The sequence below is a fragment of the Enhydra lutris genome, unplaced genomic scaffold (assembly GCF_002288905.1).
Source record: "Enhydra lutris kenyoni isolate GAN:26980312 unplaced genomic scaffold, ASM228890v2 scaffoldscaffold6, whole genome shotgun sequence".
Lineage (NCBI taxonomy): Eukaryota > Metazoa > Chordata > Mammalia > Carnivora > Mustelidae > Enhydra > Enhydra lutris.
The window spans coordinates 21,578,892-21,648,224 of record NW_019154090.1 but is presented as its reverse complement, the minus strand read 5'-3'; the positions used below and the strand labels follow the sequence as shown (position 1 = coordinate 21,648,224).

The 69,333-nt window shown below is 54.6% G+C and overlaps 1 protein-coding gene across 1 annotated transcript; it reads left to right on the top strand.

Annotated features, from left to right (window-relative positions):
* The first annotated feature begins 11,082 nt into the window (after nt 1–11,082).
* LOC111141563 (SRC proto-oncogene, non-receptor tyrosine kinase) lies at nt 11,083–61,290 on the top strand. The gene is made up of 14 exons (XM_022494196.1): nt 11,083–11,160; nt 28,410–28,478; nt 40,199–40,366; nt 41,225–41,482; nt 43,053–43,152; nt 50,532–50,630; nt 50,804–50,907; nt 52,726–52,875; nt 54,378–54,533; nt 56,337–56,516; nt 57,388–57,464; nt 58,182–58,335; nt 58,478–58,609; nt 58,900–61,290. The coding sequence occupies exons 4-14, from the start codon at nt 41,233–41,235 to the stop codon at nt 59,106–59,108; spliced, it is 1,611 nt and encodes a 536-aa protein (XP_022349904.1). The 5' UTR covers nt 11,083–11,160; nt 28,410–28,478; nt 40,199–40,366; nt 41,225–41,232; the 3' UTR covers nt 59,109–61,290.
* The last annotated feature ends 8,043 nt before the right edge of the window (nt 61,291–69,333 follow it).

The following is a 69,333-nucleotide window of genomic DNA, read 5'->3' as shown; positions in this document are numbered from 1 at the left end:
TCGGGAAGGGTCTTCGAGATGATGGATGGAGGTATGCAGAGCTCTGTGGGGAGGCGGGCAGGTGGAGATGCTAGGGCTGGGGAGGGGGAGGGGGGGTAAAGCTGGCTGGTAGTCCCTTCCTTCTCAGATCTTCTCCCTCCGGCTCCTTGGAGGCAGGGAGCAGGCTTGGTTAGGAAGTGTGGGGGGGGGAACGTTTCTTGGAGGCATGTGGGGACTGGGACTCCTGTTGCCTATGGCAGTGACCTGGATAACATTTCTTCTGTTGGCTTTCCTCCTTCCTCCTTCCCTGCCTCTGCAGCTTCCTGGATCCCTTCCCAAGTGAGCTCTTGTCTCAGGGTCGGCTTTGGGAGGGCCAAAGAGAAAGTCTGGTTGAAGCCATGGGACCATGGGCTCCTCTTAGGGGAGCACGGGCTGCGTCCTTGACCTTAAACCCAGGCCCAGGGCCCAAGAGCGCCCCCCCCCCATTTCTGCCTCTGCAGAACCTCAGGCCTGGGTTGCCCAGGTCCACTGGAGCAGTGCCAGGCCTACTCCAGCCCCTGCCTCTGCAGAGGGTTTGTGGAAGTAAACAGGGTGAGCCAAGGCTGAAGGGAAGGGGAAGCAGAGTCCTGGGACGTCAGGGAGAGAACTGGGCACTTCCCCTGGGAGTTTCTGTCTTCCTCATCAGATGGGGCCAGGAGCAAATGAGCACCAGGATCCCAGGCAGATGCACCTCCAGGGGCCAGCCCAGATCAGGTAGAGAAAGGTCAAGTGCATGACCAGCTCACCCTTAAGGACTTTGGCTCCCAGGAGCCCTGAGCTGTGGAGCTCTGGGACCAGGCCTTGTATTGGGTGTTCAGATCAGTTGTGGAGCAAAGACTGTGATCAGTCACCAGCAACCTATATTACCTCCTTTTTTTTTTTTTTTTTAAAGATTTTATTTATTTATTTGACAGACAGAGATCACAAGTATGCAGAGAGACAGGCAGAGAGAAAGGAGGAAGCAGGCTCCCTGCTGAGCAGAGAGCCCGATGCGGGGCTCGATCCCAGGACCCTGGGATCATGACCTGAGCGAAGGCAGAGGCTTTAACCCACTGAGCCACCCAGGTGCTCCCCTATATTACCTCCTATTGCTCCAGTAACATAAGCTTATGATAGAAAACTACAAAAGAAAAGACAAGCACAAAGGAAAAAAAAATAATTCAGCTCATCTCTGCTCCTCCATCCCTGGGACAGCTGCTGGAAACATGCTAGTGTTTATTTCTTTCTCCCATGCCCATTTTTTTTTTTAACAGAGATGAGATTATAGTATTTCTTCTTATTATTTTTAAAAGGTTTTATTTATTTATTTGAGAGAGAGTGTGACTGGGTGGGGGCAGAGGGAGAGGGAGAGAGAATCCCAAGTAGACTCCCCACGGAGCATGGAGACTGACTTGGGGCTTGATCTCATGACCCTGAGATCACAACCTGGCTGAGATCAAGAGTTGGACCCTTAACTGACTGAGCCACCCAGGTGCCCCAGAATTATATTAGTAATACTGTAACATTTTAATTTACTATTTAAGTGTGAATTCTATGGCAAAATATATAGATCTACAATGTTAATTTTTTTAAAAGATTTTATTTATTTATTTGACAGACACAGATTGCAAGTAGGCAGAGAGGCAGGCAGAGAGAGAGGAGGGAGCAGGCTCCCTGCTGAGCAGAGAGCCCGATGCAGGGCTCGATCTCAGGACCCTGAGATCATGATCTGAGCCGAAGGCAGAGGCTCAACCGACTGAGCCACACAGGCGCCCCACTGTGAATTTTTTAAAGCTGCCCTCGTTGTCCACTCTATTCATGGAATCTTAGGCCAACTGCACCAGCAATAACAGTAACAACAGCAGTATATCCACATGTGTCTTGCCAATCACTTAAGAGCCATGTGAAGTATGTACTGTTATCTCCAGTTTCCAGATGAGAGAAGTGAGGGCGAGAGGGATCAAGTAACTGGTCCAAGGTCACAGGGCTATCGAGGCAGGATTGAAAGTGAGGTCTCTGTAGCTGCTCTTTTTTTTTTTTTTCCAAGATTTATTTTTATTTATTTGAGAGAGAGAGAGTGGAGGGGAGGGGAAGAAGGAGAAATCTTCAAGCAGACTCCCCACTGAGCAAGGAGCCCCACGCGGGACTCGATCCCACAACCCATGAGATCATGACCTGAACCAAACCCAAGAGTTGGAGGCTCAACAGATTGAGTTACCCAGGTGCCCTTCCATAGCTGCTCTTAGCAAGGATGTCTGGCTGGCTGATGGGTCCCCTTCCTTGGGTCCCCATATTTGTTTCCACCTAGAAATTTGGATGAATTGGAGTCCTGCTGTATGCATTTTACCAGTTCCCCTCAGAGGGAATCTCTACATTGGGGTTGGCAGAGTGGGGTCAGGCAGTCCTCACCTCCTGTTCTCTTAAGGCTCCCTGGACATGTCACTGAACCTCTTCCCTCAGGAGCTACGGAAACAACGCTGACTGAGAGCGGAAGGGGCTTTCCTAAGACCACACTGTGCAGAGACTGCACTGGACTGGGGTGCTGGTTTCCGACGCTCTCCCTGAGAGTGGACAAGGCATGTGGGATGCACAGGGACATAGGAGTTAGAGGCCCAAGCTGCAGAGGACCATCCCTGCGGCATCGGTCCCCAACCCTGGCACAAGACCTGCAATATAGGAGACCTGTGAACAGTTCATGAGGCCAGGACTGGGAGGGGTGTCTGCAGAAGGCTTCCAGGAGGGGTCTGGGGGCGAGCAGGGTTTGGACAAGCTGAGAGAGGGGAGACGGTGGACCACACTACACAGACAGATGTGTAGAGGCAGGGATGGGACATGGAGAAGACGGACCAGATGAGGGGTCTGGGAGTCTTTCAGGGGCCAGAGAAGACCCAGAGGCCCCCGGCCCAGCCTTTGGGGCAATCCCCTAACCACCGCAGAGCCTGCCCCGGGTAATTCCTGAACGGGAACAGAAGGAGGAAGTTGTATAAGCGACACTCAGCTGGTGAGTGGGAGGCACGGCTTGGTTTCATTTCCAGACGGAGGCCTGGAGTCTCGTGGCTCTGGTGGGCCACCCCCACCCTGGCCCAGCCCCTGCTGCCTCTGCCCTTGACTCAGGCGGTAGTGAACCCATGGCCCAGGGAGGCCAGGAAGGAGGCAGCAAGGCCAGGAAACGGGGAAGTCCTGTCACATGGAAGTGCCCCGAGAGAGTAGCCTGATGCCTCGTTCTCTACCAGACCAGACAGTGAACTCTGGAGCCTTCCACTTCCTCCCTGCCTGGCAAACCCTTTCCTGTCCTTCCAGACCCAACCTAAATGTCCCTCACTGGGGCGGCTCCTGGAGAAACTGAGGCAAACTGAGAAGTGGTTACCTCTTCTGGCTCTTCCAGCCCTCAGACTGCCCTAAGAAGTCGATGGAAAGAATCACCATTCATGGAGCATGTGCAGTGCCCAGGGCCCCACGCTAGCTCCCTCTTGGCCTTGACCCATGATTGGATCCTCTCTCAGCATCACTGGTACTTTGTACAATCACCACGTGCTTGATGTCACTGGCAGAGTGAGGCTCAGTGAGGTCGCATGGGCTGCACATGTGGGGCGGGATTTTTTTTTTTTATTATTTTTTTAAAGATTTTATTTATTTATTTGACAGAGATCACAAGTAGGCAGAGAGGCAGGCAGGCGGGGATGGGGGTGGGGAAGCAGGCTCCCCGCTGAGCAGAGAGCTGGCGAGGGATTTGATCCCAGGACTCTGAGATCATGACCTGAGCAGAGGCTTAACCCACTGAGCCACCTAGGCAGGATCTTTTGGATGGGGGAGTTCATGGCTCCTGGCCCTCCAGCTTGGGATGTGTCAGCATCTGTTTCCCCTTCTGGCTTGAGAGTCTCCAAGGGTCAGGGTCTGTGTCCTGGGATACCTGGCCCAAAGGAGGTGCTGAGCCACGGACAAATCTTTGAACTTCTTAACCTACCTTTAACATGACGAGGACATAGGCTGTTGCCTTGTATACGACAGGCATTTAACACATTCTTGTGACATTAAGAAGCTTTGATTCTAGTCTAGGCTGTCCTCAACTGGTGAGGACCCAAGGTGGTATGACCTTGGGTAATCACTTCAATTCCTCTGTCCTCAGTTTCTCCAGGGTTAGAAGGAAATGTTTAGAGACAGCTCTCTTGGCTTCCTGCCAGCCCTAAAATCCTTCCCTGTGCTCTAGAATCTAATACAGCATATACATTTCCTCTGTTAGTAACATCTTGCTTTAGCATGGTACATTCATGACAACTAATGAGACGATATTGGTATATATTATTAGCTAATGTCCACGCTTTACTCAGAGATCCTTGGTTTTCTCCTAATGTCCCTTTTCTGGTCCAGGATGCCATCCAGGATGCTACATTACATTTCATCATCATGTCTCCTTAGGCTCTTCTTGACTGTGATAATTTCTCAGACTTCCCTTGGTTTTGATGACCTTGACAGTTTGTTTTTTTTTAAGATTTTATTTATTTATTTGGCAGAGAGAGCGAGCACAAGAGGTGGGGAGGGGCAAAGGGAGAGGGAGAAGCAGACTCCCCACTGAGCAGGGAAACCAACATGGGGCTGGATCCCAGGACCCAGAGATCATGGCCCAAGCCAAGGGCAGACACTTAACCGACTGAGCCACGCAGCTGCCTTGACCTTGAAAATTTTAAGGAGAACTGGTCAACTAATATTTGTAGCATACCTCTTTACTGGAATTTGTGTGACATTTTTCTCATGATTACATGGGGATTACGGGTTCTGGAGAGGAAGACCACAGAGGTGAAGTGCTGCTCTCATCACATCATATCAAGGGCACATATCATTACCATGACTTATCCCTGTTGATGTTGACCTTGACTACCTGGCTGAGGCAGAGTTTGTCAGGTTTCTCCATTTCAACAGACCTCCCTGCTCCTGCTTCTGCGCTGTTCTCCTTGGAAGGAAGGAAGTCACTAAGGAATGCAGAGTTATGCTCCCTCCTCGAAGGCAGAGTAGAGTACCAGCATTTTTTCTTCTTGAGTATCTGCTTTTCGAAGCACTCCCACAAAACATTGCTACAGTCCATCTTTCCAACAAGCCTGGGAACCGGTGGAGATGGCGACATTCCTTAAGGGGGAAGTGGAGGCTCAGGGAGGGGCTGGGGTGGGGTCAGCTGTTGGGTCAGGCTCTGTGGGCCCCGCCTCTCCCCCTTGGACGTGAAATAGGTGAAGGCCGTGGAGGCCGAGGTTCACAGAAGTTCTGGGCTGGATAGAATCACTGGAGCATCATTCTCAGGGGGACTTGAATTCTGCCTGGGTTTGGATTCGAGGTTCTGCACTCCACCGATGTGGCATGTGGCCTCCCTGAGCCTCAGTCTCCTCCTCTGTCCCATGGGGATAACAGTAGCTCCTACCTCACAGAGCTCGAAGGAACACACGAGATGCTACACACAGAGCCCCAGGACAGGGCACTGGCCAGGAAGCAGTGTGCACAGCAACGGGGAGCTGGTGCTCTGATGATTATTTTTACAAGTATTCTTTGAAGCCCTCCTGTTGCAGGCTGTCTCCTGTCTGCGCAGCAGGTTTCTACCCCCTCTGATCTTGGGGGTCACCGCTCTGGCTGCAGATTTCCGCCCTGCCCTTTGCCCTCCCACCAGGCCAGGCGGATCAAGGGCCCTGGCTCCTTTCATCTTTCCTCACAAACATTCAGAGACATGGTGGAAGGAGGCCGGGGCTGAAGGGGGTTGGTTCTGCCTGCCAGAGGACTCCCCCCTTCCCCATGACCTTGGGATATTGTCTGTCCTTCTCTGGGCCTCTACTGTGGCCAGAGGGGAGTGGTGGGATGATGAATGCCCGAGTTTCTTGGCTCCTGCCCTTCACAGGAACCTGGGTGGGGGGCAGTGTCTCCCTTCTCTTCACATGGGCAGGTCTTTTCTGCCTGTGACATCCCCTGTTTTGTCACCAGACTTTGGGCTGGACAGAGAAGCATTTGAACCTCAGGCTTCCCATCTGCGAATTGGCCATGCATACCCAGAAGGTGGGGCTGTGAGGATTTTGATGGTTAATGTCATGATTTGCTCAAGGTGCCCGCTGTCTCCGTCCCTTCCCTGGAAGGTGGGTGGCTACTGGAGGAACCTGCTGGAGGCTGGCCACCCTGCTGGCAGCTGGCCTCTGAGGGAGAACACGTTCACCCGACCTGAGTGCCTTCTGACTCTCATGGGGCTTGGGATGCATCTCTACTGTCCTCGGGCTGATTTGGACTCACTCCCTGGAACTCCTGTGTTCATATACACTAGGTAGGCCCGGGGCTTGGCTTCAGCTGGTCCTCAACTGTGGCCACCATCAGAGGCCTCCAGACTGTTCTTCCCTACCCCCCAGCCTGTCTTCCATTCAGTGAAAGCACATCTCCCCAGGCCCTCCTCTGCTCACAACCCTCCATGGCTCCCCAAGGCTTCCGGGACAGAAGCCAAGCCTGGCATTCAGGGATCCTCAGGGCTCACCCCAGCTGCCCATCTCCCCTCGCCTCCCCCACTCCAGCCTGCCCATCATGCTCTGCTCCATCTGACCTGCCCTGATCCCAGTTGAAACACAGCAGTGGTTTGGGCCTCTGTGTCTTTGCTCATGCTGTTCCCCTTGCCTGGAACATTATCTCCATCTGATTTTCACCAGCAGTGCTGTCCTTAGGCTTCTACACTCTCCATAGTGGACCTTCTTTCTTCACCAGCCTCCTACTCCACCACACACTCTGGACGGGGGTTGGGGAGGTTCCTCTGAGCACCGCCACCCGTGCCCCCACCCCAGCCCCCAGTGCTTGCCCCATCACCGTGCCTGGTGCACTGGTCGAACTTCCCTTTCCTTGAGGCTATGAGCAACTCTAAGGCAGAGGTCTGACTTTGTTTCTTTTCTTTTCTTTCTTTCTTTCATTTTTTTTTTAAAGATTTTATTTATTTATTTGAGAGAGAGACAGTGAGAGAGAGCATGAGAGAGGAGAAGGTCAGAGGGAGAAGCAGACTCCCCGTGGAGCTGGTGCCTGATGTGGAACTCGATCCCGGAACTCCGGGATCCTGACCTGAGCTGAAGGAAGTGGCTTAACCAACGGAGCCACCCAGGTACCCCTGACTTGGTTTCTTCACTGCTGCATCCCTGGCCCCTAGCACGGACCCTAGCACCTAGTAGATGCTCAGTAAATATGGACTGACCAGAGGAGGAAAGAGTAGAGCTTAGCCTTGCCAGCAGAGTGACCAGCAGCTGCAAAGCCTCCAGGTGGAATGATCTGCTGTGATGGGTGACTGTAGGGAGGCCGGCCGGACAAGGAGGGAAGGTGAGCAGGGTTCGTGTGGGAGGCCTAAGCAGTTGGAAAGGGACAGATCCAGCTGAGGCACTGAAGAACTGGGCATCTCTGTGTCACCTGTCAAGTGCAGTGCCATGGAAGGGGCCATGCCCCTTCCACAGCCTCAAGCCAGAGCCTGCCCTCCCTTTCACCCTGTTCTTTCACCCCGAGCCCTGTGGCTTTGAACAGACAACTTGCAGGCCACCTTCTGGCGAATGACAGGGCTGGTCTGGAATTTCCCGCTGAGAGTCTGTGATGGGTTGGCTTCCCAGTTGCTGCTTCAAGGGTGACCTGGGCCCGGGGTGGGTGTGGCCACTAGGCAACCATTGAACCAGAGCCACCAGGGCCTTGGGTAAAGTACAGATGGGGCCTCATATCCCATGTCACGGGAAAGCTGTCACCCAGTGGACTGCTGCCAGTTGCATGTGTCCAGGCCTCCCTGACCCCTTCTACCTTGTCCTCCATGTAGCTTTGACCCAGGCTGGGTGTCAGAGGGAAGAGGAGGTTTCCAGAGATATAACGTGTTGACATCACTAATATCTCTCATTTGCTGGGTGCTTTGCTTTGGGAGATTGTTCTTGTGGTGTTTCCAGGCCAGGCCCAGGGCTTTGTATACCATTGGTGGTCCATAAATGTTTGCTGCCCGTTAATGATGAATAACTTGCAGGTATTAAGCAATGAGTCACTGTTTTACTAACAAGGGTTTAAACAGAATAATGCATGAAGAGTTACTTATCCACCAAACCAGGGACTCTTGTATCTGTATAATCACAGAAGCTGGTACAGTTGTTGCCCCCACTATACTGATGAGTAAATTGAGGCTCAAGAGAGGACAGGACCATACAGTCAATGAATAGAAGAGTTGGAATTTGAACTTTTGTATGTGGACGTCCGTAGTCTGATCTCTCCAGCCAGCTGGGTGGTAGCTGCTCTGTGCTGGCATGGGTCAGACCATAGTCCCTGCCCTGAGGGTGGGGACAGATCTGCAGTGTGCCTCCATCAGGGCTCTGTCAGGAAGCACGTCCTGGAAGAGGTGGCATTTATTCAGGACCTTAATGAGCAGGGGGCGTTGGGAAGCTAGAAATATGGGGTAAGCATTCCTGGTTGGCTTACAGCCTGAGCAAAGGCCCAAGGCTATGGGGTATGAAAATTACAAACACTTCCACCACTCAATAATGAAACCATCGTATTGACCATATCCTCCTGAAGGGCCTCCTAAGAACCTCAGCCTCTGAGCCCACCCTCAAAGCCAGTGGTGGCTCCAGGCAGAAGGCCGCACCTGTGCTTACGGACCCAAGACGTGTCCCAGTAGCCCCTGCCTCCTTCAAGAGAGTGTGTAGGGGTATGAATCCTGAGGGCTCACACATACTAAGTGTAGATCACCTGTTTCATCTTCAGGAGAGCCTTCTGAGAGAAGCACGATCTTTAGCCCATATTGCAGATTGGCACACTGAGGCTTAGAGAAACAGCACGCTAACCATCCCATATACAAGAAGTGGCAGAGTTGGGACTCAAACCCAAGTCTGTGGATCCAAAGTCTGTGCTTTTAAAGCCCTCTGTCCTCCGAGGTCCAGAAGAAGCCCAGAACTTTCGGTTGAACTCCTCGGGATGAGTGGTCTGTGATTGCAAATATTTAACATTTAGCTCACTGGAAGGAAAAAAAGCCTTTCCCCCTCTTGTTTCCAAGGCGTAACTATTCCCATCAATGGTGGCTAATACCGAGCTACCCATGTGACGTCATGGACCTTGGAGTTGGAGAGATGAGCACAATTAGCCGCTTCAAGTGCTAAGAGTCAGTTGCAGCACCGACCTGGTGACTATCCATCCCCATCTGGCCTGTGTGGCCGGTGAAGGCCTTCAGGAGTGAATAAGAGAAACCAAGAAACTGGCTCCTCCAGCCCCGGGGCCCGCCCAGAATCCCAGGAAGCTGCGGTTAATCTTTAAGTCAGCCTTGCAAACAGGAACAGCTGTTCTCCCCGCCCAGGCTGGCTTCAGGTGCTGGCTCTGACTGGCTGTGGGACTTCCAGCAGCTGCTTCCGCCTCTGGCCTCAGTTTACCAACCATAAGAACTATCACTAGCTGATACCATTAGCTGAGTGCAAGCTTGGCCACCCTCACCCCTGTCCATTCTGACCTTCACAGGAGTCTTCTGTGGCCACGTTTACTTCTGTTTTGCAGGCAAGGGGATGGGGCTGGGGAAGTCAATGGGCTTGTACAACATGCCCCAGGTGGGCAACTAGCCTAGATTTGAACCCAGATCGGGCTGGCTCTAGGCCTTGCTCGTTCCTGGTCTCTTGGAGGCTCTATTGTGCTCTGAGGCCTTTGCCTCCTATATTCTAGGGTTCGCCTCCCAGCCTCTCTCAGGAGGAGAAGCCTAGGCCTGGTGCTATTGGACCTGGCTGGGCCTTAGTTTCCTATCTGTGAAATGGGAGAACTTCCAGAGAAAGAGAGAGGAAGCAGGTGGAGGTGCTTAAAGCTGGATTCAGACCCATCCCTCCCTGTGCCATGATTCCCAGAGGACAAGTGAAGAGCCAAATGTGGGGTGCCATTCTGGAGCACGGGCTGGGAGGTGCTGGGGGTAACATTGCTGGCATAGCATTTGGGGGAGTCTTTGTGGCATAAAGCAGCACTTCCTTATGTCCCCTTTCCCTGCTGAACTCTTGGCCCCCTGCATCCAGATATAATTTGCCTCCTTATTTCCTTGGAAGTGCGATTGCCGCTAAGTACTGGCTTCAGCCCCCTCATAAGCAGGAATATCTAGAACTCAATGACTTCTGATGAGCTGCCTTAGTTACTGTTTCGTTTTTTAAATACACATTAAAACGAACACATGTTGGGGCACCTGGGTGGTTCAGCTGGCTAAGCATCTGACTCCAGTCATGACCTCAGGGTCCTGGGATTGAGCCCCAAATCTGGCTTCCCACTCAGTGGTGAGTCTGCTTGTCCCTCTCCCTCTGCTCCTCCCCCTCTCTCTGTTCATGCTCTCTCTCTCTCTCTCAAATAATAAAATCTAAAAAAAAAAAAAAAAAAGAAAGAAATATTCCTCCTCCCCACTCTGCTCTTCCTTCCCCAATCCTCAATCCTTACTTTGGGAAACAGGTCAAGGCCAGGGTCCAATGCTTGATTCTCAACTTACTTCTCTGTGCCTCAGTTTCTTCATCTGTAAAATGGGGATAATCATCAGTCTGCCCAGCCTAGGTGTTGTTAGGAATAGATCCTAGAGTCGACCTGAGCTATTAGCCTGGTGCCTGGCAAGGAGTGAGGGCTTCATTAGCGCTGACATTATTATTATTATTATTATTATTATTATTATTATTATTATCGGTAATTGCGAAAAGTGGATTTGGGGTAAACAGGGTGGGTGGGTTGGGGGCTGTTAGGGAGGGCATTTTGGCTTGAGGGTCTTTTGGGGTCCCACAGGGTGGGGCGCTCTCACGGGGCAGGGTGGGGGCAGGGTTTCTGTGCCTCCGCCCCCGGCCCTGCCCCTCCCGGACCCCCGGCTCCGGTGGGGTGGGGGGTCCCCATGTGGGTCTCTCCTAGGTCACCGGCGGGGAATCCGTCCCCGCACGCTTCCTCGTTCCTCCTCCTCCCGGCGGCTTGCCGGGCCCCTCCTCCCTGCTCGCGCGCTCCCTCCCTCCTCTTCCCCTCCCCGGGCCGCCTCCTCCTCCTCCTCCTCCTCCTCCCTTTCTCTCTCGATCTGTCTCTCCCGGCCCAGAATCCATTCCGGCCTGGGAGCCGGAGCGGCCAGGCCGCCGTCTGCCCGACCCCTGGCTGTCCGGCGGTCTAACCCGCCACCCCGTGCATCTGTCTGCGGGTGCGCCAGCCTACCGACCGGTCCAGGTGAGCCCCCCCCCACCCCCCGCCCCTCCGCGGACCCCCGGTCCCGGCCGGCATGGGGGAGCCCCCGCCAGGGACCACCGTGGTGGCGGATCGCCGGGCCGCGGGGGGCTCCTGTCCACCCCTCCAACCTCCACCCCCGGGTCCGAACCGCGATCCCGGAGCGCTGGGCTGGCGCACCGGGACCTGCCCGGCGCGGCCTTTTGTTGTGATGCCGCGGGGGGAGGGGGCTGGGCGGGGGGCTCGGGGGTCCTGTCGGCGCGGGGACCACCTCCAGCTCACCCTTCTCCTGCGACCCCCTGAGAGCAGGAGCCAGGCCGAGCCCCCGGGCCAGGTCTAGGCCAAATCTGAAATCTGAGCCTGTCGGCGCCGCCTCTGGCCGCGGCTGCCGGGCCTGGCGCCCCCGGCAGGGGATGGGAGGTGGAGAGGGGGCGGGTAGGGTGGGCCTGGGGGCGCAGAGCCAGGGGCGCGGGGCCGGAGCACCAGGACCTCCCTATCCTACTGGGGCTTAGGGTAGGGCCTGGTGCCGCCGGTCTGCAAGGGACTGGGCCACACTGTTGGTCCCTGCTGCCCCCAGCCCCCCAGCCTCGCCCCTGGCAAGCCCAGCCGCTTGCCTGATCAGAAGTTGGCAAAAGTTTTGGGTTTTCTCCACCAGGCGGGGTCCATCTCTCTGCCTGGGCTTTGGCTGGGGGTGAGTTTGAGTGCCAACGGGGCCAACCACTTGCCCAGCTCTGTGTGGTCAGAGGACTGCCTACCCTCTCTGATCTCGGGGTCGGGATCAGTGGCAGGTGGGTCTGGCTGTGACTCCTGGGGAAGGATGGGGGTGGACAGAAGAGGCTCACCTGTGGGGCATCAGGTCTGCCTCTGCGGCCTTCAGGCTGAGCGGACAGTGGACAGAACAAGTGAGGCTTGGCCAGGTGGGGTCCCCAAGCTTCAGGACCTCCACAATGGGGGCAGTGGTCCCTGGGTTACCTGCGGGGAGTCCAGGCCCAGCCACAGTGCCGCTGACATCAGAGTTGGTTTCAAGAAGAGGCCAGGCTGGTCCTGTTCCTGACCCTCTTCTCAGCCCCCTGGCCAGGCAGACAAGACACCGAGACTTCTTGCCTCACTGGGTGACCTGGGCCAAGGGATGACCCCTCTGAGCCCCACATGTGGAATGGGGGAATCTACACTTGGGAACCTGGTATGTAGTAGGTGCTCAATAAATGAGCGCTTCACTGGATGGATTGCCTAAAGTGGGTGGGGCCGAGGGTGCAGGTCCTGTGGGACTCATGTCCAGAAGAAGCCATCTCATCACCCCTTGAGAAGGAGACAGCTCCAGCACAGTCCTGCCGGCCAGCAGCTGTGTAGCCTCAAGCGGCTCACTGCTTCCTCAGGCCTCAGTCTTATTAGGTATAAAACAGGCTGAATGGAGAAACTGAGGCTCAAAGAGGGGAGGTGAGTTGACCAAGCTCACGCAGTTTGACCCCAGAGCTTCAGAGACCCCAGTCTGGCTGCCCTTGTACCCCTCTCCAGTGTTGGGGGAGCAGGGCTTTCCCAGTCTGGGGCCGGGCCCACAACAGTGTTCGAAAAGACTGTCCTGATGGATGAGTGATCGCATGGAAGCCGTGAGGCCCTTTTGGTGGAGTGGCGATGTGGTGTGCCTTGGTGATGTGGTCTTTCCACACAGGGAAGTGATTTACAATGTGTCACCTCTCTCAGCTGACTGCCTGCCTAGGCCCTCCTGGGTGGCCCCTGGGCTTTTATCCTGAAGGTGTCCCTGCCAGCGTTGCCCTCTCCTCTCTGAGCTGCTTATCTGTTCTTGCTCTTGAAAGCTTAATTTCAGGCCCTCCTCTTCCAGGAAGGCTCCCTGGCTCTGCCTCCTCTCCCCAGCCTCTTCCTGAAGCACGAACTCTCTCCAGCTCACAGCATTGTGCCTGCTTTGGCTTCTTCCCTGATTGTGACCTGGTGGGTAGGTGGGGGGATGTCTGGCTCCCCTAAGCCCCAGGAGCCAGGGAGTAGATGGTTCAGTGACCTGCTGACAACTACCCCCCCACCCCAAACCCCTGGTCCTCAGTTGACCCCATTTTCCCAAACCTGCTTATATGCAAATATCCATGACCCTGTTTGAGCTTCTGCTGTATACTAGGAGCTTCTAACTCAGGCTGAGCAGTGTGGTGATGGGGTTAGTAGTGGGAGTTGTAGGAGGCATCAGTCAGGAGGCTTCCAGGAGGTGGTGCTCAGGGAGAGCAAGAAGTTTGCTCAACAAAGAAGGAGGGAGGGTGTTCTTTCTTCCCTTCTATTCAGACACTTCCCAGGGCCTCTGGGGTTGTGGAGTTTGGTCAGTCTGGGTAGGTCCTTGCTGCGGAGTTGTGAACAGGTCCCCGGCCTCTCAGATATTTGAGTCTAGAGCGTGAGCCAAGTAACAAACAAGTTGCCAAATAAATTAATATATAATCACAGATGCGATAAGGGCATAGAGAGAGAGGCGTGGGGTGCAGGGGAATCTAGAAGGAAGTATGTAGGAGCTGGCCAGGCATGGAGCTAGGGGAAGGGCTTGCCAACCAGAGGGAACTGCATGTGCAAAGGCCCTGAGGTGGGGGAGTGTGTCTTGTTATGGAGAAACAATGGGAAGGCCTCTGAATCTAAGAGTGTGGAGAATTAAGGAAAGTGGGTCAAAGGTGAAGTGGGGGGGGTTATGGGGGTTGTTATCAGCAGGCCTGGACGATATGGGGCTGTGTGGGCCTTGGGGAGGAGTTTGACCTTCATCTTCACACAAGAGGCTAATCGGTGTCCCCTGTGTGAACAGCCCCATGCTGGAGGCAGTGGGTATGGAGCTGTTCAAGTCACCTGGTAGGAATAAATCTGTAGGCTGGACTCCAAGCATTCTGTGGGGGCCTAGATCAGGAGTCAAGAGGAGGAGGCATTTGAGCCTGGGCTTTGAAAGTGGAGTAGGAGTTCACTGGCAGGAAGGCAGGAGAGCGGGGCAGCCAGCCGTTGGGGTGGTGCGTGAAGGGCGGCCGGAGGCTAGCAGTGAGGTGGGAAGCAGGCAGCTGGAGACCAGAGGTATGATAAGGGCTCAGGAGTCAAACGGGTCTGTGTTTGAATTCTGACTGTCTGTGCTTGTCGTATATCTTTGGGTCATTCACTGTAAACCTTCTGAGACTTACTTTTCTTCGTCTTGAAAATGGAGACAATAAATATCTCCCTATCAGCTGACAGTTAAAGGAGGGCTGTACAGCCCCAGTGCATGGGGCCAGCAGATGCTTAGGGAGGGGGACCTGCCTTGAGTGGTATTCTACTGGGTGGCTCAGTGGGCCCAGTGGGTCTGGCCTCGTTGTCTGTGTGGTGAAGGCTTTAAGCAGATGAGCTCGTGGAGTCTGAAGGTGCTGGTCTGGGCGGGAGTGGCCTGGGAAAGCCTCCCGTGTGCTGGGGGATTTGAGTCCTGCTCTGCCCTTTCTGTGCAAGGAGGCTCAGCTGGGGAGAGCACTACTGGTCTGCCTCCGCCCAGCTTCCCGAAAAGCCTGCCTTAGGTGAGATCGATCCATTTTCTAGATATAAATACTAAGACCCAGAGTGGAGAAGCCACTTTCTGCCTGGGTTGTGTGGCTCCCACACCTCTCTCTCCCCTTGGATCCCTACAGCCCTTTGCTCCTGCCCCCCCACCGCTCTTACCCTCTTATCTCCACAGCTGACCGCCCTGGTTTCCACTCAAGCCACTGGGCAGGGCAGGGGTGGGGTTGCGGGTACTTCCTCTGGGGCGCCTCAGTTTCCTCATCTGTGAAGTGGGATAATATGAGTCATGGCTTCTAGGATGCCCCAAGGGGACTGAAATAAGGCATTTAGCACACATTGACTAGATGAATAGGGGTGGGGAAGACCCAGACCCTGCTCAAGTCCTTCCTCCTCTGGCAGTGGACAACCCCTTCCTGTGACTCAGTTTCTGAAGCTACAAAGTGGGCCTGGGGCTCACCCTTGATAAGGTCCAAGGGAGAGTGGGATGAGATCGTATCTGCCTTTACCTGGGGGCTGGCCCTGCATCACAATTCGGTGAAAAGCAGGCCCAGTGCATGCTTCCTTCCCTGGTGGTCAAGGTCCCGTTCCCACTGTATGTCCAGAGGAGCCTCAGCCTCGGCACACCTCCCCTGTGAAGATGGAATCTGCTAATTTCTCTCGGTGCCTCAAATCTACTGGATGCTCAGTAAATGGGACATCTTTCTCCCTCCCCTCCGTCGTGGGGGCTCAGATAGTATTCAGTCTTAGGATGGCCCAGGCCTGCGCTGCTGTGTTGAGAAGGCTTCTGAGGCCCAGTCTTGGCTTCCCGGGAAGGACTGCTGTAAGGGATTCGTAATGTCTGCTATTGGCAGATGATTTGAGCATGTTGTACACACGCCATGGGTTTGTCATGCCTGGTCTGTTCTGACCTTCTCTTTTCACAGATGGGGGAATTGAGGCCAGAAAGACCCAGGACATATTATCCAAGCTGGGAGGAAAAGGCCTGTCTCCTGTGTTTTGATCCAGGCCTCTCCCGACTCAGCCAGCCTGCCCCTTCCCACGGGACAGCTTGGGTGGGGCCGAGTCAAGGGGTAGATGAATGGGGAGGATCCCAGAGCCCACGGCCAGAAGCCAAACCCCCGTTCCCCAGCTCCCTGCTATAGGAGCTTGAGCAAGTGACATCCTTCTAACCTGGGCCTCATTCCCTCTCCTCCCAGCAGAACCACCCAGGGGTTTCCAAAATAAAATGAAGAGTGTCTCCTACCCTGGTCCTCAGTTTCCTGCTCTGTGTAGGGAGGACTTTTCCCTCACTGAGGCTGTGCGGTGGGGATCCTAGGTGGGGGGTGGTCCTCCAGGGCAAGCCTGACGGAGTCCTCTTTGAGCCCATGTGGGGCTGTTAGAGACTGTGGGAATGAGTCCTCTGGGTTCCCAGACCCGCTGGGCTGCGAGGCTGGCACAGGCTGACTCCTGGTGCTGGGGGTGGAGGTTGGGGTGGTGATGGTGTCTGGAAACTCAGCCCGTCTATTCAGGCCTGATTACCTTCCCTTGGCCTGCCTTTTACTCCATCTGATGTCGGTGTTCTCATGTCATGCCCTGTCCAGCCAGGTCACAGCAAGGTGGCCCATTCCATCCTTTGCCCCAGCGTGGGGTGGGCAGAACTTTTGTTACCATTACACAGGAAAGGAAACTGAGGCTCAGAGGGGACAAGGGCTGGGGCCACCATCTCCCAGCACAGCCCAGACTTCTGGCTACTGGATGATTTGTAACATCTGATTCCCATGGAGTGGGCACCCAGCTTGCCTGAAGTCTTTCCCAGGTATAGGGTTGGTGTGTTGCTGGGAGCAGGTGGTCCTGATTTTCGGGGCTTCTGGTTCCGGCTGATGGATCTCCATTCAGATCTGGAGTACTGGATCTTGTGGGAGCTCCCAGGTCCTTGGACTGATCTCATGTTTACTCAGTGGATACTTGTGGCATAAAGGGAGTAGATGTAGCAAAAGGCTTTTGGAGCCCCTTGGTTCTGGGTTCAAATATTGACTCTGCGTTTGCTGGGTAGGATTGTTGGAAAACAATTGCTTGGGGCCTTAGTGTCCCTGTCTGTGACACGGGGATGATAGTGCCAGGGCCAGCTTCGACAAGGTGGTGTGAGGGTCAGCTGGGCTAATGTATGGCTGCTTTGGCTGAGTCCGCCCACGGCAAGTGTGCTTCATGGCTCTGAGTGCCTGTGCTTATGAAGGCAATTTCCTGACAAGGTGGGAATTCTGGATGGGAATTGTGGGCCAATTGATTGGGGGAATCCCCGGGGCTCCCACTGGTTGCTTGTGCCGGTGGCAGGCTTGTCCCATGGGATGTGGCTGAGGGGAAGGTTAACGAGAAACAGATTTTTTTTGTGACCGGGTGGATTGGAAATGACCAGCGTCATCCAGCCTCCCTGAGCCTGGCTCCTGCCTCTGCCCACCTGTGACTCACCCACCTGCGGCTGCACCCCCATTTCCCTTGTACTCAGGTGGCACTTTAGCCTTTCAGAGTGCTTGGCTGTCTCCCTGTGTGTCTGTCCAGCCTCTGTGCCTGGCCTCTGTGGGTCCACTGCCCACTGACCGTCCCTCTCAATACTTGTCTAAGTGGCTAAGATACCTCTGCTTCTGGAACGTTCTTAGTGACCACCCTCTGTGCCCCAACCTGAGTCCATTCGTTCCTGTTCTGTGCTCTGCTGCCTCTTCTCTGCCTTCCTTCATGGCTCTGACACATTCTGCCCTAGATGGCAAGTCATGGGGTTCTTTTTGCCTCAGCGGGAACCATCGCTCTGGGTACCGCCCTTGACAGTTTACTAAGCGCTTGCCACAGCCCCCTTTGAGCCTCCCCGGCAGGGCCAGGAGGGAGGCAGAACCATTGTAATCCTCTTCATTTGGCAGATGAGGAAACTGAGGCCCCAAGTCAGGGTCACCCCGGCTGGTCTCTCTGCTTGCATGGATGGGACTAACCCCTCGCCCACCCCATGAACCCACCATCTGCCGAGGTGGGAGCCCCTCTCTCAGAGCCCCATGAAAGGATTTGGAGGTGCAGAGAGGTTAAGTGACTTGTCCGAGGTCACATGGCCTGCAAGGCTGGCAGAGCTGGGAGGGTTCCTTCTAGGACTCAGGAACACTTGTGCCCACGTTCCCACCCCTTCTGAGTGGAGAACGAGATGCAGCTGTGATCCTGAGGGAATGGTGACCAGCGTCCGGGGTTCCTTCAGAAGTCACTGGCACCCTCAGCGCATGGTTGGGCCTTGGGTCTATTCCCAGCGAGTGCCTGCGTCTGGTCCTCCCAGCATCCCGTAGGGCTGCCGTTCTGGCCCCCTCTCACCTGACTGAGGCTCAGACAAGCAAAGAGACTTGCCCAAGGTCATGCAGTTCACAAATTTGCACCCAGGACCCTGTGAACTCTACAGGCCAGCCCCGCCTCATCCAGGCCAAGCCCTCCTCTGCCTCCTGTCTGACCCCTGACTCTCCTACAGCCCCTCCCTGGCATTCCTCTCAGGGTGGCAAGGCCAGGAGACTGCTCTGGGAAGCTACCAGCCCCCAAACCCAGGGCTTCTCCTCTACCTCTGACTGCTGTCACCCACAAGCTGTGTGACTGTAGTGAGTCAGTTTACCTTTCTGTGTGTCAGCTTCCCTACCTGAAAAATGGGCCTAATGACCTACGTCATGGGCTTGTTCCAGGGATCAAGTGAGGTGTGCAATGCTGTCAGCAAAGCCAGGACGTCGTACGCCCTCAACAAAGTTTAGCGGCTGTTTTCTTATCATTTGTATCGTCTTGAAGAGGAAAGGGTTGACAGTCAGATGCTCCAGATAGGAAAACTGAGATTCAGAGAAAGGAAATAGCATCCACCAGGCTACAGAGAGATGTCAGGTTCCTGGGGGCAGATTCCACTTTCCAGATGGGGAAACTCTTCCCTCCCAGGACTCAGTTTTCTCATCTGTGCAGTGGGTTTGTGCCTATCGTGGGGGAGATAGTTCTGTCACGTCAAACCAGTGTGGTTTCTTAGTCAGCAGCCACCCTAGGGTGGGGGTTGGGGGAGGTGAGGGCTCTGGTCTAGTCTGGTGGGGGCTGTTCCCTGTGCACTCTGTCCCTGAATTATGCCAAATTCTCAAGGCTGGGCCTGCCTAGGAGGCTGAACCAGGCTCGGCCAGGCCTTTCGGAGGCCCTGTGGCTACCGGCATCTGGGTCCCACCATGTCAGCTGGTCCACCCGCCGCCTCTGTCGTGTGCCCTGGGCAAGTGGCTTCTCTTACTGAGCCTCAGTTTTTCATCGGTGACATGGGGGCAGACTTCTTTCTTCACTGGGCTGCTGGGAAGACTGGATAAGCTCATTTTCTTCCAGATTTCTGCCCACGCCAGGCTTAGAGAAAGGCCCCAGCTAGTGGTTATGGTTATGACCATGGGCAGGACTCTGGTAAGAAGGGGGAACAGCATTCCAGGCAGAGGACCCATGTGAGCAAAGGCTCAGAGTTAGGACAGTTTAGGGAACACCCTGCAGTTAGGGGAGGGTAAGTGGGAGTGGACTGCCATCTTCCAGGAATTGGACTGACCCCGAGGGGAGGGGGCAGGGTGTCAGCAGTGACTGTGGTGACATTGACCTTCCTGCCCTCCAAACTTCAGATTTCCTTTTAGAGCCTTGGGAGCAGCCACCTGTTCTCCCCACCCCCCTCCCTGCCAGGTGTTCCCGAAGGCCCTGGAACCAGATGAGCCACAGTTCTATTTGGGGACAATTCTGCTGTTCCCGTTTCTCTCCTGTGCCCTAGTTTTAGAAACGACGTGGGCTTGGTTACCAGTTGGCCATTTGCAGAAGGCACCCCCCACCACCACTCCGCCCATACCTTAGATCTGTGGGAAGCATGGCAAAATAGGGCTCATTACTGCCTCTGGGAGTTGTTCCTGGCCTCTGTCCCTGGGTTCTCTGGGTAGGGATTGGCAGCTGGACTCTTGATGACCTGCTGCTGGTGTCTGGGCCTTGTGCTGGGGTCTGGAGACCCCAAGGGTTGCACCCTGGGACCAGCCCGTACAATGATCAGGGTCATTGCCGTACCACAAGGTGGGCACTGTAGGAACTGTGGCAGCCCATTACAAGGCCAGGAGGGCTTCCTAGAGGAGGTGCCACCTTTAGTCTTAAAGGATGAGCAGGAGCTCACAAGGGAAAAAGTGGTGAGGGCATGCCAGAAAGAAGGGAGAGCCTGGGTGAAGATCTGGAGGTAGGAACTCATCTGGTGGGTGCAGGCATAGCTTGGGAAGGTGGGGAGTGTCAGCTCATGTACAAGGTAGTTAGAAGGTGACTAGACTAACCAGGCAAGACCTCAATACCTTGCCAGGCTTTGCTGAGGCCTCCTGCTGAAGGTGTGAAGGGAAGACATAGAGAGGGTCAGACCTCGCTCTTCAGTGCTCAGTTACTGTTGCCAAGTGAAGGTAGTTCAGGGAGGCTGGGGTTCCAGATAGGGATCAAGAACCCCTATCTGGGGCAGAAGGTAGAGGATGGTTTGGGGCCTTGGAGGGAGCAGACCAGGGAGGACTTCCTGGAGGAAGTGGTGCATAACATACCTGAAAGGATGGGCTAGTTCTCTGTGGGGAGATGGACATTGAACCGAGGCCTGAAGGTGTGGGATGAGCAGCTCCTCTTGTTGGACCCCAAGAAGTGGTGGGGTTTTGACTTGAGAGGTGTTGGTGCCTGTCCACGGAGAGCCCTGAGCACCTGCTCGGGGAGTCTCTGTGCTGTCCCTGGGCCTGAGGAGAGGCTGCTGGGCACAACTGATTCATTTGGCATTGTGGCTTTGGTGAGGTGGCCCTGTAGAGAAGGTGGGCACCGGTCAGACAAATGGCAGGTCTGGGATTGATGGGGGAGCAGCAAGGTGAGGGGTGGGGTCCTCAGCCCCTGCTCTGCCTGCCTGGACATCCTTTCCCTGCAGAAGCCCGCCTGGCAGGAAGTGGTGGAGACGTGTTGGGGCCTGGCTGGCCGATTCTGAAGGTGCCTGAGACATGGGTTGGGCATGGGGCAAGGGCTCTGGGTTCAGGGCCCAGCCTCCCTGCCTTGTTGGCAAACCTTGCCAGGGCAAAGGTCTCCCTGCTTGGGTGCAGGGCTAGGCATGGTTGTCCATTTCTGCCTTCAGAAAGGCCCCTCCCCTCTCTTGAACCCAGAGGGTCTGTACTCCAGATAAGGTGGGTTGAGAACCATGGCTGAAGATTCTGGTGCCAGATGGGCATGGGTTTGAAACCCAGCTTTGTTCTCTGTGGGCCAGGAGACCTTGGCAAAGTATCTTTGCCATTCTGAGCCTCAGTTTCCCCATCCGCAAAATGGGAGTCACCCTAGAGTCTCCTAGGGCTGAATGAGATTTCAGAGGACTGTGCCCAGCACCGTGCCCGCCCCTGGGGTCTGGCTTTTGAGCCGTTGGCCGGGCTGACCAGGGTGGTGGGACCTGCTGGGCGGCTAAGGGGTGGCTTCTGGTCTGCCTGGGCTCAGCAGAGGCACTGAAGACAAAGCCCCTTTGTGGTGGGACAGATGGAGCCTGGGAGCCCCGTCTTCGGGCCACACGCCCCTCCTCCTCATCCAGTTCCCCCGGGGGAAGGAACTTCCTCAGACAGAGAAGATGGGAAATGAAAGTTGGGCTGTGCAGGAGGAAAGGCCAGGCTGGCTGCAGCTGCAGAGACCAGAGCCTGGCTGGTGAGCTCGGGCAGATCCCTCCCTTCTCTGGGCCACCTTCTCAGGGGACTGGGCAACCTTGGTAAGTCCCAAGCCCCCTGTGTGTGCCCTGTTCACTTATCCATACATCCATCCATCCACATATCCATCTGTCTATCCATCCGTCCATCCATCCATCCGTCTGTCCGTCCGTCCAGCCATCTATCTGTCCATCCATCCACCCACCATCTGTCCATCCATCCACCCATCCATCTGTCTATCCATTTGTCCATCCATCCACCCATTCAGTAATTACCAGATATCCACCCCATGCTAGGTCCTGTGCTTTTGGCTAGTGTCCACTCTGGCCGGGTGGTAGCCAGGCATCCCGGCTGGTGACTGTTTCTCCTGTTCCACGTGCTGTAGACATTCAGCTGTGAGACAGGAGTGGTCCCTGTATCCCTCAGCTGTGCATTCTTGCCGTGAGCTGTGTCATCAGAGCTGTGGGCCGTGCTAGGAAGAAGTTGAAGGTCTTTGCCTGGGCTGGGGGAGGTCAAGAGAGGCCTTGTGTGAGGAGGTAGTTTTTGAAACGAGACTCAGAGAGAGGGCAGAGCTGGTTGGGTGTGTTGCCATTTAAACAGGTGGCTAGGAAAGGCCCTCTGAGCCCGTGACATCTGAGTAAAGCACCTGAAGCAAGTGAAGGAGGGAAGTATGGACGGGTCTGGGACTGCGTGCTTTGGGCAGAGGGAGCAGCAAGGGCAAAGGCCCGAGTGTGTGTGTGCCCCGGGTTCTCAGGGAAAGGGGAAACAGCGGACAGTGTGAGCAGATCAGAAGGGGGTGGGCCTGGGAGAGTCCTCTGTAGGCCATGGGAGGTCCCTGGGAGGACTTTGTCCTTTGTGTTGTTGGGGCTGTGAAGCAGGAGCAGTGATTAAGACTGACATTCCAGAAAGGCTCTCTGCCCCCAGTTGGCCAGCTTGGAGAAGGAGACTGGGCTGGGACTAGGGGGGTGGCCATGGTGAGAGGAAGTGGCTTCAGGATGTGTTTGGGGGTGGGACCAATAGGACTCGGAACTGGGTTGCATGGGGGCAGGGGGAGTTGTCTCTCCTCTCTTGGGCTGCTGGTGATGAGGGCCCGAGTCCCTGTCACAGGCAACTGTGGTTTCTGGTTTATGATCGTTTCCTCTCCGCAGCCCATCTGGAGGCACAAATTCCCAGTGCCTCCTTCACCTTGTCCTGAGGGCTGGACTGAGCCGTCCAGTTCCTACACATGAGGTGAAATCGTCAAGACCCTGCCCATTTTACAGATAAGAAAACCGAGGCTCAAAGTGGTATACCCACTGCCTGAGTTACACAGCCAGGCAGGGTTGGCGCTTGCCCTCTCAGGACTCCGTGGGTCTGTGGATCTGGGGACTATGGATCCTGCCTCCCCAGTTCCAGCTCCAGATTTCTGGGGGTACCCGAGATTTCTTTCCTGCCCTGAACTACCTTGGGGAGAGAGAGGCTGCTCAGTGCAACCTCTGGTGTGGGGTCAGGAGCCTGGGCTCTCCCTGGCCACATGACCTGGACCTCGGTTTCCTCTGCTGGGGGTCCCTAGCTCCTAGCGGTGCTGGGAGGACCAGACAAAGCGAGGCGTGTCAAGTGCCAGGCCTGATGACAGGCATACAGTAAACATGAAGTAATCAGCAGGTAGATTTATTGTTGTTGTTTCTGTGGGGAGTAAGGACATGTGTGTACGTCTGGCCTCCGGCTACGTCCACCCACAACGCGGGGCTTTGGGGCAGACCTGCGGTTGCCCGGTGGTGTCTTCTAGGTGACTCCGCACCAGAGGATTGAGGGTTGCCCTGGTCCCTGAGGAAGCTGGCCACGAGGCAGCTAGGGACAGAGTGGGGTTTTACACCACCTGCTGCCTCGGCCCGCTCCTGCGCCACTCACTTCCCGGCCTTGCCCTTCCCTCTAGGGCTTCTAGGCTGTGGGCAGGTGGAGGCAGGTCCTCGCGGGAAGGGATCCTGCCCTCTGCAGGGCGGGGCAGGGCCTGGAGTCGGAAAAGAGGTCCCCTTCCTGCCCAGGAAGAAATCCGAGAGCCGCAGGAGCTGGCATGGTTCTGTCTCTGTGGGGCTGGGGTTAGTGGGAGCTCCAGGGTCCACTTAGCCTTTGCCTTCCCTGGGCTGCGGGTCCTGCCCCCAGCAGCACCCCTGCACCCCTCGGCTGGTGCCAGCCCGAGCCTGCAGCCCCCGCTCCACCCCGGCTGCACTGGTGGAGCCGGTTTGAGGCCTGCCAGCCCCGAGCGTGTCTGCTCCATGAGTATGGGACCAGACGTGTTGCGGCAGCCCTGGCCCATGGATGGTCCCTGGCCCCCTTCCCTTGCTCACTCAGCAAACATCCCCTGGTCCCCATTCTGTGCCTGGACCCCATTCTATGCCTGGGCCCGTGCTGGGTGGGGCTGGGGGCCTGGAGTTGTCTCTGGCTTGCCCACTGCCCTGTGTAGGTCAGGGAGGTCAGAAGCCCGGCCACAGGGACCCCTCAGGTGGTGGCAGGAGATGGGGCTGGTTGGGGTGTAGGCTGTGGGGCAGGACAGACCCAGGACTGAGTCCTGTACCTCTTCATTGTTCCAGGCCCTGGGTGGGACCCATCCATCCTTCCCTCCCTCCCCCTGTCTCTTCCTCCCTCCTTCCCTCCATCCCTCCCTCCTTGTACTGGAGTTTGTGAAGGGTCAAGGTGGGTAGGTGGGGAGGCCCTGGAGGAGGGGGCTGCACGTGCCAAGCCTGAAGGCCAGACGGTGGTGGTTACATGGTTACGAGTTGAGGGTAGGGCCGAGGGGTAGGGAGGAGGGAGAAAGCAGCAGGCCTCCATCCTGCGAGCCGCAGGTAGAAGCTTTAAGGCCCATCTTGCCCATCATCAGCCTCAGGCTCAGAGGCTCCCCCCTTCGGGTCTGACAGAGGCATCATTTTATGGGTTAAGTAAAGGGAGAGCTGGACGTCCCAAAGCCATGCATCTGGGGTGGGGGGCCACCTGTGTGTGGGCCTTGCAGTTGGGGGAGGGGATGGAGCTCAAGGCTGACTGTGTGGAGGGGACCAGGCCACCAAGTGCTCCTGCCCACTCGTGTCCCTCGCGGAGTTCCTGCATGGGTGTGGGCAGCGAGGAGGGGGCACTCTGTGTTCCCAGAGCAGAGAAGCAGAGCTGCTGGCAGGGAGTCATGAACACTGTGAGCCCCTGAGTACAGTGGGCAGAGGCTGCTGGCTGCCAGTTGTCCCCCCAAGGCCCGTCATCCAGCCAGGGTGGGGCAGTTGGCAGCCCGGAGGGGTTGACCTTGGAGAGGCCCGGGGAGAACAAAACTTGAAGCCTCAGTGGCACGGGGTGGCGGTGGGGTCGGGAGTGGTACCTGCTAAGGAAGCCTTGGCATGCCAGGGCGTCTGTCCAGGTCCAGACACCGGGCCTCAAGATGGGGTGTGACTTGCTTGAGATCACACAGCGATTCTGACTGAAGACTTTCACCCTCCCCGTGCCCACACCCTCGGTCAGGGGCCAGACTCCCTTGGCTCTGTGATGCCGGTCTGGGCGTCCCCTGACCCAAGCCTAAGTTCTTGGTCTGTGAAGGGGGACGTCTCACAGAGGCTCCCTAGCATGGGGACTGTGGCCTCCTGGCCTGTGGGCTGCCCTGCTCACCTGCTGGCCTGGCTGCCCGGCCTAGGCTCTAGGGTAGAAGCCAGAGTAGGGTTGAGGGGGAAGCTCACCGGCCCCAAGATGCTCCCATGGGCAGGAGGACCCAGCAGCAGCTTTCCAGTGACTGATCTCTTAGGCCTTTGATATGGGGGATGGTGGGAAGTGGACATGGGAACACTGGAGCCACCCACTGTGTGCCTGTCTTTTTGCCCATTTTGCTGCTGGGGAGACTGAAGCTACAAACTGAACACTGACTGGCTCCCTTCCTTTCTCTTAATGACCCCACCTTTAGGCCTTTGCCCAAGTAGGCCCTTCTGCCTGGATCATACTTCCCCTGCCTTTTTTCACACACTGCCCAGCCTTTGGACCTCAGCTGTGATGTCCCCTCCTCTCGGAAGTCCACCATGGTTTAGGATCCTTCTTGTCCCTCCAGCCTGCTGGAGCTGGAGGTTACTGTGCTCTGATAGGATCACTGTGTGATGAAGACTCACTAACCTTACCTGCCCGATCACATACCCTCAGGGGCCTGAGAAAACTTTCATGGTCTCCCCTCTCAGTTTTTCAGACCTTTCTGATCTAAATTGCCAGACTTATCCCTCTCAGGGCCTGCTTCAGACCTCTTCAGGCCTGGCCCAGACACCAGCAGTGACCCAGTTAAGCTGGGACCCACACAGTCCAGACCTCTCACGCAATAACCCCCTGTACATCTGGCCTTCCTGCCTCAGGATCTTGGCACATGTTGTGCCAACCCTCCTAGACTGCCCTTCCCATGCTTCCTTATAGGTCCTGTGGAGGCAGGATGGGCTTTGGTATCGCCTGGATCTGTGTTGGCATCTGGGTTTCCACTTCCTGGCTTGGCAGCTTCCTGGAGACTTTACGTCCTCACATGTGACATGAGTGTGGCCATGGCTCAGTTCAGGGCTTTTGGGAACATTTGAAGGGGTAGTGTGAACCTTGGGTGGGAGGTTGGGGGAGGGGAACGTGGCCATCAGCATGCCCCATCCACCCCTTCAGCCTGCACTGGATCAGCCGATGGCACTGAGTTCTGCTGAGGGAGCCAAGGGGGCCCTAGACCCTACCAAGAAGAGCCCAGCCAAGGCTCCTTCCTCGGGGCCTTCCCTGTAGGCAGAAGCTCTGAGATGGAGGGACTTGTCGGTGAACTGCTAAGAGATTTTAGTCCCATCGTTTAATTGGTGTGTATCTGTTTTCTCATTTATAAATGGGATAATGAGAACGGTACACAGTAGATCCTAAATAAGTACTAGCTTTTCCTACTGTCATTGTTCATATCCCCCCAGTCTGGAGCCAGAGTCCTTTCCATATTCCAAACCACCTGTGGGAACACACCCCTGTTTGATAGGTGATTCTTTCAAGAGTGTGAAAGGAAAGAAGGACTCAGGTGAAGACCCCTGCCTGCAGGGAGCTTCCGTTCAGGTGTGGGAGGACGGAGGGGAGGCTGGAACGGGATGCAGCCCCCGTTTGTGAAATGGGAACGTTGGACTGACACCCTCGCCACGTTCCTCCAGCCTCCTCTGTGGACAGGGTGGTGCTGGTGGCACCTTCCCCACAGGGCTGTTGTGAGGAGGGACAGGGGGGTTGTCAGTTGGGGACCCGGCCTCGGAGGTTCAGAAGGGTCCCATGTTCACTCCATATGTGGCCACTCTATACATCAGCCATTCCCTCTGTCCTGGCCTCCCATTTCCCTGTATGGACAGTGGACTGGCCATGGAGCCCTGTTTAGTCCCTAGTGTATGGACTCCCTGCCGGAGGCCAGCTGGGACCAGTGACCTTGGACAGAAGGGCTGATGGCGGCCTAGGGCCCTGAGTCCCAGGAACCCCAAAGGGTCCACTTCTATCTTGGATGGTGGCCTGGGCACCTGACTTGGCTTCTCTGAGCCTCCCTCTGTCCCCTCCTCTGCAAGACAGGGCTGATTGCCCCCGCGTAGCTGGGTCCTAACGAGACCCAGGGAACTAAGCAATAATGGAAGTGATCACGTTCCCAACAGTGACGTCCCCTTTTATGAAGCGTGGCCTGTGCGCTCCGGGCTCTGCATCGGTTAGCTCATTTGCCTCTGCAGCTGCCTGGGAGTGACCATGGGCATCTCCATGGTACCGAAGGAGGCTTTGGTTAATTTTTCCAGGGTCCGCCTCTGGGCCGCGGTGGAGGGCCCTCTTTACTCTATGCGGTAGCCCGCCTGGCTCCAGTAGGTGCCTGATAGTGTCTTTCTAGTCCCTCTCTCTAGAGACAGGACTGATGGCTGCTGATGGGCTGTTCACCTCCCCACCACCTCCTCCCCCTCCACCCCAACACATTCCTGATACCACCTCCACCGCCCATTCTTCCCCACCCCTGCTTGGGTCGCTGTTATCAGGAGACATTCCTGGAGTGGCTGAAGAGCTCCCAGCTTGGGTGCTTCTGAGAGGGGTTGTGACCACTGATACTGATCCTGTTGTTGGCTCCCTTGGAGGTGGGTCCTTGAGACATGAGGTCACAGAGCTCAGACAATTCAAGTCCACTTGTGGTTGCTGCGTCTTATGGGCTCTGTGACCTTCGGCAAGCACCATGACCTCCGTATGCCTCAGTTTTCTCATCTGCAAAACAGGGCTGGCCACACAGGGCTGCCGTGGGCTCATCGGGCTTCATGCTCAAAATGCCACTCTTAGTATGATGTCTGACACACAGTAGTCTCTCTGCTCATCAACTGGCCATTGTTGTCATCTGAGAACCAACTGTCTCTCCTTTTCGTGGGCCCCCCCGTTTAGATGGTATCTCTCCACCTTCTGAGGGGTGCACATCAGGAGGACCCCCTACGGGCATTTTCTTCTCCAGGCCTGTGGGGTGAGGGAGAGGGTGGAGGTCTTTTCAGAAGTTGAGATCCTGCTATGTGATCTTAGGCCACCCCTGTTCCTCTCTGAGCCTTCTTTTCCTGGTCTGCTCTTTGAGCAGTAGGATGTGTGGTTCTGCCCCAGTCCCTCCTTGTCCCCATCACTATAATTCCTCCCTTGGAAGGTTTAGCCCCTTCGCTTTTGCCTGTCTTTCCCACCACAGTGGTTGGCGTCTAGCAGATGCTCAGCTAAGCTTAGTGGAAGGAACCAACAAAAGCACAATTGAGTGAATACCCAGGGCTTTCCTATCTCCAGGTCTTTGAGTGCATGGCTCCCTTTGCCAGGAGCATTGTCCCCAGTCATCTCTGCTTGTGGAACTCCTTCTCATTCTTGAAGTCCTTCTCAAATGCTGCCTCTCCCAGCAAGCCTTTCCCGGCTTCTCCCAGTCCGAGAGGATGGCCAATGCTCTGCACGTGTGGTCCAAGGCCCCCTGCTGCCACCTGGTACCATCCACCTTGGTGTAGAGGGTGACCTATTAATAAACAATAAATAATAAACAGGCACAGCAGAGAGCCCTGTGCACAGGCTGTCTTATTTGCCCCTCCACAACAACCTTGAAGGCTGATACGATTATCCCTCTCTTTGCAGAACACAAGCTCAGAGAAGCGAGGGGACTTTGCCAGCTATGAGAGAGAGTGCACCAGGATTCGAGACCAGGTAAGCCTGTGTTTTTTCCTAAAAGGAAAAGAAAAAGCATACACACACACACACACACACACACAGAGTTAAAAAAAAAAAAAAATTCAAAGTACAAAGGAAGACAGGGAAAAGCCTTTCTTGGACCCAGGTCTCCTTGCCAGAGACAACCATTGGGAGGGGTTCTGGTGTGTCCTTCCAGGGAGATGGAGAGGCATGAATAAACGTGTAACACACACATACACACACGTAGCCTGTGGTATAACTTTTTTCTTGACAGCGTACGTTGGGGATTGTTGGGTGCTGCTTTCTTTTTCATGGTTGCTTAGTCTTCGTTGTGTAGATGGAGACCATGCTTTATTTAATGTGTGAAGAATACTTGGGTTGTTTCCAGTCTCTGCTTATAGACAGTTCAGTGATGGAGACCCTAAGTTATACACTTAGTACCCATGTGGGACGATTCCTTAAGGATTGATCCCAAAATGCGGGGTGAGAGGGTGTATGCAGTCATAATTTTGATGGCTATTGTTAGATGGTCCTTCCGGTGGGTTGTGTCGATGCCCACCCCCACCCCCTGGTGTCTCCTCCCTCTCACCAGGCAGGTTGCTGTAGAATTTTGGGGTCTTTGCCAATCTAATAGTTGAACAGTGGCCCTCTGCTGTAGTGTTTTGTTTTTAAATATCACAGCTTTACTGAGATACAATTCACATATCAAACAATTCAACCATTTAAAATGTACTATTTAATGGTTTTTGGTATACTCACAGAGTTGTGTAACTATCACCACAATCAATTTTAGAACATTTTCATCACCTCAGAAGGAAGCTGTGTTTCCATTAGTCACTCCCCACTCCCCCTCAGATGTTCCTCCTCTAGCTCCAGGCAACAACCTATCTTTCTGTTTCTATAGATTTGCTGATTCTGGACCTTTACTATAAATATGGTCTTTTGTGTCTAGCTTCTTTCACTTAGCATCATGTTTTCAAGGTTCGTCTGTGTCATAGCATGTTATCAGTACCTCATTCCTTTTTCTTGCCAAATAATATTCCATTGGCTGGATATAGTGGCCACATTTTATTTGTCCATTTGTCAGCTGCTGTACATATGGTGGTTTCCATTTTTTGACTATTACGAATAATGATGTTATAAATATTTGCGTACAGGTTTTTATGTGAAGGTTTTCTTTTCTCTTGGGTGCATACCTAGAGCAGACCTTCTGAATCATAATGGTAACTCTATATTTAATCTTTTGAGGAAATACCAGGCTGTTTTCCAAAGCAGCAACGCCACTGTACGTTCCTATCAGCCACGTTTTCAACAACTTCCAGTTATCTTTTTAATTATAGCCTTCCTAGTGGGTGTGAAGGGGTAGCTCATTGTGGTTTTGATTTGCATCTCTTTTATGACTAATAACGTTGAACATCTTTTATACAGTTATTGCCCATTTGTAGTTCCCCTTTGGAGAAATGTCTATTCAAATCCTTTGCCCATTTTTTAAAATTACGTCGTGTCTTTTTGTTGTTGAGTTGTAAGTGTTCTTTATATATCCTAGGTATAGATCCCTTGTCACAGATAAGATTTGCAAGTATTTTCTCCCATTCTGTGAATTCTTTTTACCTCCTTGATGGTGTCCTTTGGACGCAAAGGTTTTTAATTTTGGTGGCATCCAGTTTATCCATTTTTTCTTTTGTTGCTAATGCTCGGGGTATCATATCTAGGAAACCAAGGCCATGAAACGTATACATAAATTTTCTTATAAGATTTTTTTTCAGCTTTACTTTGCGTATTTAGGTTCATGATCCATTTTGAGTTAATTTTTGGTGTAAGGCTTGAGGAAGGTATCCAGCTTCCACATTTTGCATGTGCATATCCTGTGTTTCCTGAACCATTTGTTGAAAAAGACTGTATTTTCTCTGTTGTGTATGTCGGCACTCTTGCCAAAACTCAATTGCCTATAAATGTGAGGGTTTATTTCTGTCCCTCAATTCTCTCCCATGGATTTATACATCTGTCTTCATGCTAGTACCATGGTGTTATTGATTGATTGATTGACTGATTGATTGTAATCTCTACCCCCAACGTGGGGCCCTAACACACCATGAGAGATCAAGAGTTGTGTGCTCTGCCATCTCAGTCAGCCTGGTGTCCCCATGTTGTCTTGATTACTGGAGCTTTTCCCCAAGTTTTGAAATTGAGAGGAATGTGCTCTCAAGCTTTGTTTCTCTTTTTCAAGATTGTTTTTGCTATTCTGGGTCCCTTGACCTTCCATATGAATTTTAGGATCAGTTTGTCAATTTTTGCCAAGAAGATAGCTGGGATTTTGATAGGGATTATGTTGAGTCTGTAGATGAATTTGGGGGAATATTGCCACTGTAGCTGTGTTTAGTCTTCTAGTCCATGAACATGGGATGTCTTTCCACTTATTTAGATTTTCTTTAATTTCTTTCAACAGTTTTTGAAGTTTTTTAGAGTGTAAATTTTGTACTTCTTTGGTTACTCTTATTCCTAAGTGTTCCTTTGATATTGTAGATTGTTCTCTTAATTTATTTTTGGATTATTCATTGCTAGTGTTTAGAAATATAATTTATTTGTTATATATTGATCTTATGCCTTGCAACCTTGCTGAACTTGTTTATTCTGATAATTTTTTATAGGAATCCTTAGGAATTTCTGTATACAAGATCATGTCTTCTGCAAACAGAGATAGCTTTACTTCTTCCTTTCTAATCTGGTTGCCTTTTATTTCATCTTCTTCTCTATTGCCCTGCCTGGAACCTATAGTACAGTGATAAAGAGAAGTTGTAGGACTGGATATCCTTATGTTATTCCTGATCTTAGGGGGAAGGCATTCAGTGATTCACCTTTAAGTATGATATTAGAGAGATTTTTTCGCAGAAGCCCTTAATCAGATTCAGGAAATTCCAGGGAATTTGTTGAGTGTTTTTATCATGAAAGAGTGTTGGATTTTATTAAATACCTTTTCTGCATCTATTGAGATTATTGTGTTTTTTTTTGTCCTTTATTCTATTTGGTATGGTATATTACATTAATTAGTTTTTAGGAATTTAAACCAACATTGTATTCTGGTCATGATGTATAATTCTTTTTATGTATTGATGAATCCAGTTTTCTAGTATTTTGTTAAAAGACTTATATCTTATATTCATAAGAGATAGCAGTCTGTAGTTGTCTCCCTTTTTTTTTTTTTTTTTTTTTAAATGATGTCTTTGTCTGGTTTTGGTATTAGGGTGCTGTTCCTAGTAAAGACTTGGTATATTAATTCTTCTTTAAATGTTTGGTAGAATTCACCAGTGAAGCCATCTGGGCCTGGGTCTTTATTTGTAAGATGTTTTAAAATTACTCATTCAATCTTTTTACTTGTTTTAGCTTTATTCAGATTTCCTATTTCTTCTTACTTTTGGTAGTTTGTGTTTTTTTAGGAGTTTGTCCCTTTCATCTGAATTATCTTATTTGTTGGAGTAGTTATAGCATGCCCTTATAACTTTCTTTATTTCCATAAGGTTTATAGTATTGTTCTCTCTTTCGTTCCTGATTTTGGTAATTTGAGTCTTCTCTCTGATTTTCTTGTTCAGTGAAGCTAAAGGTTTGTCAATTTTGTCGATCTTTTTAAAGAACCAACCTTTAATTTTGTTGATTTTCCCTGTTGTTTTTTTATTTTCTATGCCCTTAATTTCTTTTTTTTTTGTTTTCTTTTTTTTTTAATAATTTTTTTTGTTTTTTTATAAACATATACTGTATTATTAGTCCCAGGGGTACAGGTCTGTGAATCGCCAGGTTTACACACTTCACAACACTCACCATAGCACATACCCTCCCCAATGTCCATAACCCCACCACCCTCTCCCTAGGCCCGCCCCCCTGCCCTCGGCAACCCTCAGTTTGTTTTGTGAGATTAAGAGTCTCTTATGGTTTGTCTCCCTCCCGATTCCATCTTGTTTTGTTTATTCTTTTCCTACGCCCCAAACCCCCCATGTTGCATCACCACTTCCTCATATCAGGGAGATCACATGATAGTTGTCTTTCTTCGATTGACTTATTTCGCTAAGCATAATACCCTCTAGTTCCATCCATGTCGTCGCAAATTGTGCCTTTAATTTCTGCCCTAATCTTTGTTTCCCTCCTTTTACTTGCTTTAGGGTTAATTTGCTTTTCTTTTGCTATTGTGTGAAGGTGGAAGGTTAGGTTATTGGTTTGCAATCTTTCCTCTTTTTCATTTATTTATTTTTTCTTTCTTCTTTTTTAATATAGGCATTTATAGCTATAAGTTAAGCTTTAGGTTCTACTTTTACTACATCCCATACATTTTGATATGTTGTGTCTTCATCTTCATTCACCTCAAAGCATTTTCTATTGTTTTGATGATTTCTTTGATTCATTGGTTATTGAGGAGTGTGTTAGTTTTTACATATTTGTAATTTCTGTTATTGATTTCTTAATTCATCATATTGTGGTTGGAAACATACTTTTTATGATTTCACCCCTTTTGAATTTATTGAGGCTTAATGACTTAGAATATGGTCTGTCCCAGAGAATGTTCCATGTGCCATTTGCCCTTGAGAAGAATGTGTATTCTGCTGTGGTTTGGGAAATTGTGTACTTTTAATTTGCATAATCTTATAAGTGAGGTGAGTGTCTTGTCATATGTTGAAGAGCCATTTCGTTTGCTATAGACTATTATTATTTTTCTTATTTTGTGAGAGTTCATTATATATAAAGGGGATAACCCTTGTCTCTCCTATGAGTTACAAATATTTTTCTTAGTTTGTTTCTTGCCTTTTGAATTTGTTTATATTTATTGAGCCCTGCAGACATTTTAGATTTTTAGGTAGATAGATATATCATTTTAAGAACGATTTTTAGGTTTTGTCCTGTGTTAAGAAATGTTTTCCTGATTTTGAGATTAGAAAATTTATTCTCTGCTCCCCTTTCTAAGCTTTTTGGTTTTATTTTTGTGTGTTTTAAATCTGATTGATCTGGAATTTATAGGGATATGGAGTAGGTTTAAAACCCAACTTTATTTCCCATGGCAGGTCATTGATCTCAGCTCGATCTTAAAAATAATCTACCATTTTTTTGCACCAGCATGAAATGTCACTTTCGTTATGTGTTAAATTCCTGTATGTTTTGGGCAATTTTTGGACCCTCCTCTATTCTGTTGCATTGATTTTCCTGTTTCTGTGCTGATATGACAGAGCTTTTTTTTTTTTTTTTTAATTTTATTTATTTATTTGACAGAGAGAGAGAGAGATGGCGAGAGAGGGAACACAAGCCGGGGCGTGGGAGAGGGAGAAGCAGGCTTCCCACTGAGCAGGGAGCCCAATGTGGGGCTCCATCCCAGAACCCTGAGATCATGACCTGAGCTGAAGGTAGATACTTAACGACTGAGCCACCCAGATGCCCTGACGCAGTTTTAATTACAGTAATTTTCACTACCTGGTCGGGCTGTTTCCCCGCCATTACTGTTTTTAGGATTTTTCTGGCTACTCATATACATTTACTTTTAGTTGTAACTTTAAAACTGATATACTTAGATTAAAAAAAAAATCCTGTTGGGGTTTTTATTGGGATCACATTCAACTGTGAGATGAATTTAGGACGAATCGATATTTTCATAATGCTAAGCTTTCTTTGATTTTCTTTTCTTTTTTAAAAGAGATTTTATTTGTTAATTTATTTGAGAGAGAGTGAGTGCACGAATGTGAAGTGGGAGAGGGGCAGTGGGAGATGGTGGGGGGCAGTGTGGAGAATCCTCAAGCAGAGCAGACTCCGCGCTGAGCGCAGAACCTGATGTGGGCTTGATTTCATAACCCTGAGATCATGACCTGAGCTAAAATCAAGACTACCTTGCTTTTATTTTCTGATTGCTGCTGGTGTATAGATACATTGTTGATTTGGGGGTGTTAACTTTTAATTTCCTTCCACTTTACTTAATTTGCTCTTTGCTTCATAGTTTTGCAGCGGATTCTCTTGGCTTTCCCAGGTCTGCGCTGATAACATCTGCAAATGATGATCCTTGTCTTCTCTTTTCTAATTTTGTCTTATTACTTCCATTTCTTATTCTTAGCTCATTGGATTGGCAAGGATCTCAGAGCAAGGTTAACTAGTGGGCATGCTTGTCTTTCTTGGACTTTTTCCCTGTGAAGTGGCTTTTTTAGGCCTGGGCTCCTAATGAACCTCAACAGATAGTCCCTCCACGGCTGTGCACAGAGCTTGGCACGTAGTAGGAATCTGGGAAGCCTTTGCCTCATTGTAAGAGTGATTACAAAAGAGCAAGGATCTGGGGCGCCTGGGTGGCTCAGTCACTTGAGCGTCCGACTCTTAATTTTGGCCCAGGTCCTGATCTCAGGTTTGTAAGATTGAGCCGCATCTGGGGCTCTGTGCTCAGTGTGGAGTCTGCTTGTCCCTCTCCCTCTGCTCCTCCCCTCGCTCACATGCACGTTCTCTCTCTAAAATAAATATGTAAATAAAACCTTAAAAAAAAAAAAAGAGCAAGGATCTAAAAAAGGTCTTGCACAGTAATGATGATGGTAGCTAATATTTATGGAGCACTTCCTATCTGCTAGGCCCTCTATAAGTATTATCTCTATGTTTTCTTTTTAAGATTTTAAAAATTTATTTGACAGAGAAAGAGATCACAAGGCAGAGAGGCAGGCAGAGAGAGTGGGGGAAGCAGGCTCCCTGCTGAGCAGAGAGCCTGTTGCGGGGCTTGATCCCAGGACCCTGGGATCATGACCTGAGCCAAAGGCAGAGGCTTTAACCCACTGAACCACCCAGGTGCCCCACCTCTATGTTTTCTTATAATAAGACTAGTTATGTGGGAACAATTACACTGATTCCCATTTTTGAGAAGGGGTAGACTGAGGCCCCTTTGGGCTGCCTGGCTAGAAATTGGCAAGCTGGACTTGAACCTGGCATTCTAGCTCCAAGCCTGGAGTTTTATGATGCTTCTGTTTTCCTGGAAGGTCCAGAGTTATGGTCAGTGATGTCAGAGGTTGGCCTCTGAGCCCTGTGTTGCTTCTGTGTAGGGGAGGCGGAGCTGGTGGAGTGGTGGGTGCACCTGGCAGTGGGGGCTGTCTGCATGGTGGGGGGTGTTCCCCAGAGGTGCCTTCTGATGCCACTCTCCTAGACCTCGAGTGTCCCAGCCCTGGTACACTCACTTGCTGTGTGGCCTCAGGAAAGGTTTGGCTTCTCTGAACCATGGTTCCATCTGTTAAGTGGGCACAGTTACAGTCCCTACTTCCTTGTGCTGTCAGGACACTCACGTAAAGTTCTCAGCTCTATGCTTGGCATTCAACGCCTTGACACCTAATGCCTATCTCCTCTTATTCCCTGCCAGGTTATTAGTGACAGCAAACAGCACTGTGAGCTGTTTCTTGAGCACTTGTTCTGTGCCTGGCACATGGCCTCTCCCGTTTGAGTCTCTGATGTTAGGTGTACTATCATCCCCATTTTAAAGATAAGGAAGCTGAGATGCAAAGTGACTTGCCCAAGATTTTGCTAGTAAGCAGTGGAGGCAGAATTTGAACCCAGGCCTGACTGGATTCCTCCCTCTCAAGTCCTAATCCCCCGGCCTTCCTCTGCCCTTAGAAGAAGTGGAGGTGACGCTCTTCAGCGTAGGGGAAGAAGGGGCGGTGTGCTGGGAGCGAACAGCAGTTTATCGCCCACACTCTTCTGGATGTTGTGAGGGTCTGTGTGCCTGGGGAGGGGGCATGGGCAGGTCAGGAGGTAAGGGAGAATGTGGTGCCCCCCAGCGGAGGGGCCACAGGAGAGCACAACAGCACCAACTGTGCAGGGCCTGGTGGACCCTGGAGAGCAGTTTGGGCCTCGTCCAGAGGGGAGTCATGGGAAGCTCTTCAGTGTGTGTGTGTGTGTCTGATTAAAAAACAATTCTTGACAATGTCAATTCTAAATGTCCCATGATATGATATAAAGTAAAAAAGGCATTTTCCTTTCTCTGTCCCACACCTTTTGGATGAAATACTGTGAAGCATTTGGAATCCTTCCAGAACTTTCTCTGCACCTCGGACAGTAGACGCACATGCTCTCACAAACACACATACACACGCACGTGCCAGCTTCCTTTCTAGAACCACAGTAACTCAGGCCTACTCCACGCCAGCATGGCACCAAGCCCATGGTAAACGCCAGCTCGTTTAGTCCTCTGACGCCGGGACGTAGGGATTGTTGTTGTCCCTTTTCCAGTTGAGGAAAAAGTCCCGAGAGGCCCAGAGGACATTCTGCACTGGCCGATTTCTCTCTCTGGCAGCGCTGTGCTCTGGCTCCGGCTGGTTAGCTGTGCGACTGTCCCCGCGGTGCACAGGCGTCATTTGCTCACCCGGCCCCCCTCTCACGAGCACATAGGTCATTTCCGGTTTTCCATGGAGCACACCAAGCAGAGGAGGCCCCCGTTGTCCATGTGGTTTACAGAGATGCCCCTGGCTGCAGGAAGGTGGGTGCACCTGCTGGCCGGACTCCAGTGTCCAGGCCCTGGAAGACAGGTGCCCCACCCAGGGGACCAATGTGGGGGTGGGGGAGGGAGATGTTTGAGGAAGACTTGGGGACTTGGGAGAACCAGCACGGAGACGGTGACACAGGCTGTGGGGCTAGGGCTACAGCCTTATGGGGAGACGCCAAGTCAGTCGGGGACCCCTGGAGCGTGAAGGGCTGGGGCGGTGAGGGGGAAGTGCTGTTGGCCGGCTTCCTGGTGCTTCTCATGCACGGGCCCTCAGTCTGGGGACTGCGGTCGGGAGCCTGAGGTTAGGAGTGGCTCCCCGGAGGAAAGGGGCCTCCTTCCTCTGGGAACCTCAGGCGCCCCAGCGTGGAGGCCTCACCACTTCCCCCGGACCCCCCAAGGGTCTATCTGTACCTCAGAGTGTGCGAGTGGCGGAAGAGATGTGGGGATTGGTTCCTCTCCAATGGGCAACTCATGGTGACTTGGAGTTTGGGCCCCAGAACCAAAAGGCTAGGAGACAGGGTCCTGCCTCTGGGAGGGTGGTCTCTCCCAAGGTCACACAGCACAGCAGCAGCCCTGCAGGGACTAGACGCCACCCTAAATATGCTTTTCCTTCCTTGAGAACACTCTGCTTTGTCAAAGCTGGAAACTTCTGGCTTTTTCCAGGAGAATAGGCTGGGCTGTTCTCCCACGCTCCATCCGCCAAGGGCATCTGGCAGTTCCACGTGAGAGATGTCCTGAGGGCGAGGTAGGCCCACAGGTCCCCCTAGCAGACCCCATGAGCAGCCCCTGATTCCTGCCTGCCCAGGGTGGTTCCCTGTTCCCTTTCACCCTCGAGGGATGACCTCACACAAGTTCTTCAACCTCCCTGTGCCTTAGTCTGCTCATGGGTAAAACAAGAACGCCGCTAGTATCTACCTTCTAGGTTATCATGAGAATTGGACGAATGAGGATTTGTAGACTGCTTGGAGCAAGGCCTCGCCCAGGCCAGGCCCTGGGAGTTTTTGAATATCCAGGAGTGATACTTGGTGTCCACAGTGTGGTGTCGTAGGAACAAAACAGGAGGCAAATCGTGTCTGTGCTCATTTCGTCTTTTGTCTGGTCTGCAGATATTTCCAGAACGATTAGTAGATGCTAGGTCTGTCCTGGCCCCCGGGGAGGTGGAGGTGGGTATGACCCAGGCCTGCCTCCAGGGAATGTGGGCAAGGGCACTAGATGGAGCCCTGTTTTGTTTACCATCATACGATCCCATGATGCCCAGCTGCTTGTCTTCCGGGGCAGGGCCAGCAACATGCCGCTCTGTCCTGAACGTGTTCCATATGCCTTCCTCGCTGGTTCTCCCAACAGCCCTGTGACATGCGCACTGCTGTTCTCCCCGACTGACAAAGGAGGAAACTGAGGCACAGGGTCCCATGCTGGGGTGGCAGGGCCAGGATTCAAACACTCTGGTACTTAGCTTTTAACCACCACATGCCTGCCTCTCCATAAACATGTGTTACTTAGATAATCAGATTTAACCACAAAGACCAAAAACAAACAGAACAGAAACCCCACAAACTGAAAAACATTGCAACCAGAGACCAGGCCACCTTTCCTGGGTCTTAAAAGCTCTCTCATACTTTTTCTGAGTGCCCTACTGGGAGTGGTATTGGTCAGTATAAGAGTTTGGGACCAAGAGCTGTCTTTTTTTCCCTCAACCCCACCCAAGAGGGAACATGCATTTTCTAGGTGCTGGGTAGGGGGCGGTTCCCAAGGTCCAGGCCTGGCTCTCCCTCTTTTGCCACACACCAACCAATGACTCTGTCTCCTTTCCTTGATTACCTCCAGTGACAGGGGGCTCACCCTTCATAATTTAGTTCATTCTAAAGAAAGTTGAGGCTCCTAGAGAGTTCTATCACTTAAAAACTTTTAAAAATTATAACTAAAAAATATACTTTTTATTTCCTCTGAGAGTCCCACAAACAAGTGTTCTGCTAGCGCATGTGTCCTTGGACACAAGGCCTGGCCAGTTCATCTTTGTGTCCCTCTGTTAACTGACATATCACCTGCTGCACAGTCAGGGCTGTGAATGCTGTACCAGGGAGCCATTGGGTAGGGGATGCCGTGGTTGGGGCCCAGCTTTCATCAAGCCTGGGGCCGCGGGAAACTGGGTCAGTAGGACCCACGGGACATGGGCTATATGAGTATTCATATGACCCCAGTGGATTGGGTTGCCATAGAAATTGGTCTTTGTCCCCAGGCCTATTTCCTGGTCCCTCAGGAGGCCCTGGTGATCCCTGGGGCTGTTGAGGAGGTCTCCTCCTGGCCTCTCCAGCCCCACATTCTCAGAGCTGGATGGTCCCCAGGGAGCAGGCTAGCTGTGCCCACATTGTGAAGCCTGGCAGCGTGAGGCCCGGAGGGTGCAGGAACTGGCTAAGGTTCCTGTAGGGAGGAGATCTTGCAGACCTGGGCTTGGTGCTCAGGGCCAGTGATCTTGCCTAAGGCCTCAACCAGTCATGAGCACTTTCCTGGGGCATCTGGGTGGCTCAGTGGGTTAAATCCTCTGCCTTCAACTCAGGGTTGCAGAGGGTTAAATCCTCTGTCTTCAACTCAGGTCATGATCCCAGGGTTCTGGGATTGAGCTCTGCTCAGCAGGGAGCCTGCTTCTCTTCCTCTGTCTCTGCCTGCTTCTCTGCCTACCTCTCTGCCTACTTGTGATCTCTGTCTGTCAAATAAATAAATAAAATCTTTAAAAAAAAAAAAAAAGAGTACTTTTCCCCACCCACGGTTTCCCAGAGGAAATTCTGGACTCATTCCAGGGCCTCCAGCATTTCCTGGAGAATATTCCAAACCCACCTTGCCAGTATGTCCAGAACTACACAGTAGCAGTCATAGCTGATGTGGTAGGGTGACTTGTCTCAATCACTTATGAGGGACCCAGATGACCCCATCATTTCCAGATGAAGAAATAGGGCACAGAGAGGTTAAGTCATTTGCCTGAGGTCACACAGCCAATTAGGGGTAAAGGTGGGATCTGAGTTTGGGGAGTCTGGCCCCAGAGCCCACCCTTAACCACCATGTCATACCCTGCCTTGCTCATGCTCATAACAGGCTTAACATCCCTCCCAAAGGGATGAAGGAAGAGAAGGTCTGAGAAGTTCTTAGCATTGGAACTTTTGGAGTCAGAGCCTGATAAAGTGTGACCCAAGAGTCAGAGCCATGGAGATTTCTCTTTCTAATCGTATCCGCACAACAGCCCTGAGAAGTCTGCTTTATCCTTGTTTTGCAGATGAAAACGTTGAGGCCCAAAGAGGGGAAGTGTGTTGCTTAGGGTCACATAACAGGGAGAAGTGGAGCAGGGCCTCTAGTCCAAGACCCCTGATTCCACACCTGGTGTTCGTGCTGAGACCTCAGGCTGCTTCCCAGGTTCTCTGGGACAGCCGCTGCCTTCCACCAGGTGAGGTGATGATGCATCAGAGCTGCAAGATGAGGGAGGAGGGAGGGGTGATCTTGATGGTTGGGAAGATCCTGGCCAGGCTCACTGGGAATGGGGCCAACCAGGATATATGGATTGGGAGGTAGGAGGCAAAAGGGGGTGGCACGGCAGTGGGCACCACTGAAGAGTTTTCAGTTTGCTTTTTTCTGAGCCATGTGTTATCAAGGAGAGGTACAAAAGTCAGGGGGACTTAGGCCAGAAAGGATTTGGGGAACACTTTCCAAGGAGGTGACTTTTGAGCTGAGAACTGAAGGAGGCATGAGTTATTCTGGTGAAGTGGTCAGGGAACAGCATTCAGGCAGAGGGAACAGCATGTGCAAAGGCCCCATGGCTGGGGTGAGCCCCCAGACATCTTTCCTTCTTCCAGCTTCCAGCTGTATCCCTGCCTTGGTTGCAGCTTTTAGCACCTTTCACCCTGGCGTGAAACCATTTCAGTCAGTCGTGTGTTTGCTCGGCAAATCCTCAGTGAGCCCTCTCCCATGTGTTGTGTGCATGGGAGATAGACATGACTCAGATACTATCCCGGCCCATGACGGACAGAAACTGAGTCAGGGGGAGGTGGGGGAGGTTAGGGCTTCTGATTATGAGTCATTTCTTCTGTGCTTGGCCCTGTACCAAGGAAGCCATTTATGGGTTCCATCACTATCTCCACTTTACAGATTAAGAAACTGAGGCTCTGAAAGTCTAACTTACCCAAAAAAGCCAGTACCCTTCTTTGGGCCTCAGTGTCCTCATCTGTAGAATGGGTAGGGGAGTGGAGACTGTCTAAAGGGCCCAGGCCCAGCAGTTCTTCACCCCAACGTGCTTTCTCCTCTCCAGCCAGGACCATGGGCAGCAACAAGAGCAAGCCCAAGGATGCCAGCCAACGGCGCCGCAGCCTGGAGCCCACTGAGAACACCCATGGTGGCGGCGGGGGCGCCTTCCCCACCTCACAGACACCCAGCAAGCCAGCCTCCGCCGATGGCCACCGAGGCCCCAGTACGGCCTTCCCCTCCGCAGCTGCTGAGCCCAAGCTGTTCGGGGGCTTCAACTCCTCAGACACAGTCACCTCCCCGCAGAGGGCGGGGCCGCTGGCTGGTCAGTGGGCCTTGGGAGTGTGGGCGCCTGTGGGCGGGGCCTCTCCGGGCTGCTGCTTCTCTCGCTGAAGGGGAAGAGTCTGTGGGTTTCTTGGGTTTGGGGACTGTTGGGGGTTTCCTGGAGGTTGTGGGTGGGGAAGGGCTTTAGAAACTGGAAAGTGTGGTGCATATCCATTGCCTTTGAGGGCGAATCTGCAGTAGAGTATAAAGGGGTCTAGAGATATGGGACTTTAGTGGGGGAACTGAGGCCCAGAGGTTCAGGGGGCTGTTTGCCCAGGGCAGCGTGGGGACTGGGTCTGAGGCTTTGCTTTTTGCTTTTGTCAGCCCAGAGATGGGTCAGGTGAGGAGGCCTTGGGTGGCAGAGGGGACAGGGAAGCCTAGGTAGGAGTTCTCTGGTCCCTGGTGGGGGTGGCAGGGGCGGCCCAACTCGGTGATGCACCTCTGCGCCCTCTGCTGGCGCTTCAGGGGTATGGCAGCCCCAAGCAAGGGATGCTTAAAGATGACGATGCGGTCCCAGAGATGCGCAAAGAGCCAAACACAGTCAGCAACTCCTAAGATTCCTATGCAGACACTTAAACAAGCTGAGCTGGAGACACCGTCAGAGATACTCACAGACACACCGTGTAGCTAGAGACCCACTTCGGGACACTCGGCTGGGCGCAGACACACAACTATGCAGACATAAGACAATACAAACACACATGCACAATAACCCCAACTCCCAGATCGAGACGCACACAGGGTTCAGACACAGGCTCAGCTAGCCACACCATCCCCGACACCTAGAGGTTCCCAATGAATACACTTGCAGTGAGAACACACACATGCACAGACACAGGGTCACTCACGGATGCCTGAGACACAGACACATCCCTGAGTGAGATAGACAGACCCACAAGCACATCCATTCCTTCGTGGTGTCCCTTCTGCATGCTGGGGACACGGCAGTATATAGATCATGGGGGAGAAAAACAGAGCAAGGCTTGGAAAATGTGTAGGGTGTTCGAAGGTGGGGCTGCTGGGAAGGAGCCAAAAGGGCAGGGAGGGGTTTGGGGGGAGGTGTGTGGGGTGAAGGTTGTGGCTAAAATGGGGGACAGAGACGGGCTCTTGGAGGGGATAGTACCTGGAGCCAAGATCTCCCCCAGATACATTGAGGCACCCAGTCACACGGAGAAACAGAATAACCCAGCCAGGGGCAGACTCCTTTATTCACTGGTTCATTCATTTGCCCATGGTTGTTTCTTGAGCACCTACTGTGTGCCAAGCTCTGGGAACAACACAAAGGGGCCTGTGATTGGGGGCTGCGGAGACCGCGGGGAAGCTGGGCACTCCCCTGAAGCCGACACTCAGGATCAACCTAGAGCCCACTGGGGACATTCACGTGTGAAGAGATGCACACGCATCCTGTGTGCCCCCACGGGGGTGCCCAGACACATATACACAGGCGGACACGCTGCAGGCCCAACCCCTGGAAGAGTGACTGCGCCTCTGGGCTGGGCTGTGGTGGTTGTGGGAGACCCTCCTGTCCAGCCCTCTCAGGCCGTTCTGACACATCCCACCCATCACTGCAGGTGGAGTGACCACCTTTGTGGCCCTCTATGACTATGAGTCTCGGACAGAGACCGACTTGTCCTTCAAGAAAGGGGAGCGGCTCCAGATTGTCAACAACACGTAAGTGACCCCCTTCCCCACCTTCCCTTGGGACTCTATCCCCTGGACCTAGTCTTGGGCCGGAGCCACTTCTGAGCATCCCAGAGCCAGGGGCAGTGTGATGGGCAGTGGGCCTGGCTAGTGTCAGGGCTGGCCGAGGTCCAGGGAACCATCCTGGCCTGATGGGAGATGAGACCGGTGGTGGCGGTCAGGGCTCCCAGGGCAAGGGATCCAGGCTCAGGAACTCAATACAGCACAGTGTCCCAGACTCAAAGAGGGGCATACAGTCAGGGCAGGATGGGGCCCAGGACCCAGGACTGCAGAAAACAGAGCCTCAAGCTGGAGGCTGTGCCCTCAGTGGTGCCCTATTTAGGGACCTGGTGTTGGAGGGCCTGGACAGGCTGGTTGAGCGGAGTCTCTAGCTGTAGGGGGTGGGGCCCAGATTGGGAGGGGGCAGGGCCTGCATACTGGGCGCTCAGCGTGAGGGGCTTATAACTGGGCATCGGGATGAGACGGTGGGATGGGGTGTGGACGTCCGGTTCACCTCCAGAGACTCCAGCCTTGGGGTGGAACATCCTAGGGCCAGGTCGGCCCTGGGGCCCCTGTGGGCAGGGGAGCAGAGGCAGTGGTGAGGGAACTCGTGAGGCATGGGTAAGGCTCTAGCCACAGGGTGGGGGTCAGTCCTCTCCCCTTTCCTCTCTCCTTTCCCTGTCAGGAGCGTACGGGGGGTGGGGTGCAATGCCTGTCTTGGGGGGTGCAGGCTCTGGGCCATGTGTCCAGTGGGGAGGGGTGGGGAGCAGCACAGTGAGGCGGGGTCGTTCCTGCAGACACTGCCAGTTTAGGGGGCAGAGCTCAGCACCTGCTGCATTCCTGCCCTTGGCAGGGCCTTGTGTACCCCCACATCCCATTGGCCCCCCCCAATTCCTGGCTTCTGCTTGCTCCCTCCAGCCCCCTCTCAGCTTCTCCCTCTCTCTGCTTCTCTCTCGCTGGCCCTTAGGAGGAAGGTGGATGTCAGGTGTGTACACATTTCATAGGTGGCGGGCTGGGGTTGGGGGGCTTCGCTGGTCGGGGGTGGGGGTGCTGCTGTCTGCGTGTGTCTCCACTGCATGTCCCTGCCTGCGGATCCGGGCTGCCCGGGCTGCCCCCCTCCAGCTTCCCCAGCTGAGGCCCTCCCCCCAGCCAGTGCGACCAGATCCTGACCTTGACCGTGGGCTGAGGCTGGGGAGGGTCCTGCCGTCCCCCTGTCACTCACTGCATCATGCCTCCTCCCCATCCACCTTCCTGCTAGCCTGCCCACTCTCCATCCTGCCGAGTTGGCCTGCGCTGAGGGCCAGCTGCACGCAGGGTCCAGTGCTGGCCCGGTGAGGTCTGCGGGGAGAAGGGACCTTCCCAGAGCCAGCCTGGCTCGGGGAGGTTGGTGCCCAGCTCCGGTCCAGACCCAGTGACAGGCAGAGGGCAGGGCCAGGGCCTGCTCGGGCATATGGTCCCCGCTATGTGTCCCCCACTGTAGTGGGGACTGCAGGGACTAGAAGGTTCAAGCAAGTCCTTGAAGGAAGGACAGTGATGGTTCAAGCAAGTCCTTGAAGGAAGGACAGTGATGGTCTGTGGCTGTGGTGGAACGCAGTCCCTCTCAGAAGGGCAGCTTGTGGGAAGGTGTGGGGCTGGGAGGAGTGGGGTACCCTTAGGCGTGTGGAAAGGCCAGAAGGTGCTAGGGATAGCGTAGACTTGGTCCTTTAGCATCCTCAAAGGCCTGGCTAACAAGGCTGGACATCAGCAGCTCCGAGTGTGTCTCGCTCATTCGTGCCTCCCGACTCTTGTGCATGCTGTTCCCTCTGCCTGAAACACCTTTCTCCCGTCTCTGCCTGGCAAACTCCTATTCATCCTTCAAGATCCAGCTCCGGATGGCCTTCTCTGTGAGGCAAAAGGGAAAAGAGGTGCCAGGTGCTGTGCCAGGCGTTTCTACCCATGTCCTTGTATTTACTTCTCGATGCAATCCTGCCAGGGCTCTGGTGACGGGGGAGGGGCTGTCTCCATTTTGCAAGTGAGGAAACTGAGGTTCAGAGATGTGAAGGCCCTTGACCAAGGTCACACAGCTAGCAGGTGGCAAAGCCGGGATGGGAACTTGGGCAGCAGCTCTCTCCCCATCTTTCCGCCCCTTGTGTGTCGGAGTCCTGGTGCTCCTTGGTGCCCTGGCAGTTCCAGCGGTTTGCATTGGCCTCCCCAAGACTGGGAGCTCCTGGGCGGCTGCTCTCGGGTCTGCCACCTTCATGGGTCCCCAGATCACCTATTGCTCAGCACCATGGGGGCTGCCTCCCTGGACTTGTCGAGCAAGATGACGACTAGCATTCATCCCCTGTTTCCTGTGCCCCATGTGCCAGCCTGGTGTCGTGGGGACCCCACAGCCCTGGGAGCTGGAAACTCTGATTTGCTTTCTTTTGTGCAGGAGGAAACTGAGGCCCCGGGAGGTGAGGTGACTTGTTCGAGGTCGCACAGCTGGTGGTGGCAGAGCTGGGAGGGGCGGGCAGGTCCTCCTACCCACGGCCCTTGAAGGAGGGGCTCCTTAGCAGCCCAAGGACCCTGGAGGGGAGGAAAGGGCCCTGCAGGGGTGTCTGCTTCCGGAGAATCTCTCCCCACAGTGATGGGAAGGGCACCTCAGGCTGGGGCCACAGCTTGAGCAACCAGGGTGTGGTGGGGGGGAAGGCTCTGGAAGCTTTGGTTCTGCCTCTTTCACTAGAGCCAGAGGGCTGTCCTCCCCTGTCCTTTGGCCCCTTCCCTCCCTTCTTCCTGCTTTCCAAGTAGGGCTGAGGGTGTTGGGCCAGGCCTGGGGCCACAAGTGGTTCAGTCCTCTCCATGGGAAGTCCTTGGATAGCAGTGAGGCACCGTGACTGGAGAGGGGGACCAGTGCTCAGCCACCCCTTTGCCTGAGAAGTCAAGTGGTGGTGGGGTTGGGACAACAGAGGAAGGGGAGGGATGGGGAGCCCTTAGTGACAGATGAGTCACCCAGATTTGAGGTGTTCAGGCCTCATAGCCACCCAGGCACTACACTGCATGTCCTTCCCCCATTGTTGCCTAGGGCCCATGATTTATTCCCACTCCCGCCACCAGCCCCGGCCCAGTCTGAGTGAGGGACTTCCTGAGGCTGGCCGGTGGTTGGACTGGCTGTCGGGGACAGGAGAGCTTAAGGACTAGTCTGCCTGTCATTAGGGTTTGGCCAGGGCTTACTGGGCCTGGGTCCTCACAGTAGCCGGCCTAGGGACCCTGCTCCCTGGATCTTAACGCCTAATGGCCCTGGGTTGCAGAATCCCACGTGCTATGTGGCCTGGATCTGAGGAAGCCCACTGGGGTCTGACATCTGACTGTCCCGGACGCCCAGCCCTGGTGTCTGAGTCTCTAGGAGTCAGGGCCCTTCAGGTTCCGACTCTGGGTTGTTCCCCAAACTGACATTTCCTCCAACCCAGACTCCAGCAACTTCTTTGGGGGAGCCCTCGGGCAGGCACTGATGTCTCCCCCCTTGTTCTGGGCACTCCAGTTCCACTTCCCACCCTGGGGCAAGGGATACGTTTTCACCCTCCCCACTCAGCTTCCCCTGGCCTCAGCCTGCCGCCGCCCCGCTGACCGTGGGCCCGGGCCTCAGGGAACCCTGGCTTGCCCACAGTCCCCAATGTGCTTGTCTGACCAGTCCCAACAACCCAAGGGACTTAAATGTAAGTGCCCAAACCAGAGTAACTTCCCAGGTCCTGAAGCTGCCATACCCCCGATCTACACGCCAGCCTGGCTGGCTGAAGGATTAGGGTCTGAAAAGAAGATCCTGAGGCTCAGAGAGGTGAGGTCGGTTGTCTGAGGTCACACAGCTAGTGAACAGCAGCTGGGAGGTAAAACTGTAGCTGGAGGACTCCTATCCAGTGCTTTTCTGCCGGCCACCTGTGGGAAGGCGACGGGTATGGCAGGAAATGTGTTTTATTTCCTTCCTTCCTTCCTTCCTTCCCTTCTTCCAGTCCCTCTGATAAGGACCAGGACCCCGGGGAAGGCACTGCCTGTAGTAAGTCTGCTCAGCCTGATAGATTACTTCCAAGTGTGGGCTCAGGTTGGTGTCCTTGCGGGACTGGACCCATTTGGGAAGCTGTGGGGCCCTTCATGTGGGACCCAAGGCGGACTTGAGCCTCCTAGACCACTGACATAGGAAGTTGTGTCTGCACAGCTCCATTTCACAGGGAAGCCTAGATGATGGCCACACTAATGATCCTTGTTGACCCGAAGCCCAGCTCGCGGCTGACGGATTTATACACTTTGTCTGCAAGGGAGATTCTGCGGCTATTATTCCCTCTTTATGACGAGGACATTAAGACCCAGAGAAGGTAGGGTCCTTGCCCAAAGTCACACAGCAAATCTTTATTGGAGACTGGGACTGAGCAGGTTTGGTTTTTATTTATTTATTTAATTAGTTAGTTAAATTTGCTGCTTCAGTTTTTAAAAACATTTTGGAGAGTGGGGAGGGGTGCCATAGAGACACGGATTTCATTGTTTTTCTTTTTAAAGCCAAATCAAGATACTATCGGCTCATGTACGTTGAGCCCTTACTGTGTGCCAGGCCCTCTGCTGGTATTTTATATCCTTGGAGGGAGGCGTTGAGTATCTCCATCCTATAGGTGAGGAAATGGAGGCAGGGCCAAGGTCACATAGCCTAAAGGGGGTGAACAGGATGGTGCCCAGCACGGTCTGACTCTTGGAGCTCAAGCTCTTAGACGCCTCTCACGCTAGGGCCAGGTCAGAGTTGGACCTTGGGTCCATTGTGAGATCGTGCTGCACCTCACCCTGCCTTGTGAACTAAATAAAACCCTAAGCCTGGACTTGAAACCCCAAACTCATGTGGGCTGATGTCAGCTGGAGGGTCTGCTGGTTGAGGTTGAAGTCTGGGTAATGCCAGCAGGACTGCCCCTCCTTGCCTCGCCCCTTGATTCTGCTTGGCTGGTCTCTGCGCACCTTGCTCCTTGTCGGCCTGCCACTCTGAGTGCATGGATGGAGGCTCCCTAGAGGCTGGCCAGTTTGCAGACTCTGGCTTAGTCAATCTGTCTCGTTTGGTAGCCTCTGACCTAGACCTTGGCCCAGTTTCCTGCTGCCTCCTCCTCTTCTAGCTTCCCCTGGCTCTCCTGAGGGTCTCTGAGCTTCTGAGTGGCCTGGGGAAGCTGCAGGTGTCCCAGGGGGCCTGCTGTGTGTCTGGCTGTGGGCACTCGGGGACCTGGTTCTCACCCTTGCCCTGCCACTGATTTGCTGTGTGGCTTTCGGCAAATCCCTGCCCCTCTCTGTGCTTTATTTTCTCATTGGTGAAATGAAGGCTTTGACTGGAAGATCTCAGCTATTCCCTGCGACTTGAGTTCTTGCTTTGTAGCCTTGGGCAAGTCTTTGCCCAACTCTATGCCCCAGTTTCCCCACAAAGAAAGTATTAGGTTACTCCAGCCTGGGTGCTGGGTGGCTTTGGGCTGGTCCCTTGACATCTCTGAGACAGTTTCCTCATCTAGGGGCTGAGGCCTGCCTTCCTCACAGGGTGGCCTTGAGAATCACATGGGGCAGACAGATGTGGACACCCCCGGGTGTTTGTACAACAGGGAGATGGCTGGTTGTCCTGGGCTTCCAATGCCACCTCTCTCCAGAGCCTCCCTTCTCCAGCAGAGACCACCATGTGAGCTCATGCCCCTGTCTGAGCGTGCGTGCAGCAATTACACGGCTGAGTGTTCCTCATGGCCTTGGTCACACTCCCTTTGCTGTCCGGAAGGCACCCTCAACCCTCTGATTCAGCCTCGAGCCATCCCCACTGAGCCCCCAGGACTGGGTGCTCACCTGTACTCTGACCGGTCTTTGGAGAGCTCTCCTAGCCTGCTTTCTCCTTGCCTCGACTTCTCAATCTTCATAATGGGCTGAAGACTATGACAGAGGCAGCTCAGAAGAACCAGGAGCCAGGGATCCGGGTTCAAGTCCAGACTGTGCAAATGTGGGCAAGGACCTCTTCCTCTGGGCCTTGGCAGTGAGGAAGGGGGAGCATATCCCATTGGCTATGTGTCTTCTCAGGGTCATGGTCAAGGTGAAGTCCAACGGCAGCCTTGGAGCAAGAAGCTCCGCAGGCTCTCAGGTCCCACCATACCCTGTAGGGGAAGATTCCTTCTGACCTGGGAGTCAGGATCCTGGGCCTGGCTGTGTGACCTTGAGCAGAGGCCTTTGCTTCTCTGGCCTGTCTTCCCATCTGCACGGTGGGAATGGAAGGGGGCTGAGCCCTATTCCCCACTGGCAGCCTTTCCCGTTGGCCTCCCCTCACTCACTCCCTCTGGACCCGTCCCTGTCCCCTTTGGTTGCTTTTGGATGTGAGGCCTCTGTGGCTGCCCCGCCTTGTTCCCGGTCTGCTCTCCTGCTCTCTTCCTTACTCTTTCTGCCTCTCTCTCTCACCACCCCCATCTCTGCCTCTTCTTTCCTATTGGGCTCTCGCTTTCTCCTCTCTCCTCTGTGTCTCTGGACCCCCGCTCCAGCCAGACCTGGTTCACATTCAGATGGCTGCAAAGGTACTTTGCCCCCTCCCCACTCCCACCCAGGCCCAGGGGACCCGACCGTGTGGGGAGCTCCTCTGCCCCTGTCCCCATCTCCTCCTCGTGGGACAATTAGTGTAGAAGTGCCCTGGGCATTGGGGCTCTGCCACCTCAGCCCCTCTGACATGACTCTGTGTGACTCTGGGCAAGCCCCAACCCCCTTTGGCCTCAGTTTCCCCTGTAGACAGGTAGGCTGCAGGGGGAGGCCTGTAGCTTTTAGCCGAGGAGCCCCTTAGGGATGGCCAGTGGTTTGTGACAAAAGGCAAGCATTGTTCTAGTTGATGGGGTTAGCGCCTGGATTGTCACCAATCCCCCAAAGGGCCATCCCCTACCTCCACCCAGGTCTCATCTGCTTCCAAATCTCAGGGCTTGGGGAGGCTTTGAAGATCTGACTTGATATCTGTCTTAGGCAGGAATCAACTCTCCTGTTACAACTTGCTTGCTTCCCAGAGACAGGGAGCTCCCTCCCTCATTCCCGAGACAGCTCCTGGCATCTGGAGACGGCTTGGTCTAGCTGAAGGGAAGCAAATTACTTCCCATCCCAGGACTCTGCCCCTGTGAATTTAGGCCTCAGGCTGACCTTGGTCAGTCCTGCCATAGTCCTGGACGAAGTCCGTCTGAGTCAGCTTGGGCCAAGAGGCATCTGGGCTGGGGAGAGAAAGAATCCCAGGCTTGGCCTGGCAGCAGGAGAGCTCAGGCTGGCCCTGCAGCTCCCAGTCCCTCACTGGGCCTTGGGGACCCCCAGCACAGCACCTGTGAAGACTATAGCATTGGGGCCCCCCACTGATGGCTCCTTCTCCTCTGCTCCTTCCCTTTCCCCCTCCTTAGAGAGGGTGACTGGTGGCTGGCCCACTCGCTCAGCACGGGACAGACGGGTTACATCCCCAGCAACTATGTGGCGCCCTCCGACTCTATCCAGGCTGAAGAGTGAGTATGCAACCTGGACTCCTGCCCGCCCCCTACCTGCTGGTTGGGAGCTTCTCTCCCGGGCTGCAGTGGGTGGTCTGGTTGCCTTGGGCCCCAGCCACATCCTAGAGAAAGGCGCAGTTGGGCTATGGAAGCCAAAATCACCAACGCCACCTTTCCTCCTCCTGCCCCAGGTGGTACTTTGGCAAGATCACCAGACGGGAGTCAGAGCGGTTACTGCTCAATGCGGAGAACCCAAGAGGGACCTTCCTGGTGCGAGAAAGTGAGACCACGAAAGGTAGGAGCACTCCTGCTGGCCGCTGGGAATGGAGTCTTTTGTGGGTTGTTTGAGCTGGGTATTGTGGAGTGAATAGGAGGTTGGTACCTGGAGTGGGGTAGGAAGAGCCCTCCAGGAGGAGAAAGTGGCAGGAGAGGCAGGGAGCTACAGCTGAGGAACACTGAGCTAGCTGGGGGTGGCCAGAGATGCGGCAAACGATGACACTTAGCCTCTCTGGCCTCAGTTTCCTCAGATGACGTATGGGTGCAGGCTGTCGGGAGGCCTGAGGGTGATGCAGCAAAAGACTTGTTCCCTGGGTGGGTGCTGATGAAGTAGGCCCCTCTTGGTCTCCTTCTCCAGAGGCTTCTAGAGCTGGACTAGGTGCTAGGAGCTGGCTTTGCCCTTCCGCGGCAGTCCGGGTCCCTGTTCCCCTTCTGTCCCTCCCCCAGCCAGAGAACACGGGTCACCCTCTTTCCCTTTAGCCCCTTGGCCAGTGGGTTGCTGGTGACCCAGCTGCATGGAAACAAAGCTGGGCCATGTCGTGTGGGCTTAGGGTTCAGTGGGAGATGGGAAGCAGGGCCTCCTGCTACGTGTGTGCACATGTGAGCAGCTGTGTGGCCGTGCAGGCCATGTGTGGGTCCAGGCGTGTGTGTGCACATGGAGGGGGATTTGTCTGGGTGTTGTTGCGTGGGAATGGATTGTTGTGGGTTTGCCTTTGTGCCTAGGGGCCTGGGGAGTGTGTCCCTGTATGAGTGTGGGGCCGCTGGAGTGGGCATGCCTGTGTGTGTGCACAGACACACATGGGCAGGACCTGGCTTTCAGCTCAGGCCACGGGCATCCACGTGTACATGGCCTGGGCCATCTGTTAGTTATGGTTGCCCGATGTAGGCTCTAGAGACCTGGTTGCTGTCCTGTGTGCCTGACTTGCTGGGTGACCTGAAGCAAGTTGCTTTCCCTCTCTGGTCTCATTTTCCCCTTCTTTATACTGGAGATGGTAAGCTGCACCTGAGCATTACCCAGAGCGCCATGGGCTGTGGGGGGCTGTACCCCACCTTCTGGAATGGGCTTTCTCTGGCTGTTGAAGCCTCAATCCCAGGGCTCTCTTGGACTCTGGTTAACAGAGGCTCCTAGCCAGGCCTGCTAGGCAGGAAGAAAATTTCCCAGCCAAAAGCTTTTCCAGGCTCAAGAGAGGCAGGGAGGGGGTCACCAGGGATGGCCCCTCTTAGCCTTGATGGCATGTAGGCTACACCTAGTGTGTGGCTTCCTGCCCATGCCACAGCCTCAGCCAACCACCCGCTCCTGCCTGAGCCTGGGGTCCAGGAAGGTGAGGGGCCCAGAGTTTTCCCATGGGAGGGGAAGCAGGTAAGTCAGGGACACACAGCCACTAGGGCCATTCCTGGCTCCTGGCAAACATTTATTGAGCACCTACTATGTGCCAGGTCCTCTCACATGTGGTCTCAGATCTTCCTGGCATTCGAGTTAGTCACCCTGTCGTGCAGAGGAGGAAACTGAGCCCTAGAGCGGGCAGGTGACTTGTCCGGGTCACACAGTTGGGATATACATTCAGTCTTGGAGGTCTTGCCAGGGTCAGGAATGCCTGGGGAGGGTCTCTGATCAGGGGCCCCTCGGCTCACCGGGTCCCGCCTTGATGGCCACCCCAGGACTGGGTGGTCAGAGAGAGGGCAGGCCAGACCTGGCTCGGCCCGGGGCTGGGGCTGCTGCTCTGGCCTCCCAGTCCTCCAGTGCTGGGCAGGCCCAGAAGGGCACTTAGTCCTGTGGCCTGGAGGGGTGGGGGTGCTGGGCGTGGGGTCACTGCTCCTCTCTGTCCCCGCCCCGCAGGAGCCTACTGCCTCTCTGTGTCTGATTTCGACAATGCCAAGGGCCTCAACGTGAAGCACTACAAGATCCGCAAGCTGGATAGCGGTGGCTTCTACATCACCTCCCGCACCCAGTTCAACAGTCTGCAGCAGCTGGTGGCCTACTACTCCAGTGAGGGCCAGGCGGGCAGGCGCTGGGCTGGGGGCTCCACCTTCCACACAGGGTCTGGGGGTGGGGTGGTGCTTTGGGGCCAAGAAGGCCCTGGGGTTCTATAATCCTGAGAGTGTGGGGCTCCTTCTCCCCACCCCGCCCCTCCTTTTTCTTTCTTCCTCCCCCTCCGCTCCTCCTTCTTTTTCCTCCTCTTTCCTCCCTGTCCCCTCCCCCCACCATGCCCACCCTCCTCTTTTCTCCTCCTTTGCAGCTGGCTGGGGAGGGGGATGCTGCCTAGAGGGGAGCAGGGAAGGGAGGGGGCTTAGGCTGGTGTTGGTTGTCTCTGCAGCCCTAAGACCGGTCTGAACCGGTTACTGGGAGAGGAGGTGGTGGCTAGACCGGGCTGCTGCTGGGGGACGGAGCACAGGAGGCTGGCGAGGGAGCCAGGGCAAGGGAGCCAGGTCGAGGGCTCCCAGTATGTGTACACACACACACACACACACATGCACGCACGTATGCACACACACACACAGGTGCAGGTCGTGGGGGCGGGCATGCGTGCTGTATCTGGACCCTCAGGACTTCCCTGGGGGCCCTGAAGGTCAAGGGTCAGTGTGTCCTCATATGGGTGGGTCTCTGTGAGTCCCCACGTGGCTGTGGCCGTGGCTTCCATGTGCAGGTATGGCCTATCTCGAGAACACCAGTTACTCCCCATCCTGGGCCACCTCCTTCTCTGTCCACTGGGCCTCCTGACACCCTCCGCCACCTGGCACCCCCCTGCCTCCTTGGTTGTCATCACACAGTTCATTCTGAACACTGGTCCTGACAGCAAAACCTTCCCAAGGTTACCTGGGACTCTCAGGATAAAGTCCCCCACGTGGCCTCTGAGGCTGTGGGTGCTCTAGGCCTGGCCGGCTTCCCTGCCTTCCCCAGGGCCCCTTGTTCCCATTCACTCCTTTGCAGCCCCTCCGGCCTCCTTCCTGTTCATGCAACCTAGAGGCTTGTTTCTCTCTCGGGACCTTGGCACATGCACGAGGTGGTGTGCCCTCTGCTTGGAGTGGCCCCTAGTCAACCACTCACTTTCCTGCAGCTCCAAGCTCAGGTGCCACTTCCTCCGGGAAGCCTTCCAAGACTCCACCCAGCTCACCTGCTGTTGCACACACTGCTTTCCTCCATCGCACTCGTGGCCCTGGGAGATGATGAAGGGAAGCTGGGCTCCTCCTGCACCGGGAGCTCCCTGAGGGCAGGATTCCCCTGGACTTGTCCCCCACTGTGTCCTTGGTGCTCACCGAGGTGACCGCCCCTTAAAGTCTGATTAATGAATAAGTGAATAACTCCGGGAGCAGAAGCGCGAGGCAGTGTGAGGGGGTGGTGACACCCCCTGGTGACACCTGCCTGGCCTCGAGGGCAGCCCACGTGTCCCCAGAGCCTGCGTGCATCCCATGTGTATGTCACACCGTGGGACAGAGAGGCCCCAGAGCAGATGCCTGGCCTGAACTCTACCTCCCTTCCTCTGTCTTCAGAACATGCTGACGGCCTGTGCCACCGCCTCACCACCGTGTGCCCCACGTCCAAGCCCCAGACTCAGGGCCTGGCCAAGGATGCCTGGGAGATCCCTCGGGAGTCCCTACGGCTGGAGGTCAAGCTGGGCCAGGGCTGTTTTGGAGAGGTGTGGATGGGTAAGACCTTGACCCTGCCCCCCAGAAGAAGCCATGGTCCTCTTGTGGGGGGGCTTTGGTGTCCCCAGCAGAGAACCAGGCGGATGTCCATCCCACGGGACAGCCCGAGGCCCCCCTGCTTTACCACCATGAGTCTCTGTTGCCCCTACTGAACACTGGGCTCTCTTTTACATGTGGAGCTCCTCCACACCTCTGCAGTCCATGGCACCTGTTTGCCAAGAGCTGCTCAGGGCTGGGCATCACGATTCCCCGAAGACGCTGTGTGGTCTGGGCCAGCTGGCTCCACTCTGTGTCTGTCTTCCTCAGTGTGAAATGGGGGCGGGGATAAGAGGATCCACTGTGGGGTGTGAGCGAACGCTGCCCCCCGCCCCATGCATCCACACGTTAGAACTTAGCCATGGGAAGAGACGCCTCTGCTCACAGAGGGAGGGCTTGGAAGCCCAGGGTCTGGCATGTTCTGGGCCTGTTAACTCTCTCCTGTCTAACCCCGGAGAAATGGCAAACTGTCTTTTGAAAACAAACACCATGCAGCCCTGACAAAACCCAGGCCACCTTCTGCTGCCTGGTTCCTGCTGACGCGGAGGGATCGGGGAGGCTGGCGTGAGGCAGGCCTGATGCGTAGGAGCCTGTGGCTTCTGCCGTGGAATCACCATGTGCCAGTCTCGTAAGCCACTGCGTGCACTTGGCGTGACACTTGGCATCTATGTTCCTCCCTTCGGGGAAGAGCAGAGAGGGCTGCTGGGTGGAAGGCCCTGCAGGGACCAAGGCCTGCAGGCTGGAGGTCAGGCCAAGTCAGGAAAGGGGAGGTGCTGGCTTTGAGCCGGGGAGAGGGGAGAGGGATGTTCCGGGGGCTGGAAAAATGCATTCCTGGCCTGTGTGTGTGGTAGCAGCAGGCCAACTCAGGGAGAGCCAGGTACAGATCCCCAGACATCCTGTGCTGCAAGGACCCTAGAGCTAGGCCTGGGCCCCAGCCCTCGGGTGGAGGCCCAGAGACTGGGAGGAATGGGTCTTGGGCCACTCATCAAAGCACCTTGGGTCCAGTTGGCACAAGAACTCGGATTCAACACGCTGGGCTAGCACACGGCTTCCCCTAAAGCCTCACAGTTTGAAAACCGTGATAATAATCAAATGACAAGTGTAGCTCTTATTTACGGAGCCCTCATGGCAGGCTGGGCCCAGTGCCTAGAATCTCACTTAATTCTCAAACAGCCCCCCAGGGAGACACTCTAACATCCAAATTTCCCAGGCAAGAAAACAGGCCCGGAGGAGGGAAAGGACCGCCCCACGGTCTCACAGCTGTCAGGAGGCAGAGCTGGGAGTCAGACCCTGGCTGGTCTGACCTCTGAGCCCTTGTGGGCCTGGCCCAGGTCAGGCCTTACTTTTTGAGAGTGTGGCTCAAGACATGTTCTCGTTGCAGTGGCTTTGTTCTGAGGCCGGCTCTGCCTCCCCTCCCCAGCCCCATTCATGTGCTCACTCCCGACTCACCTTCCGCACGCTTCCTGGAAGGAACGTGGTCTCTCTGGAGACAGTGGTTGAGTTAGAGCCATGATCTTCCATCTGTCAGGCACGTGTGTGGCTTTTGGGGACACTCCCAGTGATGGCAGCCCCAACAACAGCTCAGCGACTGCTGTTTCTTGACCGTGTACCAGAGACTCATCTCATCCTTGTAATAGCCTCCTGTGGAGTGTCCCGTGGGCCTCGGCTGGACTGGTCACATGGCTAGGCAGGCCCCTCTGGGGCCCTGTGGGATGGGATTAAGGACATCGTCACTGAGGCAGCCTGCTGCACCCCTTGCCCCCGCAGGGACCTGGAACGGAACCACCAGAGTGGCCATCAAAACCCTGAAGCCAGGCACGATGTCTCCAGAGGCCTTCCTGCAGGAGGCCCAGGTCATGAAGAAACTGAGGCACGAGAAGCTCGTGCAGCTGTACGCTGTGGTGTCCGAGGAGCCCATCTACATCGTTACGGAGTACATGAGCAAGGGTAAGGCCCAGGCGACCGGCACAAAGATGCATGGGACAGCCCCTTGCCAGACGGGGGCACGCGCTTCCCATCCCCCCAGATCTAGGGTGTATGTTTTAAAAGGTGGAATGGAGTAGAACCAACTTCTCACGCCAATGGTTGCCTTTCTCATTTCCTTTTGTTTTTAATGATTTCCCACAATGTACTTTGTCTCCTCCCCTTGGCTGGTTTTCCAGGGCCACCTGCTGCTCTGCGGCTGAAAGAGAAGTCCTCCAGCCGTCCAAGCTGGGCCACATCTAGGTCAAGGTCCTGGCTTGACCTGTACTTAATTTTTAAATTAATTCAGTTGTTCAAAATTTGCCTTTTGGAGGCATAATTTACAAGTGATAAAATACACCATGTTAAGGGTCCAGTTCCGTGAGTTTTAACAAATGGACCCTCCCGGGATCCCTTACCACAGTCGAGCTACGGGAGCTCTCCATTGCCCCGTGCAGGCAGTGGCCTCCAGCCCTAGAGTCAGGCAGTAACTCATGCCCTCTGCCATCATAGGTTTGTTTATTCTAGAACTTCACGTTGCTATCTTTTACATCCGAGGTTTATCCTTGTCCCATGTATCCGTGGTCTGTCCCTTTTTTAATTGCTGGGTAATATCTGTGATGGGCACGGACCACAGTTTCTGTTCTCCCGGAGACATTTGGTTGTTTCCTATCCCGCTTTGCCCGCTGAGTGACAGATGCTGAGGGGGACTTTATTCAGAGGTGGGTTTGCCTGAAATGAGCGCCGCTTACACCGAGGCTGACCTGCCCCGGGCGGACGGGATCCGGGAGTCATTGCTTCCTGGCTCTGGGAGGGCAGGGCAGGGGCTAGTTAGTGCTGCTTCCTCTCTGTCCAGGGAGCCTGCTGGACTTTCTCAAGGGGGAGACAGGGAAGTACCTGCGGCTGCCGCAGCTGGTGGACATGGCTGCTCAGGTGAGTCAGCCCCTTCCACCTCCCACAGCCTCAGTCCTGCTCACCTCTGCCGCTGCTGCCTCTTGAGCGCCCCCTCCAGGCGGCATGCCTTGACTGGCCCCCACCCACCTCTCTGACCCCACCACATTTAACCCTGGGTGAGGACAGAGCCCTTCGCTGGGTATCAGAGGTCAGCAACATGCTGTAGGACCTCAGGCCTCAGTTTTCTTCTCTGTAAAGGTTACTCAGTCACTCAACAAACATGCGTTAGTACTTGCTTGCTGTAGGTGGTGCTCAACAGTCATTTCTTCATTAATCCTTCTCCCAATCAGGGGAGGCGGGGATGGCTGTCCCTCCATTTGACATGAGAAAACAGGCTCAGAGGGGGCACTGGGGACAGCAGGCATGGCCTGGCACTCGTCTGTGGGGCCTTTGGGGCTTCTTTTTTACGGTTGCCCTGCTTCCAGGCTCGTCTTGACGGTGTTTCCCCTTTGCCCTTGCCCTTTGTCCTGCATTTCCTCTTTCTGCCAGCGCTGGTCCTGCCTCTTGTGAGTGCTGGTCCTGCCTCTTGTGCCAGCAGTGTTTATTGGAAGCTGACTTCCCTAGTCAGAAGACTGGGAAGGATAGGGTGACCCAGCGGGGTGGGCGGGCAGGGTGGTGGGGGTGGGGGGGTGGGGGTGAGGGTGGTGCGGGGGTGGGGATGGTCCCTGAGCTGGGCTTCTGGCGTTCTGCCTGCAGATCGCCTCAGGCATGGCCTATGTGGAACGGATGAACTATGTCCACCGGGACCTCCGTGCTGCCAACATCTTGGTTGGAGAGAACCTCGTGTGCAAAGTGGCTGACTTCGGACTGGCTCGGCTCATCGAGGACAACGAGTACACAGCCAGACAAGGTGCGCAGGGTCCGGGTCGGGGCCATCTGGCCTTCTCTGAGCCTGTTTCTGTGTCTGTCCAGCAGGGGATGGAAGTGGTATCTCCTGGCAGCGCTGTCCTGAGGTTCTCCTGAGCCTCCCCTGACCTTTCTCCCTTCTGCAGGTGCCAAATTCCCCATCAAGTGGACGGCTCCAGAAGCGGCCCTCTACGGCCGGTTCACCATCAAGTCAGATGTGTGGTCCTTTGGGATCCTGCTGACGGAGCTCACGACAAAGGGACGGGTGCCCTATCCTGGTAAGAGGGCTCCCCGTGCCCTATCTTTGATCCCTGAATCCCCTCTGCCCTGGTGACCTTGGGCAAGCCATACCCTTTCCCAGGCCTGTTTCCCCATCTGTATAACAAAGAGGTTGAGCATCTGATCTTAGGAGCTCTCTGGTCCGGGCTCTCAGCCTTGGGGAGGGGAGTTACCCACGGTCACCCTCCCCCATCCTGGGCGAGAGGCCCTCTCTGTTGTCCTCATCCTCCTCCCCCCACCCGACTTTCCTCACTGGAGCCCGTCCCCTCACGCCTCCCCCCTCCCACAGGTATGGTCAACCGAGAGGTGCTGGACCAGGTGGAGCGGGGCTACCGGATGCCCTGCCCGCCCGAATGTCCCGAGTCCCTGCACGACCTCATGTGCCAGTGTTGGCGGAAAGAGCCAGAGGAACGGCCCACCTTCGAGTACCTGCAGGCCTTCCTGGAGGACTACTTCACGTCCACCGAGCCCCAGTACCAGCCCGGAGAGAACCTATAGGGGGCAGGCTGCAGGGCCAGCCGGGCTTTTTGGCTTGGATCCTGGGCTGGGGGGCCCCTGATGTCAGGTCTTGCCTCCCTCTGCCTGCCCACGTTGATCCCCTCTGTGGGGCTGACTCACCAGTGATGAGGCCCCTCCCTCTTTTGTGGCACAGAAGGGTTTGGGGCCCGGGGCAGCCCTGGGTACAGGGTCCAAGGCTGGCACGGTGACTGCGTCCAGGCTCCTGCTCCAGCCACCTGCATCCTCCCAGCCTTCCCTCATGGGGCTCTGTGCAGCTCAGCGGGAGGAAGCGGGGAGAAGGACAGGCTGATGACACCCTTTCCCAGCCTCAGCCTGCTCCTCGCGTTGGCCCCTTCCCACTTCCATGTGCCCCCAGGTCTGCCTCCAGAGCTGGCCGAAGAGCCTTTCCAAAGAGGAGCGGCAGGCCCCGGCCCTCAGCCTGCCTGCCACCCTGCCCCTTGCCGTCCATTTCAGAAACACCTGTTGGTGGAAGCTGCTGGGTCCAGACTCCTCTGCCGTGGCTCCCAGGCTAGGCAGCTGAAGTGTAGCTTGGCTTCATGCTGGTGGGGAGCGTAGGCACCCCCCTCGAGTCCTGTTCTTAGACTCGAGGGACCCTTAGAGATCACCAATTCCTTGTCCTCACAGTACCCATGGGGAGACAGTCCAGAGAGGGGATGTGATTTGCCCAAAACCACAGAGCAGTTCAGGGTTGAGGTGGGTTCGGAACCCGGTGCTCCCTCTGTCTTCCTCAGGAACCAACAAGATTGTTCTTGGAGGTGTCATGGACAGACTGGGGCAGCCCAGGGGACCAGGGGCCCAAGGCTGCTGCCACCACCCGCCTAGCAGGCCTGTAGTGCAGGGAGAGAGTGGAGGCAGACGGAGGGTGGAGCTAGGAATGAGGGCTGTCGAGGCAGGAGTCAGGTAGCAGATGTCAATCAGAACGTGGGTGGATTTTCATCCTTGGAGCTAGCCAGCCATGAAAGAGAGCGAGCTCCCGGGCTCTGGAGGCAATCAAACAGAAATAGAAGATCCAAGTGGTTGGGAGGCCGTGGCCTCAGGAGAGAACCCCTAGTCTTCCTTCCCCCAGTGTGTCCTGTGTCATTTCAATGCCTGGCGCCTGCTCTCCTCCCTAAGGGGGGCACCCCATAACTCATGAGTAGGGAAAGGAGTACCTAATGAGAGGGTGAGCATCTGCTGCCAGGCCCCAGACCTGGCTGTGGGACTGCGGGTGGCCCCTGCATCCTCTTTGGGCTGCAGTGTCTGTCTTCCTTGGAGGCTGTGGGCCCTACACCTGCTCTGCTCCAGACCCCTGTGGCCTGGCATCAGCTGGTGAGCCCAGCCGGGGGTGTCCAGAGGTGCACTGGCCCTCGCTTTGGTGTTTGGCCTTGGGGTATGTGGTGGTTTCTCCCTGGGCCTCAGTGTGCCCATCTTAAAATGGGTGGCTGACGGTTTGTGGGCCTGCTGCCCAGGGCCCCTACGTATGTGTATGTGTGTTGTGTGTGTGCACGTGTGTGTTCCTCCATGTGTGTCCATATTTAACATGTAAAAACACTCCCCTGCTCTGTTTCCCTGGACATGTTGTGCCTCTCCCCACACACAGCCCCCCACCATAGCAATAACACCCCTGCTGCTGGGGGTTCTCGAGCCAGGCGGGCCCCGCCAGCAGGGAAGGAGGCCACGTGGGGCCTGCCCATGAAATTTCAACTTTTCCTTTCATCCATGTTTATGACGCAAGTCTGCTGTCTGTCCCGGTCAAATCTGGGTTCGCTTACCCCGGTGCACTCTCAAGCCCCCTTCCAGCTGCCCGGGGCCCTTCGTATAAGGTGTCCTAAAACTGTTCTTCTTCTTCTTCTTCTTCTTTTTTTAAAAATAAACAGTGTTTTGTAGATTTCAGATGACTATGCAGAGGCCTAGGGGACTCCCCCCCCAGCGCTGGGTGGGGCCTGGGGGGGTCCCACATTTCACGGCCCAGGCTTGGTGGGGAGGGGGGATCCAGAATTGGTTGTAAATACTTTGCATATTGTCTGATTAAACACAAACAGACCTCAGAGTTTGACCAGTGGTTTATTGAGCATCTACCGTGTGCTGCAGAGTGAGCAGGGAAGGATGTGAGGTCTGATTGTGGTCAGAGGGGCCTTTGTTCAGGCCCCACTGGTGGCTAGAGGGCTCCGGGCCAGGGGGGAGACACAATCAGGCTGGAGAGAGCCACTCTGGAATGTGGCTGCTGTGCGTAGGTATCTGCACTTGGCGGAAGGCTGGCTTTTGTGTGAGCCACAAAGCCAGGACTCCCAGAGCATGAGCAGTTTAGGTCGCAGATGCCCTGGGTGTGTGGTGGCAGTTAGCACCCGGGGGCCTGGTGGGACAGTCAGGCCGCTGTGGGGTTGTGGGTGTGTTTAAGGGGTCATGTGTCTGGGTTTGCTGTGTGTTCCCAAAGAGTGCTGGGGTGGGGTGGGGCTGGAGCCACAAAATTCCTGGGCCCTCTAGAAAAATCCAAAGACCTTTCCTCTCCTCCCCTTTTCCCCCACCACAAAGGGACCCAACTGGGTAGTTCTGTGCAACAGCCTATAGGAAGAAATTTCTGTTACATCAGAGCACACATGCATCTGTGTGTCACCTCTGGCCATAATAATGGTCTAATTAAAAGCAAATTTCAAAATTCGGACATGTCTCTCTGCAGTAGGATTTTCACAAGCTGAATCCCCTGGTACCCAGGTCAGCATGGGCACCCAGAGACACCATGGGTGTGTGCGCTCTTGGGACCACGGGAACATGGATGTTGGTGGCTTGTGTCTTCTGCTTGCTCCTGGGAGTGTGTGCCTAGGACGTGTATGCCTTCATGTTCATGAGGTTGTGTGCGTGGGCCCGTTTATTCATGCGCGGCTGTGTGGGTGTGTGTGGGCATGTGTGCAGGTCTTCTGTGAGTCTGGGCTCCCAGGATTTTGTGTCTCGTGGTGTCAACCTTTTGTTCACATGGGTAGGTGACTGGGAGATTGGGCATCTGTTTGCCCAGGGCTGTGTGTGTCTATATGCACACTGGTCTGGGTGTCTGATAGCCTGCAGGCTCCTGGGGTGAGCGTGGACCTGGGTATCCATGGGGTACGAAGCCCATGTTTCTGTTTTCTCCAGCGGTGTGTGTATCACGTGAACACAAATCCAGGAAATTGGTGCTTCAGCTCCGGGCTCCTGGGGCCTGGACCCCAAAGTATACAGCTGGTTCTGTGGGCATGGAGGGCACACACCGCACTGGCCACTCCTGGGAGGGCCCATGTGTGCTCGGGTGGGCAGGGGCCATGCTCAGGAAGGCTCCAGCAGGCCAGGGATGTGTCTCAGCCCCAATAGGGACAGGGACAAAGCACTCACCCCGTACGGTAGGTGGAGAGGGCACCTGCACAGTGCTGGGGGGTGGTCAGGACCCCCCTTCAATTCCCAGGGTGTGGGGGAAGTCGGAGCCTCTTTGCTCTGCACCTCTCTATCTCGCTCTGCGTTTCTCTGCATGTGTCTCCCTCTGTGTCTCTCTGTCTCTCTCCATCTCTTTCCTCTGTCTGCCTCACCAGCTCTCTCTGGCTGTCTGGCCCTTGCTCTCAGTCTCAACACTTTTCTTTGTTTCTTTCTATTCCCTTCCCTACTCACCCCCTTCCCCCACTTCTCTATAGTTTCCAGTGCAGCTGTGTGTGCTTCTGATTTTCTATCTCTGTTTCTATATGTGTCTCTCCGTTTCGGGCCGTTGCTGGTTTCTCTTCTTCTCTGTGCCTGGCCGCTGTCTATTTCTCCAGTTTCTCTGTGTCTCTGTCGCACAGATTTTCTTCCTTATCAATCTCTCCAGCTTCTGACTCTTCCTCAGGTGCTCCCACACCTCCATGCTTTTGCCCATGGAGAATGCCCTTTCTTTTCTCTCTGCAACCTGGCAAACTCCTATTCATCCTTCAAAACACATCTCAGAAGCCACAGACCACCTGCTGGAGCTTTCCCCAACCCCCTGGACCTTGAAAGGGTTGTTGAACCAGTTCACGAAGCTCACCGACTAGAACAAGAGCTGAAGGACTGGGGAAATTCTAGCTGATGCACCCAGATGGTCTCACATGGATGGTGTCCGGTCAGAGAAGGGAAGCAGGAAAGCCTCTCTCTCTCCCACCTCTGGTCTCTGGCTCCTTCTCTGATTTTGACTCCCTCCTCTGGGCCTCTGTCCAGTTTGCTTTTGTTCGACTAGTCGTGAGAGAGACAGAATGGAGAGGTGAGAAGTGTGCAGTCCCCTGGGACCACTGTCTCACAGCCCCGCTGCCTGTTCCTCCCACAGCACTGTCCAGATTCAAGACCACTCCAGGGGACCGGGGCCCCTGGTACCCCCTGTCCTCTCCACTTTCCCTTCCTGATTTCACTGGTTTTTCTCTTAAAAAAAAAATTAATGATCTGAGAGAGAGAGATTGAGAGAAGGAGAGGGAGAAGGGGCAAAGGGAGAAGAAGACTCCCTGTGGAGCAGGAAGCCTGACATGGGACTGGATCCCAGGCCCCCGGGATCATGACCTGAGCTGAATGTAAATGCTTAACTGACTGAGCCCCCCAGGCACCTTCAGTGGTTTACCTCTTACTCTGCATACATTTTTTTCTTGGAGGAAAATTAGATATTTTCCCTCATGAAAAAAATAATATATAATCCTCATCACAAAGTAGGAAAGATACAGAGAAGCCCCCACAAAAACACCGTAATTTGTGCCCCCACCCCATCCCCTCCCACCTAGAGAGGGTGGGGCATGTGTCTGTGTGTGTGTCCATCGGGGTCTGTAATCTGTTCTCTGCCCATTGGCCCCCGTGTCCCCTTCTCTCTCTCAGAATGTGTCTGTCTGTCTGTGCTCTGGCTTACGGTCACTGGTTCTTGCTGTTGGTTACCGGCCCATTCGGTCAGACATTCATGTGGAAAGCTCGGAGTGAAGATCTGTCCTGGGCCTGTGTGGCCGTGGCCCATGCGGCCGTGGCCCGTGCGGAGATGTGAGCCCCTGTGCCCGCCTGCGTCTCTGTGGCAGGCCCTCTGTGCCGGGTGTGTCTTTCTCAGCCCCTCCCTGCCTCTGCTTCCCGTGGTTTCACCAGCCTCCTTTCCACTGCCGCACTTCCAATGCGTGCAGTGTGTGTGTGTATGTGTGGGGCGGGGGTGTGTGTGGGGCACGTGCACGTCCCTGCTCCCTGCTGCCTCCCGGCTGTGGCTCTCTTTCGTTCATCCTCTGCTCCTTTCATCTCCTCTCCACCTCCTGAAATTCTGACCAGACCCTGTGCTGAAGGCATGTGCACACACACACACACACACACATATGCACACACACACACACCTGTGCGTGCGCGCACACACACACACCACACCTGTGCACACACACACACACCCATGAGGCCTATTGTCTGCATTTGCTCTCATCTCATCTTTCCCCATTTTTCTCTCGTGGGCTCTAAGAAGCTGTGGTTTGCAGAGAGACAGAGACTAACAGAGACAGAGAGAAACACAGAGACAGAGATGGGAACAGCTGGGGAAGGAGGTCTGGGTGAGGGGTGGATGGAGCTCTGTCCATCTGTCTGTCATTCCTCCACCCCTCGGTGTCCCCAGCCCTTCTTACCCAAGGGCTCGTCCCACCCAGTGTCCAGACCTGTGCCGGCCTCCGAGGGTGACCCATGGGGTCCTGGGTCTGTGTCTCTCCGTGTAGCTCTGCCTGTGTGTCCATCTGTCTGTCATCTGTCTGCTTCTGCTCCCTCCCAGGCCTCCCCCTTGCGGTGGTCTCATTAAATGTTCATCTTTTTCTTTGTCGCACCCTCAGGGGGTCATGAGTTTGAGTCCCATGTTGGGTGCAGGGTTTACTTAAAAAAATTTGAGCTAAAAGATTATTTGTCTTCTGATTTGAAGAGCAATTAATTTTTTTTTTTGTGGGTCCCTAAAAGTACTGTGGGCTGTGGGCTTCCTGAGCATCTCCTCTGTGCCTGGCCTTGGTAAATGCTGCTTCTGGCAGGCCCTGTGTCCTCTTTGCCTTCTACCCTCTTGACAATTCCTGCTCCATTCCACCCCCTGTGGTTTGCCCTTGACTTCAGTGGAGTGTGTCCCCCTCTTCCCCGCTGTCTCTGTCTCTGTCTGTCCAGCTCTCTCTTGCTCTAGCAGCTTTGTCCCTTTCTCTGGGGTCCCCCCACTAATTCGTTCATCCCCCCAATAAACATGTGGTCCTGCTGTCTGTCCCTCTGGCCTTCTGCCCTCCTCGCTGGGAAGCAGGCTGGACATGGCACTTCTTGTCTGGGACCGATGAGCAGGCAGAGCAGATGGTCCCGGGAGAGGAGGGATGGGGTCCTGAGTGTGAACAGAGGGCCCAGGGGTTCCCCAAGGAGGCAGGGCCGAGCAAGGCCTGAGGGTGAGGAGCAACAGGTAAGGGAGGGGACAAAGGCCCGGAGGTGGGGGCCAGCAAAGCCAAGGTGGATGGCCACCGAGTCACCACATCTTCTCAGTCCTGGGGCTGGGACGGTGTGTGAAAAAGCCCAAGAGGGAGACAGATATCCAGATGGACACTGGGAGAGGGAGAGAAAGGCCCATGGAAGTCTCCTGCTTTTCTGTGTTTATCTCCCATTTTTCTCCTTCCCTTTTATCTCGGGGGCTTATCTGAGTCTTGTCTTTTCTCTGAGCTTCCTACATTTGTCTGTGTGCATGCATGTGTGGTATGTGTATGGTGTGTATGCGGCATGTGTGTGGCACGTGTGGTGTAGCACATGTGGAGTGTACATAACATCTGTGTGGCAAGTATGTAGTATAGTGTGTGTGGTACATGTGGCATGTGTGAGGGGTGGTGTGTGGCATGTGTGAGGACAGTGTGTGAAGGGTAGTGGTGTGTGTGCGGTGTGTGTGAGGGGTGGTGTGTGTAAAGGACAGTGTGTGAGGGGTAGTGGTGTGTGTGTGTGGTGTGTGTGTGGTGTACATGAGGGGTAGTGGCGTGTGGGGGTGTGGTGTGTGGGGGTAGTGATGTGTGTGTGGAGAGGTGGTGTGTGGTGTGTGAGCGATGTGTGGGGGGGTGATATATGTGGTGTGTGTGCGAGGGACGGTGTGTGAGGGGTAGTGGTGTGTGTGTGGTGTGCGTGCGGTGTGTGTGAGGGATGGTGTGTGAGGGGTAGTAGTGTGTGTGGTGTGTGTGAGAAGGGAGAAGGGGTGCTGTGTGGTGTGTGTGAGGGACGGTATGTGAGTGGTAGTGTGGTGTGTGGTGTGTGTGAGGGATGTGTGAGGTGGAGTGGCTGTGTGGTGTGTGTGTGATGTGCATGAGGGGGAGTGTGTGAGGGGTAGTACTGTGTGTGTGTGTGGTGTGTGTGTGGTGTGCATGAGGGGCAGTGTGTGAGGTGGAGTGGTGTGTGTGGTGTGTGAGTGTGTGGTGTATGTGAGGAAGGGTGCTATGTGGTGTGTGTGAGGGACAGTGTGTGAGGGGGAGTGGTGTGTGATTGTGTGTGGTGCGTGTTGTGGTGTGCATGAGGGACGTTGTGTGAGGAGGAGTGTGTGTGTGGTACATGTGTGTGGTGTGCATGAGGGGTGGTGTGTGAGGGGGAGTGATGTGTGTGGTGTGTATGTGTGGTGTGTGTGTGTGTGTGTGGTGTGTGGTGTGTGTGAGGAAGGATGCTGTGTGTGGCATATGGCCCCCCAACTCCCTCGCTGTTGCCTGAATCCAGCACAGGCTCTACCTCACATGCATTCAGACATTTCGTTCATTCGGATATAAAATCCTCATTCAAGCCGCTCCAAGAGGCGGCCCAGGGGGCCTCAGGTGCATCTCTCTCCTCCTCAGTCGATCTTTCTCTTCATCCTCCTTCCTTCAGTCTCCTTCTCGGTCTTCTCTTTCTCAGCTCCTCCCTCAGGGCCGTCGCACAGCCTGGTTTGAGACCTCTGTGTCCTGCTTGTGTTTGTGTCTGTCTGTTCCCTTCCCCTCCCCCTCTCGGTCTTTCTCCCTCTCTTTGTCTGTCTTTCTTTGTCCGTCTGTCTGCCTCTGAGCTTTAGAGTGAGTCTGCGTTCCCCAGCAGGAGGTAGGCTTTCCCACCCAGATGTGACCACACGGCCACGTGTGTGTGTGCGCACGCGTGCACACACGTGTGTGGCTGTGTCCCGCAACAGGCTCTCCCCTCATCTACTCGGCCTGCAACACTTGTTCAGAGCCTCGCAGGCTTAGGCTCGCATCTGTGTGGCCCAGTCGGGGGTCCCTGAGCCTGCTCCCCTCCTCCCGTCCCTGCAAGCTTGCTGGCTTTCCAAGGTGGGCAGCTGCTGCCCCTTCAGCACTTGGACGGTCATTGCCATCCGCCCAGCCGGGGGGAGGTCCTTGTCCTCGGCTCTTCCTAGAACACTCATCATGAGACAGCTGTTCCTGCCCAGCTGTGTGTGTGTGTGTGTGTGTGTGTGTGAGTGTGACAGATCTCCTTTCACCCTCTTGCTCTCTACTCCCCATCCCCTCTCCGGCTCTATCTGGATTTTCTGTCTCTCTCCCACATCCCCAAACTCTCTTTTTCTCCTTCCACGTCCATGCTCTGTCCGGCATTTGTTTTCACTCTGCGGATAAGCATACGGTGATCTGTCTGTGTATCCATCCGTCCGTCTGTGTGTCTGGGAGTTAGTTCTAGGCCCTTTTCTTAACCCCCTTGCTGGGCCCCCTGTTGTCTTCCCCTGCACACTGCTGAGCCATCTCGGCCCCCACATCAGCCTCCATCGCCACCCTGCCCTTCTGGGTGAGCTCCTGGGCCCCTCGCCAACACCCCCCCCACACCTTGCACCCCTTGAGGCCTACCCCACCCTCAGCACCATCCCCACCCCTGGCCCCACATGTCTGTGGCACTGCCCCGAGCAGGTCACCCTGGCTGGGCCATGCCACGGGGATAGACACTTGCTCCAGGAGACTCCACCCTTGGTGCCCCTAGCTCGGGGGCCAGTGTTAGTGATCTCCTTCCTGCCCTGTGGGACCCCCACCTCATTCAAGTCTTTCCTGGAGTCTCCCACCCTTTCCATATGAGGGTCTAGATGTCAGTGTTCCTTGGTCCCATTACCTTTTCATGTCCCTTTTCATCAGACTTTGTCAGGGTTTGCTCCTACCTGGGCATTGTGGTGTGTGTGTGTCTCTGTTCCTCTCTCCCTGTCTGACACAGACCTCTTTCCTTCCCTCTCTTAACCTTTCTCTCAGTAAAAATTAAATAAAATAACTTACATACCACACAATGCACAAACCTTAAATGAAAAACCTCAGTGAATTTTACATGTGTCTACACCTGTGGATCCACCTTCCTGAGTAAGACCCAGATCTCCCAGTGCCCAACAGCCTCCTTCTCCATGACTGCCACCCCCCCACCCTGTCCTGTTTGTCCTGTTTTTACTGTTACTGTTTACTGGGGGGGTGGGGGGGCGGTGCGGTTCTCACTGGGTGACATTCTGACTGTCTGAGAACTTCCCTAGTTTTGCTTCCCTTCCCAGAGTTCCTCATCTTTGTTCTTTCCCTCAGCAATTGTTTGTACCTCTTAAGACCAGGCTGTGTGTCTTCCGCCCTCCCTCTCTCCCGCTCCCCCTGCTTTGTCTCTAAGCCATTATTGAATTCTGCTTCCATTCTGTGAGTCACTACAGGAGTGTGTGTGTGTGTGTGTGTGTGTGTGTGTGTGTCCCCACTCATCCACCGCCTCCCCCTCGCTCACTGCTTCCCCCACCTCTGCCTCTCCTCTCCTGCTCCTGGGGGCTCCATCTAGATTTTTCCAGGTGAGTCTGGCTCTATTTGTCTCTCTCTCTCTCCTCCTTTCTTCCTTCGCTGTCTCCGAGTGGTGGCTGAGAGCTGGCTGGTGCTGGGGGAGGGTGTGTGTCCACTCCAGCTCTGGCCTCACCCTTGCCTGCTGTCCCTCACATCTCCCCAGCCCCCTTTGCAAATTCTCTTTGCCCACAGTCAACCCATTGCCACTGGGTCTCTAGCCGGGATCTTGGAGCTAAGCCCCTGACCTGTCCACACACCAGGTCCATCTCTCCCAGGGCAGAACCGCCTCCTCCAGGCCCCATCCTTCTCCTCCCCTTCCCGTCTCAGGGCTGTCTTCATGTCAGCACTTCACTTCCCTCTCCTTCCCTGTCCAGCTGTATTCTGTTCCCAACCCCCCAAAACGGCTCCCATGGCGACCTCTCCCACCTGCCAGCAAACCTGGGTCCTGCCTCTGCAGACCTTGGTGACTCTGCATCCCCGTGCTCTCCCCCTACCTCCCAGATGGCTCTTTC

Bases quoted from the DNA above. Each gene is read 5' to 3' on its own strand.
- LOC111141563 (XM_022494196.1), top strand. From the start codon at position 41,233: ATGGGCAGCAACAAGAGCAAGCCCAAGGATGCCAGCCAACGGCGCCGC. The intron at 57,465-58,181 runs GTGAGTCAGCCC...TTCTGCCTGCAG, and splicing joins TGGTGGACATGGCTGCTCAG to ATCGCCTCAGGCATGGCCTA. The intron at 58,610-58,899 runs GTAAGAGGGCTC...CCCCTCCCACAG, and splicing joins GGGACGGGTGCCCTATCCTG to GTATGGTCAACCGAGAGGTG.